Source organism: Puma concolor, chromosome A3 (assembly GCF_028749965.1).
Source record: "Puma concolor isolate L17-30 chromosome A3, mPumCon1.1.hap2, whole genome shotgun sequence".
NCBI classification, from domain to species: domain Eukaryota; kingdom Metazoa; phylum Chordata; class Mammalia; order Carnivora; family Felidae; genus Puma; species Puma concolor.
In genome coordinates this window covers 140,417,364-140,475,841 of record NC_141669.1, presented here as the reverse complement: position 1 = coordinate 140,475,841, position 58,478 = coordinate 140,417,364, and the positions used below count along the sequence as shown (strand labels likewise).

At 62.3% G+C, this 58,478-nt stretch overlaps 3 protein-coding genes across 4 annotated transcripts; 2 read left to right on the top strand and 1 right to left on the bottom strand.

The window, feature by feature from the left end:
• Positions 1 to 6,515: 6,515 nt before the first annotated feature.
• NKAIN4 (sodium/potassium transporting ATPase interacting 4) lies at positions 6,516 to 14,153 on the top strand. Its single transcript, XM_086702822.1, has 6 exons — positions 6,516 to 6,524; positions 6,616 to 6,713; positions 7,493 to 7,626; positions 7,748 to 7,866; positions 12,413 to 12,470; positions 14,065 to 14,153. The coding sequence occupies exons 1-6, from the start codon at positions 6,516 to 6,518 to the stop codon at positions 14,151 to 14,153; spliced, it is 507 nt and encodes a 168-aa protein (XP_086558948.1).
• Positions 14,154 to 16,030: 1,877 nt separating this feature from the next.
• On the bottom strand, positions 16,031 to 20,739 carry BIRC7 (baculoviral IAP repeat containing 7). 2 transcript variants are annotated; one of them, XM_086699877.1, is made up of 8 exons: positions 19,848 to 20,739; positions 18,994 to 19,093; positions 18,662 to 18,743; positions 18,509 to 18,554; positions 17,592 to 17,795; positions 17,319 to 17,390; positions 16,945 to 17,143; positions 16,031 to 16,243 (listed from the first exon to the last, which is right to left on the bottom strand). In XM_086699877.1, exons 1-7 carry the CDS (start codon positions 20,209 to 20,211, stop codon positions 16,950 to 16,952), a joined length of 1,062 nt encoding a protein of 353 aa, XP_086556003.1. In that variant the 5' UTR covers positions 20,212 to 20,739; the 3' UTR covers positions 16,031 to 16,243; positions 16,945 to 16,949. The 2 variants fall into 2 exon arrangements, with proteins under 2 accessions (XP_086556003.1, XP_086556002.1); XM_086699876.1 differs by having other exon boundaries at positions 17,319 to 17,795.
• Positions 20,740 to 32,564: 11,825 nt separating this feature from the next.
• On the top strand, positions 32,565 to 46,420 carry YTHDF1 (YTH N6-methyladenosine RNA binding protein F1). The gene is made up of 5 exons (XM_086702679.1): positions 32,565 to 32,843; positions 33,015 to 33,039; positions 34,035 to 34,114; positions 41,751 to 43,271; positions 45,099 to 46,420. The coding sequence occupies exons 1-5, from the start codon at positions 32,817 to 32,819 to the stop codon at positions 45,123 to 45,125; spliced, it is 1,680 nt and encodes a 559-aa protein (XP_086558805.1). The 5' UTR covers positions 32,565 to 32,816; the 3' UTR covers positions 45,126 to 46,420.
• The last annotated feature ends 12,058 nt before the right edge of the window (positions 46,421 to 58,478 follow it).

Here is a 58,478-nt window from a genome sequence, read left to right as displayed (position 1 = left end):
ACACCCCAGTTACTCCAGAAGGAAAAGAGAGAGCACACGTGGTCCTGGCCCGCAGAGCCCTGGTGTCCTGCAGCCTCCAGCTGCCGGCCTTCTGAGCGTGACTGCTCCTCCCCAGGAAGAAACAGTCCCACACGCACTGAGCATCTGGAAACCAGGGGTGTCGCCCGGCTGTCCTAGTTCCGCCTTCCTGTTCCCTCCTGCCTCCCCGTTCGCCTAAGCCCGTGGGCGGTGCTGATGATCCCCGCCCCACTTTGATGACTGAGTCCTTGCTCGGTGTCAGGCTCCTCTCTGTCCCCCCAGCCCCTTGCACCGCCGGGTGGGGGGGCCTGGACACCACCCATCTCTGTCCTTTAGTTATGACTGACCACGTTGCGGTTTCTGGCTGCCCTGAATCCGATGAGGCAGCTGGGGGTCTCCGTCTGTGGTCTTCTCATCTGGGGGTCTATAAGGGTGAGGCATTGCTCAGCTTGCTAGAACCGGAACCGTACTGCTCAGCCGGAAGGCACAGGAGATGAGGCGCTACCCGGAATCTCACCGCCCAGAGGTGGCGGGGTCCCCACGCGGTGCAGCGCTGCCCACCGTGTGACCCGGGCAGGTCCGAGCCTGGTCATCTGTAAAACGGTGACTCTGCACTCTGGGGGTCCCCCTGCCTTGCCCTAGCCGCGTGCGCCCCACCACGGCAAGTGGGGTGGGGGTGTAAGAACACCACGGACCCCGTGCAGACCCCACACATCAGAGGTCCGTGTTGGACCCCAGCCCCTCCAGCAGCACTGGAATTGCTGGAACAGTGATGGCTCAACTGATGCCCCCCCCCCCCCCCCCCGCAGGAGGAGGCCAGCGGGCTCCATCGTTGCCCGGCATTCGAGTTCAAGAGGGAGAGCAGACCGTCTCTGGGACTTACTTCACTAGATGCGCTCTTTTCAACATTCACCCACAGCATAGTCTGTATAGCACTTGACTTCTGTTTACACCGGAGGACTATTCTATTGTTCTGGAAAGACCTCATCTCAAGGAGTTTGTTCATCTGTTGAGGGACACTTCAGCTGTTTCCTCTTTGGGCTGTTACAAATAACGCTGCTACAAACATCCGCGCTTTTGTGTGGGTGTTTCATTTCTCCCTGGTGAATGCCTAGAAGGAGGATCGCTGGTTCCCATGGTAACCGTAAGGTTAACCTTGCGAGGCGGTGGCCGGTTTTCTACTTTCACATCCCCACCAGCAGGTGCAGGATTCTGGTCTGGGATTCCAGCCACCAGGGTGGGAAGTACCCTTTCCAGATACTTGTTGGGAGCAACGGGTAGTTAGTTAGCCTCTCGTGTGGGCCCTGGGCTGTCCCTTCTTCTGTCCGCAGATGACACGGTGACAGCCATCGTCCACGCGCCCTGGCACCGATGGGACGAGGTCCAGGGCCCAAGGGCTTACGCACTGTCAGCTGGTGACCAGACCTGCCGTCCCGTCCCCTGGACCCCTGGATCTGTGTCGTCCAGGAGCCTACATGGCACCTTCCTTTTGAGAACATTGGGACCACATTTTACAGCAGTGAGGGCTGTCCCAGGGGACATTTGGCTCTGCCTGGAGACATGTTTGATTGTTCTGGCTGGTGGGGATGCCACTGGCATCTAGTGGGAAGAGCGCAGGGATGCTGCTGGACCCCCATAGCGCCCAGGACCCCCGCAGCAGAGAGCCACTGCCCCGTGATGTCCGCGATGCTGACTTTGAGAGGCCCCATTGTGCATTCCCACCTGTTCTTTTCACTGAAAAGGTTTTGATGAACATCTTTCTAGGAGGCCCCTTTACTCGCTGTGTTTTAAAGTGTCAAGACTTGCAAAGAAGGTCAAAGACCTTGGGCGGTGAGTCCAAGCTTCCCAAGTGTGGTCTTGTCCCCCGTAGAGCCCCACACCCCACTCCCAGTCTGCTGAGTCATTGCGTCAGGAGCTGGACTTCACGGCGGGGGAGGGCTTCAGAGGCCCCTTCTGCTGCCCTAGCCCAGCCTTTTCCATCAGCAAATACCCCTCCACCAACCTGTCCCCCCAACCTTTCCTATTTACTGGGGTCTGAGCTCTGCACCCCTCAACAGAGCCTGGGTTCGGGATCTGCTGTGCCTTTGTCTCCCGTGTGCTGGAGACCTTAGGAGAACTTGACCTTGCCCTTTTGTTAAACTGACTGATAAACTCTGCCCCACATGCTTTCAGGGACCGTCAACCAAAATCATATAGTTGAAAACTCCCAGTGCTTTGTAAATCCCGTGGGAGGGGTCAACTGAATTGATTTCAGTTGTTCCCCTGTGAATGGGGCACTCAGAGCTCCTGGGAGTAGATGTTCAGGGAGCGATCTCGAAGGTTCCCCTTTGCCTGATGGCGCTGCCCAGCCTTGCAAGGCCTTTACTGTCCCTGCCGTCACCAGGGAGCTGGGACCCTCTGGCCCTGGCCCCCTGGAGCCAAGATCCACGGCCTGAAGCTGAAGTGTCGCTTGCTGTGCTGCCCTGCAGGTGGGCCCTCCTCCCCACTCCCCCCACGTGCTCCTCTGTTCAGGAGGCTCCTCTCTGGGACCCCGCCAGGACCACTCCCTGGCTCCCAGCCTAAGATTCACTTCCTGAGGCAGGCTGATCACACCGATCTAGAACTCCAGTGGCTCCCTATGGCTGAGCGACGAAGTCCAACCCGGTGTGTGCAAAGCCTCTGGATCCCACCTTGCCTGCATCCCTTCTCCCACCTGCCCAAACCTTGCTCCTTCCCACCTCCATGGCTTTGCACAGCAGGGTGATCCCCCAGCCCTCCCTCCAACACACAAGACGCATGCCTCAAGGCTGCCTGCGATGCTGAGGGCTCCCCAGCGTCCTCTCCCTCCAGCCTGACCCTGCCCTGGCCCAGACACAGTTGCAGCAGACCCCACTTCCAGGTCTCCCCATATTCTGTGGGCTGGTGAGCTCTTGGTGGACTATCCCACCCGCCTCCCGCTCCTCCACCCCAGGAGGGGGACCTCTAGCTCTTGACCTGGCCCAGGAGCCTGGGGGCTGGGGTGCACCTGCGGGTCCACGAGGGGGAGGTTGATGGGGAGGGCACCCTGCGGGGGGGGGGCAGAGGAGGGAAGTGCTGGGGTTTTCCTGGATTTGTCTGGGGCCTGGGTTCTGGCCCAAACTCCTGAGGAGCCGCGCCATCGCCCCTTTAAGAAGGGGGTCCCCGTCCCTCCTCAACTGGAGCGAGGCCCCCAGAGGGACCCAGGGACAAGGTACTTGGAGGGGCGGAGCTGAGCGGTGGGGTGGGGGTGTGGGGGGAACCGGGGCTTAGGGGCAGGGCTGGGCCCGGGACATCTTGGGAGGGTGGGGCTGGGGGGGGTGGGACCTGGCTGGCAGCGGGCAAGTATGTGGGGCGGGCCGGGACCCCAGGGCTGGACAAGAGAGGGGGGTGGCGGGGGGGGGGGGGGCTCTGGCCCGGGCGCCCCCCACCGGGCACACGGGTGGCTCAGGGCCCAGGCTCGGAGGCAGCACCACGGGTGGCGGCTCAAGCTCGTCTTCCTCCGCACTTTCCAGCTGGTGAGTGGACTCTAGCCTTCGGTCCGGGCTCCCAGCGCCCCGGGGGGATCCAGGCTCCTTGCGCCTCCCCTAGCCCTGCCTGCTGGTCTGAGCCTGCCTCGGGGTGGGGGTGGGGGGTACCGCGCACTTCTGGGGCCGCCGCCCGGGGGAGGCAAGGAGCCAGTGTCCTGTGCGCGACCCCGATGGCCCCTCTGCTGACCCCAGGTGCCCCGCTGGGCGTGTGCGCTCGTGGCGTGGGGGGGGGGGCATGGGGGCCCGAGGGGCGGGCACGCAGCGGGGACAGGTGCCGCCTGGAAGGGGCCTGTAAGGAACAAAAACCTCTGGGCAGGGTGCCTGGGGCGGGGGGGGGTGGGGGGGACTTCAGCGCGGGGGACCCCGGCCCGGCCCTGGTCCCTCCCCAGGACTGGAGAGATTCGGAGGTAGCAGAGGGTGGGAGCTGGTGCCCAGGGCTTGGGAGCCTTTCGTGTTGAGGGTGAGCTGGTCCCCGATTCAGAGCTTGGTCTCAGAACTTGGGCGGCCCTCGCCAAGGTCCCGTTCTGCCCTCAGAGCTGCTCCTGGGGCCCTGGGTGGGGTGGGGGACGCTAAACCAAGATCCCTGGCCACTGGCCTGGGGGGCAGATACTGATGGGGCCCTTCTTAGAAAGGAAATACTGCTCTGTTGAGGCCAGGCTGGGCAGGCTTCTGGCTCAGCTGGGCAGGGGACTTCCTCCCCTTGAAGCTCAAAGACCCAGGGAGGATGAAGTTTTAAGCAGAAAGTTGTCCCGCACCCGTGGGTCCCTGTCCTTCGCCTGGGGTGAGGGTCGCTGGCAGAAATGGCAGGGGGCTGAGGTACAAGGCTGGTGTGTCCCACGTGGGGGTTCCCTGTGGACACACACTTCGTACTTTGGAAGCCTGAGGGGTGGGGGTGACGGGCTGTGTGCAGGAGGTGGACTGTTTGTGCTGGACAGGCAAGGCTGGGAGACACCTCTGGGCTTCGCAAAAGGCTAGAGGCCCGAGGACTGTTCCACCAGCAATAGGGAGCTACAGCAGCTCAGAGCAGAAGTGTCCCCGTGTCTTTGGTGGGAGGCTCCCTCAGTGGCAGGAATTCCTTAGGAGGCTCCTGGGGGTGGGTGGGGGAAGCAGGAAAGGGGAAGAAAAGGCCTATGGGGTGAAGGACGGTGAGGAGCCCGGGCTGATCAGGTCTGCAGTCTGCATGTCAGAAAGTGGTGCTACTTTGTGGGTAGTGTGACTTTGGTTTCCACGTGCTGAGTTTGGCGTGTGGGATGCAGTCAGGGTTGATGTGTGGCCCAGGAGGAGGGCAGCAGAAATAGATATACCGGGCGAGGGATGTGGCCTGGGGGCTCGCATGGCTCAGGGAGGGTCATGTTGCCTGTCTCACTTCCGCAGTGGCCACTGCACAGGGGGGCACCTCAGCGGGCCCCAGAGAGGTCACCTGCATGTAAGGGAGAAAGGTTATCCTGGCCCCAGGGCAGCGGGTTCCCCTGGATGGGGCAGGTCAGTGCGGGGGGGGGGGGGGTCGCTTTCTGAAGACTCTGGGTCTCAGCCAGGAGGGTCTAGGGCTGGGACAGAGTGTGTCCCACATGGCCGGTCAGGCCCCAGCTAAAGAGCCTTTTGTCCTGGCCACCCCCGTGCTTCCTCTGCGCCCTGGAGGGGAAGCAGAGGGGGAGAGCTGGGCATCGCATGTGGGGTAGGGGCGCGTGGGGTAGGGGTGGGGGGGGGGTCCTGTGGCTTTTCTTTTCTCTTTGACAAGTGTGCGAGTTTTCTTGTTACCGAGCTAGTGGACGAAGTCCTGAGCATCTCTTCTGGGCGCCTCCCTCTCGAAGAGTAGCCTGAACTTTGGCCGCTCTGAGCTGGCCGGAGTGCGCTGTGAAGGTTCCCCACGCTGTGCCCACCACACGGACGGACGAGAGGGGAGCCTGGGCTCAGCAGGGGGCTGAGCTAAATCGCTCACATTCTCCCTGCCCCGAGGGAGGCCGTAGGGCCGTGCAGCGCCACGGCGCTGAGCCTTCTGGCACACGGCTCAGAAATGGAAAAGATGCCCCCCACAGCCCCACCGGGGTGCTGACACCCTGCCCGAGCTGCAGGAGCACATCCAGCCCAGGCTCAGAGAACAGTGCCAGCGGTGACCTGGTGCGCGGAGGCAGAGGGGGAGGGGTCTCGGGGGCCGTCCTCACTGGCCTCCCCCGGGCGCGTGGCACGGGCAGGGGCACGGAGGCAGGGCAGCGTCCCAGCCCGTTGCTTAGGGTCTTCTGGGCAGAAGAGGAGGCCTGGGGCTCAGAACGTAGTTTCGTTCTGTGTCTAGAGCAGATAGTGCCGGCCAGCTGTGCCCCTGAGCTTGTGTGCGCGTGAGCTTGTGTGTGCGTGCACACGTGTGCGCCTTTCTCTGTCTCCTTGCCCCGTGGGGTCACCCGTCACGGTGTCAGCCCTTCATGCTTGCCCCTCCCCCCGCCACCTCCAGAGCTTTGCCAGTCCCTCCACTCACCCCTCCCCGCCCACCACACCCCTCTGGGCCTGGCCAGGGCTTCCTCCGCCCTAATGGGTGGGACCGCCGGGTCCCTGACCCCTCAGTGGCCGAGGGTCTGTGTGTCCATCCTCCAGGGGGTTGACCGGGAGCTCCAGGCCTGAATCCCGTACCCTCGGCGGCCCGGTCAGGCTGGACGGGCTCTCGTGAGGCAGGGGGCACACGAGCTCTGCCCTCAGCTGCGTCCTTCCCGACACGTGTGTGACTAAGTCCGTGGGCCTCCTCTGGACACTGGGGTACAAGCTGCGATGAAGGCCGCTGTGCCGTGACCGGCGATTCCACTTATTAAGGGCTGGGCAGTGGGCCAGCCCAGGGCGACGTCGCAGACAGACAGAGGGAAGGTCTCCCTGCCGTGCCCTTCTGCCGACACCTGAAGGGCTGGCAGGGTGAGCCGCCGATCCCGGCACTCAGCGGCTCCACCCTGACACCTGTCCCGTGGTGGGCTGGGGGAGGTCATCCTGCGAATGGAGCCTGTGGGTGCCAGGCTGGGGGAGCAGAGCCCCCAGGTCTCCTCCACGGCCCCCCCTTCCCGCGAAGAGCTGAGCTCGTCTTGTCCACCCCCAGCCTCTCTCGACTTCCTGGCACGTCGTGTGGGCGGCCGTCTGGGTCACCTGGAATGTCTTCATTATCTGCTTCTACCTGGAAACGGGGGGCTGTCAAAGGTGAGTAAATCGGAGGGGTGTGGTCAGGCCTGCCTGTTCGTCACCGTCTCCCCCATGGTCTGTTCTCGGCTCTGGCCCGCAGGGGTGGCTCAGCGAGGGTTTGGGGATCTGGAGGGCAGGCAGGCGGCCTGGGAGCGGAAGCCGCGGGTGGGAACACCTCCGAGGGGGCCAGGCAGTCCGGCCGCTCCTTCAAATGCTGGTAAAACCCACTGGCCTCCCCCTGGAGGAGGGGGACACCACATCCAAGCCACGTTTCCATGTTTTGCTGGGAGCATTGGTGTGAACACCTCCCCAGCGGCTGTTTTGGGCACTTTGTCCGTGATGCTGTATTTCACACTTGCCTGGGGCTCAGAGTAGGTCCCGAGAGCTAGGAGTGGGGGAGGGTCTGCCTCCAGGTGGGCAGCAGGCAGACCGGCCACTGCTTTGTGGGGCCACACCTGGGGCAGTGGGGTCGGGAAGACAGACGTCAGTTCAGACCCCTAAACTGGCAGCGATGGCCAGAGATGTGAAAGAGGGGCCAGTGTGCTGCGAGAACACAGGGTCCGACCTGGACAGGGAGGCCTTCCTGGAGGAGGGGATGAGAGCGGGGGAAGAGGAGTCCGGGCAAGCAGAGGGAAGGCGTGGCTAAGAGCGCCTTGGGGGTCCCTGCCTCCCTGGCTGGAGCCCAAGCAGGTGGGGCCGGGACAGGCAGGAGGGCAGGACACCCCTCACCCTTCTGGGGACCCATGAGGGTGGGTGGGCGAGCGGTGTCTCTGGTCCCACCCGCACCCCCGGGACAGCAAGCTCCTGACCTTCCACCTGCCCCGGCACCGTTCCTGGTGGCCCCTGGACGGCCAGGCCTTGGTGCCGGGCATTGGCTGTGCCCTGTGCCCTGGAGCACGGCTACAGAGGGGCCCTGTGGATCCTGGTGGCGGTGAGCCCAGGGAAGGGGAGGGGTGGGGGGACTCTCCAGCTCTACCTCCCCAAGGGCCCCCGTCGTTGCCTCACAGGTGAGGAATCACACTCCCGCCCCCGCCTGTGTGCTTTGGCCACAGGATATGCAGGATGGAGTGTGGTTCACCAGCCTCGCGGGGCGCGGGGGCCTCTGCAGAACTGGGGTCTGCTGTCTGCTCACGGCACAGAGACGCCAAGTCTCCATGAGAGGCCTGTGAAGGTATAGCCGAAGTGCTTTTACCCGCGTTCACGGGCCCTGCTGTAAGGGGAGAGTCTGAGATCGATGGGGAAGGGCGCTCGACTGGGGTGGGGGACACCGTGCACCGCCACTCCGCGTGGTTGATGTCACTCGTTTTCCCGGTGTGTGCAGCGAGGGTGACCCGCTGGGAGCCACAGTGCTGGTGGACGGCTGGAGTAGCATCATGGCTCGAAACAGTGACTCTCTATGTGGGTCGGGGCATCCGGAAATGGCTTAAATGGCCGGTTCTGGCTCCAGGCCATTCACGAAGCTACAGTCAGGCTGTCGGCCGAGGCCCGGGTCACCCGCAGGTTGGATGGGGGCTGGACGGTCCCCAGGTTGGCCCGCTCACGTGGAGTCGGCAGGTGACCTCAGGTCCTCGCCCCCTGGACTCTCCCCAGGGCTCGTCCCCCCGGGGCGAGCCGTCCAAGGGGGAGATGAGACCATGAGCATGACCCCATCACCGAACTGGTGCGGGGGAAAGCCCCCATGTGGGCTCCAGCCCCTCCCGCTCACAGCCTCCGGGAACGTCCCCTGGGGTGTGTGTCCTCTCTCCAGATACCACCGTCCGTGGGCTGACCCTGGTGCACACCCAGTGGGTCTGGGGCTTTTCCTGTGCTCACTTCTCTGGGGGCAGAGCCCCGGGGCGCATCACAGTTGGAGGTCTCTCCGGGAGTGTGTCTTTTCAGGGGCGGGGGGGGGGGGTTGCCTTATCTGCGGATGCGTGTGTCAGATGAGACTGTGAACTCAGAGATGGTCCAGACAGCCTGGAGGTCCCTGGAGAAAGGTGGGGTCATCGAGCGTCTCCCAGGGCCCGCGGTGGGGCTGTGCACAGGCACTTTCCCTGTGCAGAGAAGGGAGAGGGCCCGGTGTCGGGAAGCCCATGCCGGGCTCCACCCTGAACAGGGTCCCTGCTGCCCCCTGTGTGGCCAGGCCACGTGGGCCAGTTCCGACTGATTTCTGGCTTTCCACCTGGGAGTCTCCCAGGGCCCCCGTAACAAGGCACTGAAAACAGGCAGCTGGAAACAATGGATATTTATTCTCTCCGACCCAGAGGCCAGCGTCCAACAGGGTTGGTTCCTGCAGGGGGCGTTGAGGGAGGGTCTGTCAGCTGCCGGCGTCACTGGTGTCTCTGTGGTTCCTCGCTGGTGGACACATCTCTGTCTTCACGCAGCCTTCTCCTTGTGTGCATTCTGCATCCAGTTTCTGTCCCCTTTTCCTTAAATCACGGCAGTCGATGACGTTAGGGTCTGCCCTAATCTGGCGTGGCCTCTTCTTAACTTCATCGGATCTAAAAAGACCGTTTCTAGACGGGGTCATATTCGCAGGTACTGGGGTTCGGACGTGAACACACGTCTCTGAGGATGTGATTCAGCCCACAACGACTAAGCAATTCCTCAGGGTTCCACGTATGTGCTCTGGCTCCTGGAGGACCCCCGCGGCAGAGGGCTGCCCCGCGGGGACCAGCCGACCCAGGCCCCTTTCTGAAGCTTCGTGCTGTGCAGGCTGTGGTGGCCTTGAGGAGGCCACTCTCCCTGGGCCCACGTGGGTCACAGAAGGCCGACAAAACCTGATGCAGTCACCAGAGGGGACTGGCCGGATCTGGAGGCTCCTGACTTTGCCTGGTGTGCACAGGGGTGTCCGGGTGGATGTTGGGTTTGTAGCACGGGTTCTGAACTAGCGGCTGGTACTGGAAGCGAGTTCCAAATCTAGGGCCACCCATGGCTTGTGGCATCCGTGCCCGTTCGTGGTGGTCTGTGGCATGAGCAAACACGGCAGTTCAGGTGGCCTGCGTACTTCCAGGGTTCCCTCCGCCCCAGTTTTTATAGGCCCCACGCACAATCCGACTGTGGGGCATTTGGGGTGCAGCCCCATAGCCAGGAAACAGACCCAGCCTTCCCTTTGGTGCTGGGGACCCCGTCCCCATGTGCCTCGCTCACTGCTGCCAAATGAGGGCCACGGTTACGTGAAAACACATGGGAACCCAGGTGCCTTCCTCGAAAGGGGAACTTGGCAGGGATATTCATCAGCACTTCTGAAGTCATTTACAGAGTTTGTAAAAGGGCAATGAAAAGGAAAGTGGGGAAGAACAAATGAAGATTCTCGGGGGAGTCTCCAACATGCCTCCGCTGGTTCTGGTGCTGGAGAATTCTGCTTGCGGATGGGAGAGACAGGGACACCTGGTAGTGATTACCCTTCACCCGCAGGGCTGGGCATCCCGTCAATGAAATGCAGGTTTCTGAATACCAGTCAGCTGGTGCGAGCTTTGCCCCCAGGAGCCAGCCCTCTGCTGTTTGCTTTGGAGAGTTCGGAGAGGCAGGCGCTGAGCTGGCCCTGTGGTCTGGCTGGCGGGGAGAGAGCCAGCCAGAGGAGGCTGCGTGCCCAGTGTGGATGGGGCAGGGTCTGAGAGTGCTGTGGGCCTCTGGGGGCTTCAGGGAGGACGGACGGGAGGTGGGAAGGCCGGGGTGTGGCCGTGGGGTTGCCTCCCCCGGGACCCTGTGCACAAAGAGCAGTGTTGGGGGGATGGTTTCAGCACCGCGGTCAGCGCCTGGCCCCGGACCCTTCCCAGGGAGGGACACCAGGCACGGGGCCACAGGGCGGCTGGCCAGCAGCACTGCGGCGTCGGAAGGCTTCTTGAGCTTGTCTTTCAATACGGAGGAGACAGGCTTGCCTGGGTCAGCATAGACGAGGCCCACGACCTGCCCCCTGGAAGGACGGGGGCTTCCAGAGCAGGGGCACAGCACCCTCACGACATCAAGGGGGCCTGTTGGACCTGTTCTGTGGATGAGGAGACCAAGATCCAGAGCTTAAGTGACCCCTCGGGTCTCACCCCTGCTGGTGGAGGGCCAAGCCACTCCCAGGAAGGCTGGGGAGGCTCGTTCCTTCCCGAGGCCCCTTGTTTCCAAGACTGTGCTGCTGGCCACGTTCCTGTCCCCCCACCATCCTCTCTCCGAAGATCTGCTGCGGCTTCTCCATAGCGGGCTCCCCTGTGAAACCCCAGAGCGGTCAGTGTCCCACAAGGCAGAGAGGGTGCACTTAATTAGGTTAATTCTGGGGGACGGGTGAAGGGGCCGTTCTAAGTGTGGGCGCCATGCCGGGCACCACATGGGGTATCCCACCCCCTCGGTGTGCATAGCCCTGGCCTGCAGGGGTGTGGGGAGGAGTCACGCCCAGGCAGAGTCCCCCCTGTTCCCGGGAGGCAGCCCTGCAGAGAAGGGACGGAGGGATCTGTGCCCTCCTGTCTCCCTCCCATCGCCTGCTGGGCTCCCCACTGGCCTCCCAAAGCTGGAGGGCGTTGGAACCCGGACGCCACCCGCACCACGGAGGGTGGAGAATGTGGAGGCGGGTCTGTGAGGGGAAGTGGGGCACCTCCGACGCACCGCCTCGGACTCCTGCTCAGAGCTGCATCCTTGGGGTGGAGACCATTGCTAGGGGAGGTGCTCCAAGAATCGGTGATGCCCCTGAGGGTGCAGGTCTGACCTGCAGGGTTCAGAGGCCATGGGGCATGGCCTCACCATCCTTAGCTGCCTCTCAGGGTTCCAGTGTCTGGGGAAGAGGTGACTGCTTCCCTCTGCAGAGCCCCCTGGATGAGCTGGGGCTGCCCTCCCAAGGGAGCACACGGGGCTGCGGGCCTTTCGTGGGACTCCCTGTGGCTGTCTTGTTGTGCACAGGCAGTCCTGCTCAGGGGCCACTCTGTGCTCTGGCTGTGTGTCCAGGCTGGTCCCTCATTCTCGTTCACAGAGGACGCGGCTCCCGGACACGCTCAGGAGTGATTCATCCGTGGTTAGCGCTGCTCGGGCCACGAGAGTGCGGAGAGGCGGGCCGTGGGCAGCGTGGGCCCTGCACTGTCTCCGCTGGAGCCCTTGCTCCCACAGAGGCTGGTCCCTGGGTGTCCATGGGACACTGAATGCCAGGCTGCCCTCTCCCTTGGGCACCTCCAGTGAGCCTGGCTGGGGAGCTTCTGCCTGACCAAGCCCCTGACGCCCTCGTGGCGGTGGCCAGCCCCGTCCACTCTGCCCAGGGTGGCCCGCTGGGCCGGGTCCTGGGAACTTCCAGCTTGGCCAGCTCCGACTTCTCCAGCCAGGGCTGCCTTTAGATGCCCCCTCACCCCCTCCGCAAGGAGGAGAAACCTGGCGGTTGGCTGCTTAAGACAAGAGGCCCCGGGATGGCCTGGCGGTGGCTGGAGGGTTCATCCTCGGGCCCCATCTGGGCTGTGGCCACGCCTCTGAGCGCTTCTGTCTGCCTGCGTCTCATCCTCTTGCTAAATAAAGCAGGGACTTGGTTATGCTGACTCATCTGTCCGTTGGCCGGCCCTGACCCCTCCCACCCCTCACCTGCAGGGGCCCGGTCAGCCCCACAGGGGAGGTCAGATGCCACCCAGTACATCAAAGCTAAAGAAGCCCCTTGGGTCCACTCTCCTGGTTCACTTTACAGACAAGGAAACCGAGGCCTAGGAGGGGCTGTGGCTTCTGTCCCATGCCCTTGCAGCTTGCCCGAGTCCTGGTCCGGACCTCTTGGTGTCTTTCAGCTTGTGGGCTTCGTCTATGGCTGCTATGTGGTCAGCGTTTTCGCCGAGGAGGACAGCTGTTGGTGTGCGGCTGCCAGGCTCCCACGAGAGCCCCTGAGCGACCCGGCCTGGACCCGCCAGGCAGTGGGGAAGGGACAGGGAAGCAGAAGGCACAGAGGGGGTGACTCTGCGTTCTCCTGGACTGCTGTTGGCCAAGCCTGAGACCTCGCCTCTTAGATGGACCCCTGTGCCTACAGGGTTCCTTGCCTGAGCGGAGGGGGCAGATGGCCCAGGCACCCGAGAAGAGAGGAGGAGGAGCCCTGGGCTGTGGGCACCAGGGGTCAGCTCACTCCCAAACCCCAGGTCCCGGGGATCCCGTGCTGCAGGGTTGGCCCCCCCCCACAGCCCCCACAGCTGCTGCAGGTGGAAGGCTGAACCCTCAGACCCACAGGGAGGGGCCCCTCTGCCTCCTTGCAGCTGACATCCCGGCCCTGCTGGCTGTGGCTGTCCCCACCACAGTCCCCCGGCTGGACCCATCTGGGCAGCATTTTGGCTTCCTGCTCACAAAGGTGAGCCCCCATGACCTTCCTCTGATTGGCAACCTGAACGCTCAGGCACACTTGCGAGCCCTGATCACCCCTGGATCTGACTGGTTTCCTGGGAAGACCCTGCAGGGGACACAGCCGGGGTGGGGGGGGGACTGGGTACACCCAGGGGCCACGGGTCCCGTGAGCAGAACCCTCCCTGGGGTCGGTTCCCTGGGGATTCAGAGCCTCTGTTCCCAGGAGTTAGGTGGCTGTGAAGTTGGGGGTCCGCGTGTCCAAATGATACCCTGTGTTCAGGGAGCCGAGTCTGGACCAACCCCGGATCCCTCAGCTCTCGTGCTGTGTGACCCCTGGACCATCACTCGCGGGCTGAGAGAGAACAGAAGGGGCTTCGTGTGTCGGTTACATTAAAACAAACGTTTTAGGAGGAGAACCAGCCCTGGGGGGTCAACCTGCACGGTCACCCCAGGCCACCTCCCCCTGCTGAGGTGGTCAGCGTCCACTGGAATGTTTTCCCTGGGGAGTCCCACTATTCATCCTCCAGAGGGACAGTGCCAGGCCTGCCCTCCCCCACAGCCCCCCAGTCTCACCCCTGCCCCCGCCCTCCCCTACCCACAGCCCCCCAGCCTCACCACTGCCCCCATCCTCCCCCACAGCCCCTCAGTCTCACCCCTGCCCGCATCCTCCCCCCCACAGCCCCCCAGCCTCACCCCTGCCCCCATCCTCCCCCACAGCCCCCCAGTCTCACCCCTGCCCCCGCCCTCCCCCGCACAGCCCCTCAGTCTCACCCCTGCCCCCGCCCTCCCCCCACAGCCCCCCGGTCTCACCCCTGCCCCCGCCCTCCCCCGCACAGCCCCTCAGTCTCACCCCTGCCCGCATCCTCACCCCCCACAGCCCCCCAGCCTCACCACTGCCCCCATCCTGCCCTACAGCCCCTCAGTCTCACCCCTGCCCCCACCCTCCCCCCACAGCCCCCCAGTCTCACCGCTGCCCCCACCCTCCCCCCTGCAGCCCCTCAGTCTCACCCCTGCCCTCCCCACATGAGTGCCTGTGGTTGGGCATGTTCTCCATTCTGTCATCTTTTCCATTGTTTGGGGCTTGTTTTATTTGGGTCTTGATTTCTTACAGTTGATTTCATTGGTGGATTTGACCCATTTCTTCTCTACCATGTCAGTGAAAAGCCTTCCAACCTCTTGTGCAAGCAGGCGTCCTTGTAAGTGTGGCCATCAGAGCCTGCCCCTGGCTGGGCCTAGCCGGCTGGGTTAGCACAGCCATGAGGCTTCTCTTCCTGAGGAAACTTCACCAGGCATCTGTCTGTCCATCCGTCCATCCGTCCATTCCCCCACCTATCCCTGACTTGTCAAGGTCAGCTCGGGGCTTGGCCCATACTCCCTGGAGCTCAGTGCCCAGCAGGGTCTAGGAGGTGGGTCTGGATGGTTCTGTGCCAGGGGGTCGAGGGGGCATGGAGAGGCCTCCTCCCAGGAGGGCGCTGTGACACTTCTGTCGGGGTCTCACTGTGGCAGGACATTTGGGGTGTTGGTTTCTTATCTATCCAGGGCTCTGAACACTGTGGGCTCAGGGTGGGGGCACCTGGGCCGCTGGCCCACCTCCTCTCAAGCAGCCTTTGCTGGGTCCCATGCATAACCCTGAAATCTGGGGTCAGAAGAGGTGGCTGGCGGTCCTTCTCCATAGAGATGCTCGTCCTCTGTCACGCCCAGGCCCTCAGAGACAGTTCTGCCCTTCACGCTATGCCTGTGGCCACCCCCTGGGGACCCAGCCCTCTGGGCAGCCACAGCCTTCCTACCCGATAGGTGAAGGCCCATCTCAGCCAAGGGCCACCAGGGGTAGTGAGCGTCCCATTCCCATGACAGGGGAGCCCTGGTTCAGGCCCCTGAGCCCGGGTGGAGGGCGGCCGACCACCCGGAGCACACGCAGCTCAGGCTGGACCGGGCTCTGGGGATCTTCCTCTGGCCACCAGACCCTGGGTACACCCTCACCCGACCCCAGCCGCATGGCCCAAACTCTGCTGGCTTGTGTGCGGCCAGAGCCCCTGCCCAAGGCCTGGGAGCCCTCGGGGGCTGGGAGGCGGCCCCTCTGACATCTGGAGCCTTCCACGCAAGAGCCTTCCTGCCCTGGTGCCAAGGGCGGCTCCTCAGGGGCCCCCTGACTTCTGCCCACCCCCACCCTGCCCCCACAGGCCTGTGTGAGTGAGGAAACACCAGTCCCTCCTGCACGTGACCTCCAGCCTCAGTGCCCACCGAAGACTGGAGGAGACACCAGCCTCTCTGCCCCCGGGGCCAGGTGATCGGACACCAGCCAGGACAGCAGGGCCAGTGCCCAGCTGAGGATGGCCGCGGCCTCAAGACAGCTTATTGTCTTCTTTTTCTAAAAAAATCGAGGAAAAGACACAAAAGACTGCAGCATCGCTGGGACCTCCATCCCCCGCAGCCAGCCTGGGACGGCCCTCCCTCGTGTGCCTGGGACGGCAGCGCTGGACCCCCGGAGGCTGCCCGCACCGCTGCTGGGGGGGCCACCACAAGGACTTTGAGACAGGAAGGTGTGACCCCACCTCGAGGTCCATGTAAACCCACAGTGACACCCCCACCGCCCCGAGCGGGGGTTCCTGATTAAACACCACACACGATGCTGTGAGCGGTCGCCCAGGCAAAACCCCGCCCCAGGTGCCCTGCTGACGGACCCTGGGGGTGGGCGGCCTGGCTTGACCAGGACCACAGGCCCCTTCCGCCACAGAGCGAGGCGCTTCCTTGTCATTAGCCAGTGACCCTATTCACAGAAGGGATTAAACCCTGGTCCTACAGCATCCCTAAGGTGCCCCCAAGTAGGGAGCAGAAAAGAGCACCGCCTGTAGACCCCCTTCCCTGAGAGGCAGGGGTCTGGAGCCGAATTTTAAGTTCAGGCTCAGAAGTGGCCTCAGGCTAGATGCCCTTGGAAGTCCCATTACAACGCTGAGACACAAGATCAAGGAAGAGGAGAGAGAAGGGGGTTGGAGGCGAGGCAGCATTTGGGGAGAGGGCGGCCGCGCTGCCCTGCTGGTGAGGAGGGGGCCGGCTGGAACAGAGTCTGCGGAGTGCCGTCCAGGGAAAACCCGCCACTTTACTGTAAATCTGCAAAAGCGCCTAAGCATCGGTCAAACCACCTTCACGCCCCCTCCCCTTGCCAAGTCGTCTGCAGCCCCCTTCCTCCCTGGGCTGCGAGTGGGGACTCTGGCTGGCCAGTCCTGGACGCCGGCTCAGTCATCCTCAGCAGCCCCCCACGGGACGCGAGAGGCAGCCAGCATCTGAAGCACCTGGGAGAGAAGGAGAGATGGATGGGCTACTCTCAGGTGTCTGGTCCAGTGGCCAGGGACCTCAGCTGCAGGGAGTTCCCTCCCCTGCCTCTTGAACCCCCAGAAGATGCTTGGAGACATGGCGGGGCACATGGTGGGGACAGCCAGGAGGAGGCCTCCCATGATAATCAAAGGATGAGGCTTCCCTCCCTCCCCCATCTCGCACTCCCTCCTGGCCTCGGCTCCCAGGTTAAGGTCTCTGCCCAGTCCCTTTCTCGCGACAACACACCTCAGCAGCCATCCTCCCCTTGGCCTGGCTCAGCCCACACACGCAGCTGGACAGGACGCATTATCCCCTGATCACTAGGAAAATCAAGGCAGAGATGGCCCAGCCAGCCAGTATGGTCTAATGCGCCCAAGTAGAGCGGCAGGGGCTGCCCAGGGTGCGTGTTGAGAAGGACCTAGAGCCAGCATCTGAGCGTCAAGGGAAGGCAACAGGTTGGTGAGCAACACCTGGCCAGGCCAGGGAGGCAGGAGAAGTCAGGAGGCTGCTTCCCACCCCCTGCAGTGCTGGCCACCCCGGAGGTAAGAGGCGCCCCGGGGGAAGATGGCAGCAGACAGGGTGTGCTGGGGTCACTGCCCTGGCACGTGCTGACACCCCGGAGGCCCACGCGGGGAGGCGCCTGCTGGGGCCAGGCGAGACCCGCTCTGGGGCCACTCACCTGGCCTAGGGTAGGAAGGTGCGCACACAGCTGCGGATGGGGGCCCTGCAGAGGGGGCAGAGCCGCAGCACAGGAGCGCAGTCCGCGCAGACCAGGTGGCCGCAGGGCACGAGGACGGTGCACACGGGGTGGTCCAGGCAGACCTTGCAGGTCCGTTCCTCCTGCAGACGCCGCAGCTGCTCCTGGGCGTCCTGGGCTCCTGGGGGGACCAGCCGCACCCTCCGGGCCTGGGCTCCGCCTGGCTCCTCCACATCCACCCCCCCCTCCCCGAGACCTCCACCTTCTGTATGGTGGCCAGGCCAGGAGTGCCCTCCCCCGGCAGGGTGCAGGGGAGCCGGTCCTGCCCCCGGCGGTGAGGGGGGTCCCACCCTCACCTGGCTCTGTGGCACCTTCTGACTGGGCCTCCCTTCTGGGCGTTGGCAGCTCAGGACCCACGTGGACAGGAGCTGTGGGTGGTGTGGGACAGACTAGAAGCCCCCAGGGGAAGTGAGACCCCACCCAGGGGGCCCCACAGGCGAGGTCTGGCTCTGGCGGAGCCCATGCTGCCCGAACCCCCCAGAGCCCGCGCCACCAGGACGGGCCCTCCGGCCCCTGGGCAGTGGGAACTGTATGCCAGGGGAGAGCATGGGGCAGGGGCGGGCACGCACCTCTGGCCTCCGCAGCCCGGCCCCCGTCATCTTCCTGGAGCAGGTCGGCCACCAGCTGGGACGCGGATACGCTGGCCGGCACCGCCCAGAGGTACTTACGCTGCACCAGCCGCCGTACCTGGTTCTGCCCGAAGCCCATGCAGAGGGCAGCCTGCACTGCCGGGCACCGGCTCCATGCAGGCCACTCCTGCCTGCCCCTGGCATCTGCAAGGCAGGGGGAGGGGCACTGGACCCAGAGAGCGGGGCGGGGTGGGGGGGAGCAGCCCGCTTGCCACTGTGGCCAGTCCCTGTGGCCGCCTTAACACAGGGGCCTCTGTGGCCGTCACGGGAGGGCTGTTCCCAGCACGTTTGTCCAGAGGCGCCACCACACAGAAAACATAGGAAACGTCATCGCCAAAGCCACTGCAGACAGAGTCCCAGCGGGTGTCAGGGGCTGCTCCCAGAGCGTCACAGAGACCAGGCTCAGTTCCAAATTCAGAGCTCGGGGCAACGAGGCCCAGAGAGCAGAAGTCCCTTGCTACAGGGCTAGAGAGGAGAGCCAGGATCTGAGCCCCGGAGCCTCTCTGACCCCTGCCCTGCCAGGTCCTGGGCGTGGGTATGGACAGGACAGCCCCGCTCCTCCGCACGCTCGTGAGTGCTGCTAAGGTGGGGCCGTCCGGTGCACAGCCTCTCCTCCTCCCACCCCTGCCGCCAGCGCTGGGATCGGCCTCGCCCACGGCGGCCTGCTGTGGCCTCCCCTGGGCGCCAGACACACGGAACGCCTGCACACAGCCCCCTACCCCCAACGTGGGCCCAGCACTGCTCCCTCACACCTGGCTGAGCACACCTGGCCTGCTCTCCAGCACGGGGACACCCAATGGCCCGAGCGGGCTGCAGGTGCCCGGGGAGCAGAGCACGGGTCACGCTTCACGGCTCACCTGAAGGGGCGGTGGGGGCTGAGTCTGCGGGTTCTTCCGATTGGTCCTGAAAGGAGCCAGAGGACATCTGTGCCCTGAGTAGGTGCAGGGGCAGGGGTGGGGAGGGACCCTCACCGTCCGTCCCGCCACGGCCCTAAGGGGAGCAGGACTCACCCAGGAACCCAGCGGGTGGTAACAAGACTCCTGGACGCTGCAGACAAAGTCCCTTCCTTTTGTCTGGAGCAGGAACCCACACCTGGAGGAAGCAGCTTGAGAGGCCTCAGGGCTGCAGGCCCGGCTGTCAGAGAACCAACCTCTCCAGCCCCGCCTGCCACCGCGCACCCCACACAGGCCCGCGCAGGGCAGTCGGGGCTCACTGAGTGTCAGGCACTTGCTGGGAAGGCCGCCCCCAGAAGGCCCCCCATTCCCGGATTTCACGCCCCCCAGGACTGGGGAGGCAAAGCCGGCCCATACCCCGCCCCAGGAGCGGCCTGCAGGGTCCTTACCTGGGGAACCACTTGGCATGCTCTGTCCAGGGGTCATCCCCTTGCTCCCAGCTCTGCAGACCCCCGCGGCAGAAGAAGCACCTCACTTGGTCTTGCCGCCCTGGGTGAAGCATGGATGCTGGCCCTGCCCACATCCGGCCCCTCGGTGCCGCCAGGAGCCCCCTCACCCACCCGCTAGGCCAGGTGTGTCCTCCAGGGCTGGGGTCGTGGGGGCTCCCAGGTGGTCTTTCCTCACATGGCAGGGGCTCTCTGGGGTCACCCTTGAGCCCCCGCGGGGCCCCCCCTGCTCTCTGCCACCCCACTTGCCTTGCAGTCCCCCTGGATTTCACATGCACCCCACTTTCTCAGGGGCGAAATGGGGGACGGGGCAGGCGTTTGTTCACAGCAAGGCAGGTGGACAGTTAGACCTGGAGCCCTGAGTATTCTGTGACCTTGCAGCTTCAGGTGACAGCAGTTCCTCTGTCACCTCTGCCCCAGGTGCCACCTCCCCAGGACAGATTCCCAGTGACGGGGAAAAGGGGTTAGGGCAGCCTCAGGCATCCACGTGGGGATGCCGCCTCCGCCTCACCCCCTACAATCAGCAGAGACTGCAGACCAGGGGCTGCTACGGGCACAGCAGACCTGACAGCCCGTCCCTGGGTCTCAGGGGCCCCACGGAGGCCCCACACACCTCCTGTCCCCCTCCCCCCCCAACCCCTGCACTCGTCAGAGTCTGAGCAGCCAGGAGAGACTCGGAGGCTGGGGACAGGTGCCCCCCTCGGCTTTATCAGGCACAGACCCCCCTGCTGTGGGGGAGGAGCTCCCCGGAGACCCTAGAAGTCTCCTAGAAGTCCAGAAGGGCCCCCAGGGCTCACCAGTGTGGAAGAAGCCTGCGGCAGCCAGCGGCTCTGGCCGCACCACAGCACTCAGCGGCCAGTCGTAGAAGGAGGCCAGCCTCAGCTCCTCAGAGCCCATCCCGGGGAAGGCCGGCCCTGTGGCTGGGGCTGCCGTGGCCCCCTCCTCCTCCTCCTCCTCTGCAAGGGGGCGCAGCTGGCCCAGGATCTGCCCATCTGTGTGGTCCCGGCCTCCCCAGGACAGGGCACAGCTGGTGTCCTGGTCCACAATGGAGCCGCACAGAGAGAGGGGTCCACAGTGGGCCCGTGTGGGACTGCGGCCGGCCACCCAGCAGCTTCGCTCAGGGCCACAGCACCGGCACTTGGCTCTGTCCTCGGGCCCCATAGAGCAAACACCAGCCCTGACCAGTTCTGCAGCAGGCACGCGGGCCTGAGGAAGCCGGTCCTGGAATGTGCCCAGCTAACCTGCCTCCAGGCTCCTGACCCCAGGGCCCTGCCTAGGGACAGCAAGTGGCTTTTGCCTCAAACAGCCGGGCAGTGAGGGCAGGCACAGTCCTGACCCCAGGATGCCCCAGGTGGGGGAGTGGCCAGGGGGCCCACTGCTTTCTGGAAGGGGCCAGTGTGGCATCCAGCATCACGCGCTCTCTGCAGCAGGGGTGTGTCATGGGGCTCAGCAGTAGAGGCCTTGCCCCACTCCACAGGGGTGGGGTGAGGTGGGGAGAAGGGGGAGGCAATGCTGTGGGTCAGCTCTGAGCTCCTGGGCCAGATGCCAGTGACGGCCTCTGAAGGCAGAAGGTTCCGGGTGCTTTGAGCTATGCACTTAGTGCCCCCTAGAGGGGAGGATGGCCCCCTGTCACAGGGATGACGCCGGGCTCCCTGGGACAGGGATGCCTAGTGAAGGGCTGGGCCCTGGAAGTTGTGCTCTGAGCCCTGGAGCTGAAGGGGGCGCCAGACATCCCCGCGTTCAGCCCATCGCCCAGCCCCGCTCCCAGCCCCGTGCCCCGTGCCCCGTGCCCCGCCCCGAGCCCAGCCCTTCGTCCGCCCTGTGGCCCAGCCCCGAGCCCCACCCCGAGCCCTGCCCGTCGTCCGGCCTGTCGCCCAACCCCGAGCCCGGCCCGGAGCGCAGCCCTGCACCCAGCCCCATCGCCCTGCCCCACCCCCAGCCCCGCCCCGCGCCCAGCCCCCCAGAGCCCGAGGGCCTCAGTAGGTCAGCGTGCATCTCTAGTCCTTAAGCCGTGAAGTTCGGGGACAGTTGGGCTTGTGTCCTTCCCGAGGTTCTGGGGAAGGGGCTGGCCTGAGTCGCTTCTATCGCCTCCCTCAGCGTCAGTGTCCAGGTGGCACTAGGCTGAAGGGTGAAGTCACACAGCGTGGGCTCGGTTTTCCCATTGGAATTAGCGCTTCCCAGGCCACTGTGACCCAGACATTTGGGGAGGGGTCACAGTTCCAGCTACCTGCACCTGCTGCGTCAGAGGAGTCTTGCTGCTTGGGAGACCACACCCACCATCCCATCGCCTTCCCTGGTGCCCCCCACTCTGCGTCAGAACCAGCCCGCGTCCCCGGGCCTGGCTGCAGCTCATCCTCCTGCCGGGTACGTGCCGGGAGCCCCCAGTGTCTGCTGGGGGCCCAGGTTTCCAAACTGCACTCCCACCACGTTCCAGGTCAAAGCCGCTGGCCCCTCAGGACCTTCCCCGGATGGGCTTCCCTCAGACCTGTCGTGGCCACACAGGCTCCACCAACCAGCTCAAGCCCAGGGGCCCCACCCAGCACCCCCAACCCCAACAGTTAGGGAACACGGGACGAGGGCTGAACCCAGGGACCCCGGGCGGGCAGAGCAGGATCAAAGGGCACACAGGGTCCAATGCGGAGAGAACAGACAGGAAGGCTGGATGGGGTGTGGGGGCCGCGGCCCCGGGGGCCCAACCTAGCTCCCTGCTTCCTGGAGCAAAGAATAAAGTGAGGAAGCAGGCTAGTCAGGGTCATTGCTGACAGTGGGGCAGGGCGCGGTCAGGAGAGGCTAACCTGTCCCAGGCCTGGCCGCAAAAACACCCCCAGGGCCGCCGGCAGGGTGGGCCACGCCACAGCGAGGGGCACAAAGAAGCACCGGGAGGAGGCGCGGAGGTGGAGGGGTGTGGGGTCTGACCCAAGGGAGACGAGATGGGGCCGGGCACCTGCCCCGGCACGCTCGCTCACCTTCCACGCGGAGCTGCCTGAGCCCGGCCACAGCCGGGAGCCCCTGCTGCCGTAGGTCAGCCTGCACCCGTGCCTCGCGTCCAGGGGGCCGGCAGCTGCCACCTCGTCCTGGAGGAGACCCGTCGCTGTCCTGGCTACACCAGCTCTCAGCTGCCGGGGTCCCAGCGCGTCCCAGAAACCTCCTCCTGTCAGAGGCCCAAAGCCACCCAGTGTCCCGCGGGAAATCCCCGCACGGCGAGTGGCCGAAACCAGGCAGCAATCAGCACGGCACTGCACCCCCTTCTCTGCCCCGTCCGGCTCCCAAGGCCAGAGTGGCCTGTGGAGGGGGGTGCAGCAGGGGCGCAGGCGGGGGAGGGGTGTAGCTCAGGGGCTGTAGGGGGTGGCCTCCTGCAGGAGGAGGCCGTGGGGGCTGGACCCCAGATGGGACTTCCCAACGGGTTGGTCTCCGGATATCTGGGCCCCCGACCCCTCCGTGATCCCGTGCCTGGGATGCAGAAACACTGTTAGCTTTGGCCATTTCGGCAAACCCCAAAGGGGCTTCTGGGGGGTTCCCTCGGGGGCGGACCCTCTGTCCCTGCTCCACCCCCACCGTCAGATGGACAGGGAGGGGGGTACCAAGTCTCCAGCCCGCTTTTCCCTCCAGAGAGAAACCTGCAGCGCCCAGGGTTGCGGTGGACGCTCTGGACCTGGGGCCCGGACAGGCTCGGACGACCCTCCCAGGTGGCCCTGGGGGCACCTGTGTCGTCTGTTCCCTCTGGCCCTACTGCTGTGGGGCTGGCTCTGGAGAAGCAGTGTCCCACAGAGTTTCGCGGATCAGGAGGTGGGGGGAAGGAGGCGTCTCCCTGGGCGGCTGGGGTTCGCTGCCTGAGCCGAGGGGCGTCTGCGGGAGGCCCCGCGCCCACTGCCCTGCTCATCTACAGCCACGCCTGGAACTGTCGACACAAAGGATCATCCGTGTTGTTTGTATAAGTGAATAAAGGGAACTAGGGAGGTAAAAATGGCTAGCACATGCTCCTTCTGGAAATACCGAGAACACTGGAAATGTAAAGAAAATAAGTCACCGTCTGAACCAGCTCTGTGGCCAGACCAGGGCCAGCTTCCGGATCTGACCTCGCCCTGCAGCCACGCAAGATGTGACCACGGTGGGGGGCTGCACTGCACCCCTGCACGTGTCGCTGAAACTCTCTGTGAATCTAGAATTATTTCAAAAGAAGGAAAAAAAACACCCATGGGGGTCTGGCACTGAGACGAAAGCACTGCTCTTACCACCCGGCTGTTGACTCCCAGCCAAGCTCCACTTACCTGCTCTCTGCCCGCTCTCCCCTCCTCTGCCCCCTCTCCCCTCTGATCCCTCTCCCCTCCTCTGCCCTCTCTCCCCTCTGCCCTCTCTCCCCTCCTCTGCCCCCTCTCCCCTCTGATCCCTCTCCCCTCCTCTGCCTTCTCTCCCCTCTGCCTGCTCTCCTCTCTGCCAGTTTTTAATCGGGAACAAATATCTGTCAATGCCTTGGAGGGCTCACCTTGACCACGGGGGCGCTGTGTCTTTACAGTGAAGTCTTCCCAGGTAAGATGATGCCAGATGCGGGGGTGGGGGGTGGGGGTGGGGAGTGCCCCTCATCAGCCCAATCATTTACAGATGGGGGTCTGAAGATGGTCTACGCAATTTTCTCCTGGAGCCAGACAGGACCCTGCTCTGCCTGGATGATTCGGAGCCAGCTGGATTTGAGGGGAAGGTCCCTGAACCAAGGCCTCCTCCCCACCTGTGAAGGGCTGGCCGGTCAAGGTAGGAAAAGAGAACATGAGAGAGAGGGGCCAGCTCAGCATCACCCCCCACCCCCCAGTGCCCACCTCCTCCAAGCCAAAAAGCCACCTGAGAAGGTTCTCGGGTGGAAGGCCTGCGACGTGCTGTTCATGCCAGCGCTGGCTTCCCTTTGAGAAGATGGGGGCCAGGCCCCCTGGGCGGACGTGTCGACTGACTGGACACATCCCCCTGGAGTGAGGCTTCCGAGGCCGGCCCGAGTCGGCACAAAGGAGGTAGGGGAGGAAGCTGAGCCCCCGGCTCTCAGCCCAGCGAGGCCTGGAGGCGACCCACCAACCCTGTGAGACGAGGCAGAGGGCCCTCTCTCGCCTCCCGTCTCCTCGCTGAGAAAAGGGCTCCGTGAGCCCCCCACGCAGGGGCCAGAGGCCTGGCTGGCCCGGGAGCTCCCCCACCTGCGACCACAGAGCGAGGACTCCAGGCGAGAGCACAGTGCCCCTGACAAGCACACTGGAGGCCCAGGGAGGCTGTGGCCTCTGAGGGGGCAAGAACAGGCGTGCAAGGTGGCAGCAGAGCCCCGTGCCCGGACCCCCGCACACACTCGCCCCTGCGGCGTCCACACCGCGGTCCGCCTGAGACCCCGCCCTGACCCGGTGCTACAGCCGGGCCCTTGCCGACGGTGACGGGGGACCCCGTCCCGGCAGCTGACGCCAGCGGAAGGGACCCACGGCCTCGTGGCCGGCAGCACAGCCTGAGCATGACCGACGCTCACGGAGCCGAGGCAGCCAGCGTGGGAGGGCGTGAGCCACACCCGCTGTGGTTCTCTGTGGGGTCCGCAGAGCCCAGAACCGTCCCACAGAGGCCTGGGGAGGCAGAAGAGGGGGGAGGGGGGAGGGGCTCCTTTTGGGTCATCCTCACAGAGGATGCTCCTGTGTCACCCCACCCTCTTCACCCCTGCATCTTACCTTGAGGTCTCTGGAGCGGACCCTGGGGTGTCAGTGCTTTGGGGGGGGGGGCTGTGGGGAGCACAGGGAGGGAGTGGGCAAGCCACCGATCCTGGGTGTGCTCCTGAGGAGTCATCGCCTGGGCAGCCCGCTGGGGGCCTTGGATCCCGCGGGCAGGGGTGGCAGGGCACGTGGGTGCAGGGCTGAGGGCACATGGGTGTGGGGCTGGAGGCGGCAGGGCACGTGGGGGCAGAGGCAGCAGGGCAGTGGGAGCGGGGCTGAGGGTAGCTGCGGGCAGAGCCGCCAGAGGCCAGCAGGGGGCGCGTGGGAAAGGCGAGCACCAGACAGTGGGCCTCACCCTCCTCTCCCCACCTGCTGAGGCTGAACTGGCAGGACCTCAACCTCAGCCCACGGAACTCACAGCCTCAGGGCTGCCCGTGGTGGCCCGGCCCGAATCACCTCGGACTCATTTAATGAGATTATTTCCTGGCACGCGTGGGCCCAGGCCTGGGCGGGACAACCGGCTTCTCTGTGAAGAGAGTTCAGTAAAGCTGAGCCCGGCTCCCTCCTGCCCCTTCCCCAAGCCTGGGTGCCCCTGGAAGCTGAGCCAGGAGGGTGGGGGATGGCCTGAAGGGCCAAAGGCAGGGGCAAGGCCTGAAGAGGAAGGAGAGAGGTGAGCAGCAGCCTGTCACCCTACTGCCCCGCAAGCCCGGGGATGTCCACTGGCCAGACGTCCACGGGCCTGCTCTGCTGCGCACCACTGTCTGGGCATTGTCTGGAACCTTGAGAGGGTCCCACATCTGGGGCCAGATCCCAGCCGAGGGACCCAGGGAATTGTCGGCTCAGCTTCAGGAAGGGCTGGATCAGGGAGCTCACCCACCTTTGGTAGACAGCTCTAGAGAGAGCAGAGCTGACAGGCCGCACCGGTAAACAGGTCTCAAATTTCCCAACAGCGTGCAGGCAGAGGGCCGAATGGATTATAGGGGCTCAAAACCGCACGCTCTCTCTCTCTCCCTCACTTTGGATTTTCAAACTCCATTGTTTGGAGCAGAGGTCTCACATATGGGGTCTCAAGCAGGGGCCCTGCAGACAAGTGATGCCTTGGCTGGGCCCCACGTTCCCCCAGAGTGAGCATGAGGTTCAGGGGAGCCGCAGAAGGGAGGGACAGACCACTCGGGAGCCCAGGGGAGGCTTGGCAGGGGAGGGAAGGAGGGGCTGAGCGTGCCTGTCGGAGACGGGGAAGGGAATCACAGGCAGAGGCAACAGCATGGCGCGGGGTGGGGGGGGGGTCGTGCCTGTGGTTGGTTGTGGTGGGGACTGGAGGAAGCACAGGAAGGTGCCAGGCTTGTGTGGGGTGGGTCATGGGGACCCTAGAGCCAGCCAACAGGTGCCAGCTGAGCAGCGTCAGGGGTATGATGGGCGCCCAGGCTCCGCAGACACCCTCCTCTGTGCGTCTGAGGTCTGGGCCTGGGTTTGCACACCAAGCATCATCGCTGTGGCCGGGACTCACAGCCACAGGTGACAGAAACACAAAGCTTTAGCGAAAATGAAGTGTACTGGTTCCTGTGACCAAAGCACAGAGATGGACCGTTTCCGGCTTATCCTCTGCTGCCCTCTGGGTCGCGTGACTTCCAGGCCAACGTGGCCGACAGCTCCCGCGTGTTTGGCTTCTCACTGGTGGGAGAAGGTGGGGCGTCTCATCTCCAGGCACAGGCCCCGTCCTGGGCTGGGGCTCGCAGGCTCCAGAGGGGTCATGTGAGGTGCCCACTTGTAAACCACAGGGACCGGAGGGAATCTTCTGGAAGGGCGTGATGCCGTGCACCCTGCTCCAGGCCCCCACGCTCACCTTGCTTGCAAGGGCTGAGGGTCCAGCATGATTCTCCTCCATGGTCCCAGGACCCGCCCAGGGGCCAGACGCCTGCCTCCCTGTGCCCTGCGGGAGGCTGGCCAGACCCCAGGCCCCTGCCCAGGGTGGGCCCTGCTGTTTCATTTCTGCCCCACCTGCCCACCCTCCCCGGGCACCTGGCTCAGCCCCTGCCCCCCATTCTCTGGCCACTGGCTTTTGTGGTCCTCCCTCTTTGTGAACCCCTGGTGTACAGTCTTCATGGCACCCTGACGCCCTGTGACCCAGGGCCGCCCTCGGGGCATTGCATCCAGCTCAGACAGGCCGGAGCTTGGGGTTTTTCAAGCTCTGTGGTCAATATCTTGATATTCTCAGTACTTTGGTCTTTCGCCTTGTGTTTTGTGAAGTGACATCCCACGGGACGATGTGGGGGGGGGGTCTCCCTGTTCCTCTCTCTCCCCAGGACCGATTCTCAGCTGTCCACTCCACCGTCCTCTGTCCGGTCCCTGCTGCCACTTGTCACCCCAGCAGGGGTCTGGGTGTGAACAGAGGGGCGCCGAGTCATGAAGATGGGCTTGGGGAGCCTGCAAGGGTCTGTGTTCTCCCTCTGAGCAGCCCCTGCCCCAGGGAGTGTGACACAAGCAGCAAGTCACAAATGCTACAAGAGGTGCAGAGAAAAGGAGGGCCCCTCCTGCTTTCTGAGCGTGCCGAGAGCCACCCCCCGGCTGCAGCCCAGGTGCGCCCTGTCGGACCCAGCAGTGCAGTGCTTTGCCACAGCCTGCATCATCCCATCGCCAAGGTCAATGCCACCTGAGTCGGGACAGCATTGCAGAGCAGCCACCAGCAGGGGGCATCCCCACCCTGCCCCCCACACCCGCGAGACATCCGGGCCACCACCTGGCACCGTCTTTGGGGACAGAGGAGGCAGAAGACGCCTTCTGCAAAGCGGAGTCAAGATTCTAAAAACGCAGCTCCCGGGAAAGCAGGGAGGGAGCTGACGGGCACAGACTGGCACGGGGAGGGGTGCTGCCGGGCTCTGCGGGGAGGTCACGCAGAAGGGCGGAGCCAAAGGTGCCCGCTGACGACAGGACAGGCTGCAGGGTGCCGGCAGCTGGTTCAAGTCGTCCGGCTGGCCGTGGGGGAGCTCTCTAACTGCTGGGCGTCCAGCTGCTCCAGGAACCCAGAACCGGCTGGCTCTCCGCCTGTTACCATGCGCCTCCCCCTGCCAGGCTGTCCACCAGTACCGCACAGGGCAGTGGACACAGGCCTGGCCACCGAGGGCTGCCCTCGCAGGGGGCGTATGCAGTCGCCTTTGCACCTTGACTCCAAGTCCTGGCTGGTGAGTTGCTGTCCCCTGAGCCTCAGTTCTGGACGGGCCCCAGAGGCCTTCCTGAGGCCAGGCCAGCACCCCTTCTGCCTGTCTCAGCTCCAATCCAAGGTGACCTGTCTGTCCCCACCTGTCCCCGCTCTGGGTCACCGGGCAGCATCTGGCTCATTCTCTGTCCCTGTGCCTGGCTGCCGGTACACAGCAGGTGCTCAGGGAATAAGCTGGGCTACTTTCCAGGCTGTGTGGGTGCTCCCCAGTCCCTTCGCCAGCTCCTCAGGGCAGAGACTGCCTGGTGCCCTCAGAACGCCACGTGAGCAGGCCGTGTAGTAGGTGCTCAATTAATGTTTATGGAATGAACGACCCAGTGAAATATGTAAAAAGGGGAGGTTTGAAAACTAAACTGCTGTGAATCACAGGAGGCACATCGAGGTTACTACTGGGGGGGGGGGGACCTGCACATCTGGAGAACATGGGCGGGTTTTGTCGGGGGTGAAGCAACTCCACAGAAAGCAGAAGAGGGGTTTCTGGAAGGAGGCCACTGACTGGGGATAAACTCAGAGCTGAGCTGAGAAGGTGACCAGAGAGTGACTGGACACCGGCATGGGTGTCCTCGTTGCCTGTCGGGTGGACAGGCGTGTTGGTTTTGCAGGCCCCAAAGGCTGGTTGTTGGGTGAGGAGAGTTTGCTCCCGCCGGGTGGTCACCTGAACTCAGGGCCACCGGCCATCGGGCCCGCCCGGATGAAGGGATGGGGCTGGGATGAAGGCCTGCCTCCCTGCTGATGAATCAGCACGGCCCCTTTTGGGGGCCATCTGCCAGATCTCACATCACGTCGCGGCCAGCGCGAGTGCCCTTTGATACAGTGGGTCCGCCTACGGGTACCTCCCTCCGGGTGTTGTGTCCCCGCACCAGGAAGCCCCGTGCAGCGACGCCAGAGCCTGAACAGCCCAGGAACGACCTGGGGAGGGATGAGGGGAGAGCTCGGTGGGCACTGACGCGTCCCGTGAGAGGCAGAGCTGTGTGCAGGCTGAATGGTGGGGCAAGGGACAGACAGATGGACCCGTGCTTACATGTGCAGTCAGGGTGGAGGCCTAGGGAATACCCCAGCCCCATTCCCGGAGGGTTCCACCTTGTCCATTCGAGTACAAAGGCGAGGTGTTTAACCACAGGCCTACACGCCTTTGAAATAAACGGGAAATCAAAACAGCCCTCTTCAACACCGGCAATGTTTAGAAAACCCCGTACCAGCAGGGTACGGCCGGGGGCAGGCACCCGTCTAAGGGTGGAGGGCCCAGGACGGGCTGGGCTTTCTCTGCCACTGGGCACATGTGGCAGTGAGACGCGGCAGGAGGACTCAGCTCCTCCCTAAGGCAGAAGGATGAGCAGGGACCACGTGGGGGACAGGAGCAGAGTGTTCCAGGCAGTGGAGAGAGCCTGTGCTGGTCTCAGCACAGACCCTGCGGCTGGGCCGCCCCTGCTCCACGGGTCCCTGCACCGTCCCAGAGCCTAAATCAGCCGGCCCCAGACCTCTTCCCTGTCAGGAGCTGCTCCGTCCGTAGCCTGCAGCCCCCGAGCCTCTCTGTCCTGAGGAGCTGGGCTGGGAGGGTCTCCACACCCCTCCCCGTGGCTGGCCCGTGGCGGCGGCCCTCTGCACTGGCAGAAAGCCCAGCTCCAAACTACGTAATGCCATCCTTCCTGGGTCCTCAGGCCTGGCAGAGGGAAAGGCTGGGGCTGGTCTAGAGGGCCTCAGCCTTCTGAGCTGGGCCTGCAAGGTCCCCAAATTCCAGCTACCCCGGGGCCCCTATTCTCTCCGCTGGCTGCCACGCACCATGCCGGGCTCTGGGCGGCGCCCGCTCCCCGTCTCACTGAGACTTGGCGCTGATCGCTGCTGGACCTCTGAGCCGCTGGGGTGGCAGCCGGTGGGCCTGCACGATGGCTATCAGATCCCGTGTGCCCCTTTCCTGGCCAGCAAGCTGGCATGATCATACCTCCTTCATTTCAGAGGCCTCTCTTTCCACATCTGTGGGTGGAACTCAGCCCAGCCCCTGGAAGCTCTTCTCCAAATTTTCCAGCTGATATCACCTGTGGATCCCTGCACTGAGCTGAACAGTGCTCCCCCAAATTCACACCCACCCAGTACCTGTGACTGTGACCCTATTTGAAAGTAGAGTCTTTGAAGATAGAATGAACTTAGGATGAGGTCACTCGCATTGGGTTAGGGTGGGCCCTAAATCCAATGATAAGTGTCCTTTTAAGAAGAAGGAGATTCAGAGGCACGTGGGTGGCTCAGTCGGTTTGCCAGTCAAGCGTCTGACTCTTGATCTCAGCTCAGGTCTTGATCTCAGGGTCGTGAGTTTAAGCCCCTCGTCGGGCTCCACGCTGGGAGTGAAGCCTACTTCAAAAATCAATAAAATACAAAATAAAAAAGAAGGAGGAGATTCAGAGACACGCACGCAGAGGAGAAGGCCGTGTGACGGTGCAGGCAGGGGGCTGAGGAAGGCCTGGGGCTGCGAGAAGCTGAAAGAAGCAGGCAGGATCCTCCCCTGGTGGGACTGCATCTCTGATGACGCCTTGGTTTCAACCCAGTGACACTGATTTCGGACTTCGAGTCTCCGGAGGGAACACGCCCCTGGTGCCGCCGGCGGCCCGGTTTGTGGTGCATCATCATCACAGCAGGCCACGGACGCTCACACAGTCCTGAGGGCTCCATCCAAAAAATCGCCGACGCTCTGAGCCGCTGCTCCCCCCAGTGCGCTGCGGCTCCTCGGGCAGGTGCAGGCGAGGCCGGCGGGGAACAGCCAGCACTCACGGGCCTGCCCTGATGTGACGGCTGTACGTACGCCATCTACTCCTCGTTGTAATCCTGGAACGGGAGACTTATTCTGCCCAAAACAAGGACAGAACGGAGCACAGGAGGGTGAAGGAGCCGTAACCAGCCGTGTGGCCCTAAGCCGCCATTGCGACCACCACCCTCTCCTGCCTGAGGGAGGTCAACTGGAGAAAGGAGGCACCGGGGCTCTGAGAGGGCCGAGTGTCCGGGCTCTGACCACTGTGTTCTCCTGGCTCTGGGTCACAGGCATCATGCTGCTCCAGGCCCCGGGGACGACGATGCCCATGCGGTATGTCCAGCCTCGCCTATGCACACAGCAGGAATAGGACAGCACTAGGTGCCCCCCTCCCCCAGCAAACGATCTTACAGGCGACCACAATCTCCATGTGTCTTCTCCATGCCTGCCACCTGTTGGACGTGGCCCGCCCCAAATGCCTGACTTCACCTTAGTGTGAGCTGCCCACGGCCCAAGCGTATCAAAGTCCTGCTGGACCCGGATTCATCTGCAGGGCATCAGATCTTCCTCTGGGCCTTGTGCCCAACCTGCCTTTCCCATCCTTGGGTCAGGCAGGGCCCCCGGGAGATCCAGGGACGAGCAACTTGGAGCAGCACACTCCCCCGTGGCCCGCCCACGCACCAGGGCCACCTCTACCTCCTCCTGCAGCCGCTGGAGATGTTGTCTGGTGCCCGGCTGATCCTGTCTCTCCAGGGCCAGTGCAAGCTCTGAGGCTGTCTTGGGTCCCACTGTGATCTATGATCCCAGCAGTCCCCATCCACCCTGCTTAGTGCCTAACCTGCCTGCTGGCATCTGCCTTGGCCCTGCTTTGGGGAGCGATCCTGTGATTCCCCAGCCTGAGCCGGCATTCCAGGCCTCCTTCATCACAACCAGCGCCCAGATCTGGGGCTTGTGAAGATCTTACCCACCGGTGCACTGGAAAGAGAGCTGGAAAGGGAGCTCAGAGACCCACCTGGAAGCCACAGTGGGAATTGGCCACAGGGGCTCTCCAGCAAGGGATCGGGGTCCAGGCTGGGGACCCTATATTGGGAGGGGTGGGAGTGAGTGTGAAATGAGAACTGGACCCCTTTCAGGAAGGTGGAGCCAAGAAGGGGCTGTGCGGCGGTAAACAGACACCAGAGAGCCCCCTTGCACGTTCTGGACCAGGGCAGGGTGTGGGGCTGAACTCGCTTTTCCTCCCTGTGGTGAAATCTGGGGTCAAGACTAACATGCAAACTGGCGATAAACTGGGGAGCCCCCTGGAGGCCCAAGGGAGCGCTGGAAAGGCAGCTCCCTCAAGGAGGCCCAAGCACAGGGCTGGGGGGGGGGGGGGAGACAGCTGTTGCCACCGCAAAACTTAGGAAGCCCAGGGGTGCAGCCCCACGGCCCGCAGAGCTCACACCCAGGCTGCCCCTCTGAGGGACGCTGGTGGGGCGCCAGGGGCGAGCGAGCTGCAGGGTAGACGGGGGTCCAGCCCGCTGTATGCGGCTTTCGGTAGGCGGTCGCACTCGCCGGCTCAGCTTCTTCAGACCTCGGGGAGAAGCACGAGCGGGGGGCGTTGGGGCCCACGACCTGCGCCAGCAGCTCAGGGTGCAGGCGCCGGGTCCGGCAGGTGCAGCCCCCGGGAGGCGACCCGCCGCCGCTTCCCGCCCGGCCCCCCGCGGCGCCGCCGGGTGCGCCCACGTGACTTCCCGGGCGCGCCCCGCCCCCCCGCCGCGCGATACCGGGACCCGGGCGCGACATCCGTCCCGCCGGGCGAGGGCGCGCAGGCGCGGCGCGTGGCGGCCCGTCGGCGCTCCCGGCCTGCCCCGCGCGCGCTGACGTCGCGCAGCCTCGTCCCCGCCGCCGCCGCCGCCGCCGCCGCCGCCGCCGCCATTGGAGTCGGCGCCTCGTCAGTGCGTCCCGTCCGGGCTCCGTCTCACCGCGCCGCGCCCCGCGAGCGGCCCGCGCGCCCAGCAGTCGCCGCCGCCGCCGCCGCCGCCCGGCCGGCGCCCGGGGAGGAGGCGGCGGGCCCGGGGCCGCGAGAGCGCGGGTGACAGGCCCGGCCTCGCGGGGAGGCCCGAGCCGGCGGGCGCCCCGGCCCCGCGCCGCGCCGCGCCGTTCATGAAGCATGTCGGCCACCAGCGTGGACCCCCAGGTAGCGGGGCCCGGGGGCGCGGGGGAGGGCGGCCGGGGGCGCCCGGGGGCGGCGGGGCCCGTTCGGGGCCGGAGCGCGCCCCACGCCCGGGAGGGGTCCTCGTGAATAACTTTGTGTTTCCCTCTCCCCGGGGTCCCGTCTGCGCGCACGACCCGGCCTGCGGCGACACAGAGAACAAAAGGACAGGATACTAAAGGTGAGCGAAGTTGGCGCGGTCGCTGCGGGTCCTGGATGGAGGAGGCGGCGGGCCATGTGGGGGAGAAAAGGTCTCGGAAGGGCGTCTGGAGCCGGACGCTTCTCCTCCGTGTGCTTCCGGGAGATAGATGTTAGGTGGCGATACCGGGAGGTTTAGCAGCTGGAGATCGGGGACTTTTCAAGGAGAAGTAAGTGAAAGGGTGGCGGGAGGCATCGCATCCTCCCTCCCCGCTGCAAGATGGTGGACTTGAATGGGGGAAGGGAGGGAGGCAGGTGTGCGGGGCTGGCCCCGGGGGCCCTGGGGAGCTAGCTGCGCACCCCAGTAGTTAGAGCCCTAGTGAACCGGGCCTCGGGAGTCCCTCGTGATGTTCTGGCTTAGGGTAAACCCCCAAGACTCCCTGTCGTGGGAGCCCGTAAGTGACACTTCGTGTTTACTTGGAAGACTTTTCAACCAGTGTGTGTTACTCGGGTGTAACCAAATATGGTTCATCATGTTTTAAGACTGGAAAGGGCCCAGCACTTTATTTACCTTTCCTTTCCTTTTTCGGCTGAGCGTTGAAACAGCGGAAAGTAAGCGGAGAGCCGGATAAAAATGAGCTCGGAAGCGTCATTCGGTTACAGCCTGGCCCCGCTGCCCGGGCCGGAAGCTCCCGGTTCTTCTCCGTCCCCCCACTCGCAGTGAGGCCTTTGCAAGCGCCGTGGTTGCCTCCGTAGTCTGCTCGGGCCACACCATCATCCCCGAAGCCCAGTTACAAGCTCTTGGTTATTTTGTCAAGTTCTACCAAATTATGATCAAGTTTTTACCAAAAACATGAAATTGTTGAAAGTTGCGTCTTGCCGTCCTAATTGTGTAAACGTCAGCTGGGTACTGTGTTCTTTCTTAAGTAAAAGCAATTTCTAGAAATCGAGGGACGTAGGCTTTACTGTCTTTGATTTCCATGCTTAAAAGTAATTTTTTAAAATTCAAAGATAACATTTTGCAACTTCTTGTTCTAGTACAAAATGGTTCTTTGCATCAGAAGGATACAGTCCATGACAATGACTTTGAGCCCTACCTTTCTGGACAGTCAAATCAGGTGAGCTTTTTTGTTCTTTATTTTTTTTAAACCTGTATTTTTATGTTAGTTTTGAGTCTCGTAATGCAACTTTCCTGCTACGTTTCTGATTTTATCATCCTAAACAACGAAGAAGCACCATATAAAGTGTTAGAAACAGAGAGCATGCTGAGGATCTGCTCAGAAGACTAGCCTTGAGTTAAACATGGGGCGTGAGTGTGGGGAAGGCGGCGCGCCCCCGGAAGGAAGGTCCCGCTGGGGCCGTCTGCAGGGGGCCTTCTGTCGTCCTCAGCGCCTACGGCTCAGTGATGCACCACCGTGGATGGAGTGCAGGCGTGTGTCGTTGTCTGAGATTTCCCGGGGAGTTATTTTAGCTCTGGGCAAGGAGAATTGTGGTCCAGGAGAGCATCTAAGAATCCAGCTCCGGAGCCAGACTTTGGCCTTGGGTTCGGATCTTCACTCCGCTGCCGTGTGACACTTCCTCAGGTGGCTCGCCTCTTGTGTGCCTCACTGTCCTTTTGCAGAAGACTGGCTGTGGAGACGGCTGGGGAGTCGTTGGGAGGATGGCAGGCAGTGCTCGTCCAGCTGTGACATGGCACCCGTACAGGGCCCAGCAGGTCGTAGCGGCCCGTTTTTCTTCGGTTTTTCAGAGTTTCTCCACCGTGGCCCTGTGGGCATTTTGGACGGAAACAGTCTTTGTTTGGGGGGCTGTGAGTCGTGGGGTGCTGAGCAGCCTTCCTGGTCTCCTCCCCCTACACGCATACCGGTATGACGAGCAGAACTGTCTTGATGGCGTCTCCTGGGGGCCGACTTACACTGGGTAAAACCACCAGGCTAGTTGGAGTTCAGGGTTAAGCATAGCGTGCACCACTTTTAAAACATACTACGCGTGTTCGCTTTGGAATAAAACCAGGCTTTGCCTCTTCCCTGGGGTGGAATGAAATTAGTTTGTCTCTTTTCTTGCCAGTCTGCCCCTTTCTAAAGTGTCTTAGAACTTAAAACTTTTCTCTGTGTTTGTCCTTCTTTTTTTCAAATGTGTATTTTTGAGAGAGAGAGGGAGAGAATCCCAAGCAGGCTGCACGCTGTCAGCTCAGCCCGAACGCTGTCAGCTCAGCCCGACCGGGGCTCGATTCCGCAAATTCGGAGAACATGACCTGAGCCGAAATCAAGAGTCGGAGGCTCAACCTACTGAGCTCCCAGGTGCCCCTGTCCTTACTGCACTGAGCCAGTCTGCAGTCAAGGTGCCCAGGACACCCTTTCCAGAGCCCCTCCCCTTGCACCCCTCCTCTGGGCAGGGCCAGGTGGGGCAGAGAACTGCCCTGGCCTCGGGGACGCGTTGTCGGGGTAATGGCAAGAAGTTGAATGAGTACTTTATTTTTCCCTTACGTGGTCTGAATGCTATGGCGGTATCGTGTTTTAGGCTTTGACCAAAGAAAGGTGAGAGGAATTGTTTCACTCGAAATATGTTTTTATGAGGCAGGCGCTTTCATGTTATTTGGGCAGATTTCCTTAGAAGCAGAGCAGGTGATTTTCTGTCAGGAGGGTAATTACGGCTGTTTCACCCTGGGGAAGCCAGCTGGGAGGACAGGGGTCGGGTGACGCTGCAAGGGACAGCCTTAAAACAGCCCTTTGTCCTGGGTATCGGTGTGCTTTTCAGCAAGATGGTTAATCACATTACTTAAGAGTAGATTCGTGATCTTTTTCGTTTTTTTGTTTGTTTATTTTGAGAGAGCGCACATGCGTGAGAGCTGGGGAGGGGCGGAGAGAGAGGGGGAGAGAGAGTCCCAAACAGGCTCTGCACCGTTAGCCCAGAGCCTGACACGCGGCTTCAGCTCACGAAACTGACGTCATGACCTGAGCTGGAGTCAGGAGTTGGACGCTCAACCGACAGCCACCCAGGGGCCCCAAGAGTAAATCCAGGTTCTTGATTGAGAACAGATTTTCCAGAAACGCCCAACTGTTAGAGTGTAGAATGCAGGTAACACGGGAGAGCTCTTAGAGCCTAATTTGCCTGGTCCTCTTGTTTTGTGGATGAAGAAAAGGGCCCGAGAGGCCTGGTTTGCCCGGGTGGTGGAGCCAGTTTGTGGCAGAGCTCGGTTCTGGACTAACTGGGAGGGGGAAGAGATGGTCTCTTCGATGCACACAGCAGGGGCTCGTTTGGTCCTTGTGTTTGTTGCTACTTTCTTTGTTCTGGCCACCACGCACGTGGCCTCCTTGCAGACAGAAGCCACTGGGGATTGATGACACCTCTGGGTTTGGGCTCTGCTGGCAAAGGCTTCTCCTGAGGACAGCTCTGTGTTTCGGTGTTCCAGCTCCCAGACGGGAGGCGCGCCATGGGGCCCGCCCGACCGCACGTGAGTGAGGGACAGCGGTGGCTCGTGTGGCCGGGAGCAGCGCGCTTCAGTTGCCAGCACTGTGCTTCTCTTTATTGAGGTGTTTTGGACATGTGACAGGTGGCACGTATTTGAAGGGTGCCATTTCACAAGGGACTTTGCCTGTGTACCTCTGGGGCCGTCACCGCAGGGAGGATGGTGACGAGGCCGTCAGCCCCGTGACGCTTTTTTTTTAATACGGGTGTGTGTAGTGGCAAGTTCGAGGCTATTTCTGTTTTTGTGTTTTATGAAGTTTTAATACCGGGACGGTTTGGAAAGTGTTTACAAGCATGCTGTTCAGGCTAGTTCAACTTGTAACGCCCCACAACGGAGCCGGGGTCCTGGGTGCGGGAGGGCCTTTGGGCCCTCGGGCGTGCATTTGTCCCTTCCTGGTCGCCCCCGGGAGCATCCTGATGTAGCAGCCCTGCATCCCGTCAGTGACACGAAATACAGGTTAGCTTTAGGAGATGGGTGGGGGGGGGAGTGCGGGGGAGCAGACGGGCTCTGGGTGGGGGCCACGCGGTGTGGATACTACGGACTGAACCGGATCACTTGGTCGTCAGCAGACGCGCTTGTTTGCCCAGGCACGTCTGACAGAGACGCAAAGGAGTGGAAGCAAACTTTTCTAGTTTATTTCTCAATTGTGTTCAGTTCAGTTGTGTTCTAAGTGCGATAGGATGTTTTCACTTTATGAGAAAGTTTTGCGAGTTTTCCTGTTCCCGTTTTCAGTGCTGAGCACCGTCATCGGTTTATGCTTATTCTTCTAGAAAGCTGTGATGCCTCTGACGCGAGGATCGACTTCCACTTTGAGCAGAGCCACTTGACGTGCTGGGGTGTGTTTTCGCAGTTGAGGGTGTGGTGGGCTCTCACCTCCGTTTCCAGGACCTGGTGTGCCCCATCCCAGAGGTTCCTTAGGTGGTCAGGTTGAAATTTGTACCTTCTCGCTCTTTGCAGAAAGCGTCTGGCCTCGGGAGGTGCTTCTGTGTATAAAAAGACCAGCTCATCTTGAAAATCGTGCTCGGCTGTCATCCAGGGTTTCTGTCAGGTTTGGGGGTGGTTTTCACCCCGCAGCACAAGGCCAGGCTAAACTGATGCCCTGTTGGGTGGGCCACTTCATGTGGAGAGCCTGGGGGCCAGCTGGCTCATGGCTTGCTCTGTGCTGGGCAGTTCTGGCGGGCTCGAGCGACTGGGCGAGTTAGCAAGGAGCGCGTGGTCTTGTAGGCCGTGGCCTGGCGCGGGTTTCTTGCGGTCGTGTCCAAAGGCTGTGGGCTTCGGTGATGGCACCCACTCAGTGGAGACCAGCCATCGTGGAGTGCGGCTGGTGGGGCCCAGTGGGGTCTTCACATACTTCTTAATGTCAAGTTGCTCAAAACGACACGCCTCATGGGGCGCCTGGGTGGCTCAGTCGGTTGGGCGTCCAACTCTTGATCTCGGGGTGGTGGGTTCCGGCCCTGTGTTGGGCTCCGTGCTGGGTGTGGAGCCTACTTAAAAGAAGAAACTACGTGCCTCGAGCTGGACACAAAGGCAGAAATTCTCTGGCGTCAGAAACTGTGCTCCTTGCACGCGACCCAGCCAGCTGAGGGACTGCAGTCCTCTTGCACAGAGACACATGCAGCCAAGCCTGTGTCCCCAGGGCTTCCCCCGGGTGCACCTGCTGGGCCCCTTGCAGCTCTGGTCCCTTTGTCAGTCTTCGTAATTGCCGTTGATACTTTCCACTTCTACATAATTTACTTAAGCGTAATTTCTAGCCGTTCAGGATGAGTTTGTTTTTTAACGTGACTGTACTTTACCAAGTGTGAAAAAGTTTGAATTTTAGAATAGGTTCATTATTGTGTTTTACTGTGGTTTTTCAACGAGAGTGACACAGGGATCACAGACAGAGACTTGGTGGAAGTCTGTTTTGTCTGGAGAGCCCATTTTGTCTGTGATCTTGGACTTGGCCACAAGGAGGCGCCCGGGAGTCCGGTGTTTGTCAGTCTTTCCTCGTGGAGCCTCGGCTTGCCTTGAAGATGAGTCCGCCTCGCCTCCCCGTTTTGGGGCCCTGCGTTCTAGCAAAGGCTACAATTAGACGGAGTCTCGTATGTGGGAGCGTCAGTCAGGGGGATGGTTTTACCCGCACTGGCCTCAAAAAGGTTTTCGTAGGTCCTGCCTTTTCCTGGACGTGCAGCACCCCAGCCTCGAGCGGAGGGAGAGTCGGGCGGTCGTTTCTGCCGCTGCGGCGCCTGCACCCGCACCCCCGAGACACCGGCCTCCAGTTGGCAGCCTCGGGGCGCGGTGGGTCGAGCCGAGGAGCGTCCAGGCGGCAGCACATGTGTCTGGAGCCCGCGCTGCGGGGCACAGCCTGGCCAGTCGGGGCCGCGGCCCGGTTCACCTATGCGGGGAGGAGAATTTCAGTTTTGCTGGAAGTTAAGGCCGGAGCATTTGGGCCCTATGTGCTGCGGCGGACGGACGGACTGACGGGGACCGCTTCCTGTGCAGCACAGCCCGGGAGGGAGGGGGTGTGGTCCGAATAGCATGCGAGAGTAAACACATCCGGGTCTTCTCACGGGACGAATGGCTGACTGCACGTAGGTTCGTACGCCGACTTGCTTGGCTTTAACGCTTTGAAGGCAAGACGGCCGGCGGTGCAGCGAAGAGCTGCCGGGAGGACAGGGGTGGAGACCGGGTCAGGCTCACGGCGCTGAGGTTGCCGCACGCGGCCCTCCAGGTGGCCTGGAGCCAGTTGTGTCCCCGGGGAGGACAGAGGTGAGGACAGACGGACGGACGGAGGCCGTGGGCAGGGCTGGCGTGGGAGTGCCGGGCCTGGTGCGCGTGGGGACGGCTGCTGGTGGGCCTGCGGCCGCTTGTCAGGACGCCCCTTCATCTGGGGCCTTGAAGCGAGGAGTCTCCGTTCCTTTTGCTGTAAGAGGCGTAGCGTTGGAGGAAGATCTGTAGTCCAGGTGCTTTTGTGACTCTCCCGTCCGTGCTCACCGTGACCCGCCTGCACTGACGGGTCCCAGGAGGAGAGGGTTAGGTCCACTCAGGGCCACCACTTCTCTCCCAGACGCCCTCCTGCCGGGAGGCACTCCCATGAGCCAGGAGAGTTCAGGGGTGCCGGCTGGCTGGCTTCCTGTTCCTGGGACGGTCCCGGCTGGAAGCCGCCGAGAAGCGCCTGTGCACAGCGTGGTCAGGACCCGGAACGCCAGTTCTGTCCAGTCCACAGCAGGACTTTAGATGAACTTGGAGGGACGTTGAATGGAGAACACAACGCATGATGGTTTGTGTCCTCAGTTACGTCCTGCTACGGGTGAGGCTTACCTGTGAGTCACGAGTGAGGTGTTAGCCCCGTGTGAGCCCCGTCTGTGGGTGCTGAGGTCAGGCGGCAGGCTTAGCTCTTGGGGCTGCCCCTCGCCTCGCAGAGCACGCCCTCTGCCCGAACCTGGTGATTTGCTCTCCCTCCTGACCGGCCCCCTGGAGAGCATCTTTGAGGGCCCAGGTTGGATGCAGGCAGACAGAGGAGGTTACAAGAAAGGGGCCGGAGTCACTGACGTCCTTTCTGGGGAAGGTAGCTCCAGCTGTGCCGCGGCTTATGGGACATTGATGATGAGGCCGGTTCGTTGTCTGTTTTTCACCCCCTGGGCATCTCCATGATTTTTATTGCTGGGAAAGTCCTTGCCTTTTAAAAAGTGATTTCTGCAGTTGTCTGCCATCAAATGGAGCAGCCAACAGGCAGGAGCAGCGATGCCTGAGGTCCTGCGAATCCTCGATGGGATGGGGCAGCAGGAGGTGGCAGTGGAGACCGACAGCCAGGAGGCTGGGTGACCGACGTCACGTGTTGAGCTGGGACTGCTGAGGGACCGGCCTGTTCTCCAGAGGGTCCTCTGGGGGAGCGGGGTCTGGAGAGTCCCACGCCTTCTCACGGTGGCAGAGCGCAAATGCTTGTTTGGCATTCTGGCTCTCCCTCCCTGGCGGCCTCAGCCCGGCTCCCCCCCCTCTGTGGGTCCCTGGGACTGTGCTGGCCAGGACAGCGGTGTTCTCACGTGATAGTCGGTGCAGGGCTGGAGGAGGAGGTCTCTGGCCAATGCTCTCCTTGTAGAACTTTCTGGTTGTTTGTAGAGGAGGGTAGGGGAGAGGAGGGGGCCCACTAAGCAGTCAGAAAATGGTAGCATGGGCTGGAAAGCTTGCTGCTGCCTCCACTCTTGTTTTCCTTTATGGCCTTGCCACTCCTTAAACCAGCTGCCCTGGGCGGGAAGCCTGCACCCCTACCCTGCACCCCTCCACTCCTCCTACCACCCATACCTGCCAGGAAACCATCTACATCACCTGCCAGTGGCATGGCCAGGGGGCCCCAGCTGTGGCCAGAAGCCCGCTGAGTCTCTCCCCAAGGAGATGCCTTGCCAGAATGGCTGACCTCAGGTCTAAATCCACACCCTGGGCAGATTTCCTGAGATTCTGGAGGTGAGTCTCTGCTGCCTTGAGGGCAGTCCAGCCGCTCGAAAAGCCCTCTCTGAGGCTCCAGCCGATGCACGGGTGTCCTCTCAGTAAGGAATCCCAGGTGAAGTTGGAGCCCGACGTGAAGGCTTCTCCAGCTCAGAGAGCAGGCAGGACACGGAGTCTTGGCCAAGGAGCCGGCCGAGGCCTCTGTGCTGCCTGACGCGGTGAGAGCCAAGGTCACGCCTGGGCCGTGGTGGGGATGTGAGATGGCGAGGCCCCTTTGGACTCGGAAGTGGGGGTGGGCTGGCAGGAAAGGCGTGTGGGAGGGGCCTCTGAAGCGGCCTTTGATAGAGGGGGTGGGAGGAGCCCGTGGGTCCAGCGGAAAAGGGTGTTGCCCGTGAGCCGGGACCCACGGGGACCCGCGGGAGCATTGAGCAGTCAGGGGGCTTGAAACCAGGCTGCCGGGCAAGCCGCCCTGTCGCCCCGAGCTCTCCGAAAGCCGTCTTGGCCTTCCCACAGCTGTCCTCCTCTCCCGCCGTGCCGGCGGTGCTGTCCCGTGTGCGGGGTCGGCGGCGTCGCCGCTCCTCACTCTGGTTCCCTCCCGCGTGAACAGTGTGCTGCTTGAGGGTGCAGGAGTGGCTGCAGGTGGACTGCTGGCGGCCAGTGACGGGGCGGCTGGGCCTGGTCGCGTCACGCGGACCCAGCACGCCGCAGGTGACCACCTGGCTGCTCTCAGCCCTTGCTGTGTTCTCACTGGGCGGCCTCAGTTCCTGTGGGGGGTGACGGTGCCGTGCAGCCCGCCTGGACCGAGGCAGGAAGTCTCCGAGTCGCGTCCTGAGAGCAGTCTAACCCGTCCCCGCTTGTTTTCCCAGAGTAACAGTTACCCCTCCATGGCGGATCCTTACCTGTCCAGCTACTACCCACCGTCCATCGGATTTCCTTACTCCCTCAATGAGGCGCCCTGGTCCACTGGAGGGGACCCTCCGATCCCGTACCTCACCACCTACGGACAGCTCAGTAACGGAGACCACCACTTCATGCACGATGCTGTCTTCGGCCAGCCCGGGGGCCTGGGGAACAGCATCTACCAGCACAGGTTCAATTTCTTCCCCGAAAACCCTGCCTTCTCCGCCTGGGGGACGAGCGGGTCTCAGGGGCAGCAGGCTCAGAGCTCAGCCTACGGGAGCAGCTACACGTACCCGCCGAGCTCCCTGGGTGGCACGATCGTGGACGGGCAGACGGGCTTCCACAGCGATACCCTCAACAAGGCCCCCGGCATGAACAGCCTGGAGCAGGGCATGGTGGGCCTGAAGATTGGGGACGTCACCACCTCTGCTGTCAAGACCGTGGGGTCGGTGGTTAGCAGTGTGGCGATGGCCGGTGTCCTTTCCGGGAATGGTGGGACAAGCGTGAATATGCCGGTTTCAAAGCCGACCTCGTGGGCTGCCATTGCCAGCAAGCCGGCAAAGCCACAGCCGAAAATGAAAGCAAAAAGCGGACCTGTCATTGGGGCAGCCCTGCCCCCGCCACCTATAAAGCATAACATGGACATCGGCACGTGGGACAACAAAGGGCCTGTGCCCAAGCCTCCGGCCCCCCAGCAGGCACCGGCCCCCCAGCCTGCCCCGCAGCCCCAACCGGTCGTGCAGCCTCTTCCCGCTCAGCCCCCCCCTTTGGCCCAACCGCAGTATCCGAGCCCTCAGCAGCCACCCCAGACCCGCTGGGTCGCCCCTCGCAACAGAAATGCGGCGTTCGGGCAGAGCGGAGGGGCCGGCGGCGACGGGAACTCTCCTGGAAGCGCTCAGCCTAATTCTGCCCCCAGTGTGGAGTCCCACCCCGTTCTGGAAAAACTGAAAGCGGCCCACAGCTATAACCCTAAGGAGTTTGATTGGAATCTTAAGAGCGGCCGCGTGTTCATCATAAAGAGCTACTCGGAGGACGACATCCACCGCTCCATCAAGTACTCCATCTGGTGCAGCACGGAGCACGGCAACAAGCGCCTGGACGGTGCCTTCCGCGCCGCCGGCAGCAAGGGGCCCGTGTACCTGCTCTTCAGCGTCAACGGGAGCGGGCACTTCTGCGGGGTGGCCGAGATGAAGTCGCCCGTGGACTACGGCACCAGCGCGGGGGTCTGGTCTCAGGACAAGTGGAAAGGCAAGTTTGACGTGAAATGGATTTTCGTCAAGGACGTGCCCAACAACCAGCTGCGGCACATCAGGCTGGAGAATAACGACAACAAGCCGGTCACCAACTCCCGTGACACCCAGGAGGTGCCCTTAGAGAAAGCAAAGCAAGTGCTGAGAATCATCGCTTCCTACAAGCACACGACCTCCATCTTTGACGACTTTTCTCACTACGAGAAGCGTCAGGAGGAGGAGGAGGAGGTGCGCAAGGTGAGTCTGACCTTCTCGCGCTCGAGCTCTGGGCGGGCCGGGGCCGGAGCCGGAGCCGAGGCCTCGTGCTCGGTGGCTGGGGCCCGGCGACCGCCAGGTCCCCGTGGCCTCAGGCAGGGCCAGCAGCGTCTGGGCTTGTCCAGGCACGGTCACCGGTGGGGGGGCGCGTAAGTGGACATGACCACATAGCTTTGTGGTTCTTAGGGAACGGGAGCCCTGGGGCCACGGTGCAGAAGTCTCCCTGGACACTTAGAAATAACGCCTGTGGACTGGGGTAGGCCGGCGAGGCTGCTGGTGCCGTGGGGGGCTACGGGCCCTGCCTGACCCCCCAGGGAACCGCCCTCCTTGCCCGGGAAGCTCTGGTCTGGAGGCCGTGGCTTCTTTTTCTCCTGAAAACCCAGTGCCTTACAGGTTTTGGGACCTTGAACTCTCCCTCCGGGTGGCAAAGAGGAGGTGGGGGCAGAGTGGGTGTGGAACGCAGGCCTCCCCTAACCGGAAGTGAGCATCTAGAACCCGGGGTGCGAGCCGCGAGTTGGGCCTCCGACGTAGTGCGTTCCCCTTCGGCCACCGAGAACCTCCCGGAGCCTGAGCAGTTCCGGCCCGCTGAAGCGAGTCTGCCTGTGCTGCAGCGGAACGGGGCCCGTGGCCGTGAACTGGCCCAGGGTGGGAACAAGGACGGCGAAGCACACTCTGTGAAGCTGGCTTGTCTAAGAGAGTTCATGCTGAGGTTTTTTCCTGCTGTTTTGATATCGAAACATCCTTTTTTAAATTAAACGTCAGTTGACGATGGTTGGGTGTGCGGTCCTGTACCGACAGACGCCTCACCCGTCTGTGAATGGCAAACGTCCCGGAGCATTTTTAGCCGAAAGGCCTGTAGCCGATGGTGACGTTAGCAGTGTTAGGCGCTGCACATAGCGTAACCATCACGGTTTGTAAAACTTGAAAACGCATTGGTCCTTCTTTCGTTTGTAGGGAAAGGAGAGGGGCGTGTGATTTATTTCCAGTTACTGAGATCCCGTATTCTCACTCTTTTAGGTGTAGAGTAAAATACCCAATTGCTGAATTTGCAGGGATAGAGCAGAGATCACTGGTCATGAAGCTTAAGCTCCTTGGTGGATTTCAGCCTGGCAGCAGGCTTTGTGTGGCTGTGGTTTATCTCAGATACGCTTCCTGACTCGCTAGGTTCTGGGAGTTGTGACGAGGCTAGGGGTAAATTTCTGCCTGTAACCGGTTGCCGTTTTTAAGGGTCTGGGGTCCCAAACCTGAGTTGGCCAGTGGGGTTGGGAAGAGAGAGTGTCGAGTTGGTCCGTGGGAGGCGTGCCTGCAGGCAGACTCGGGGCACTCACGGCATTACTCTGTTCCTCCAGGGAGCTTGAGAGACGTGTGGAACCTACCAGAACTTTCAGCAGTGTGCTTCTTCCTTAGACCACTGTTTGCGTGTCTCCAGTGGAGTTTAGTTGCAGCACTGTGAGGAAGGACCAGTGTGGTTTCTGCCCCTATTGATGAGAAGCCACCCGGGCGGACGTGGGGAGAGACTGAGATGTGTCACGGGCTCGTCAGACATGCTCTGGGAAAGATGGTTCTGGGTGTGGTAGGAAAGAGACCCGGCCAGAGAGGACTTGCGTGGAGCAGGTGGACGCCGAGGGCTGGGTATAGTTATCAGAGGCCCGGGGTGCCTGCTGGCGTGGCCTGGCTGGTCCCCGCGGGGGGTGCAGGCCCAGATGGGGGCCACAGCCCACAGCGCGGCCCGGGGGACCTCACTTCGGAGGGAGTGTGCGTGGCGTGTTCACTCCGTGTGTTCACCTCTTCTCCTTTTTCTATTTACAGGAACGGCAGAATCGAAACAAACAATAAGGATGAACCAGTTTCTTCTGTGTTCTAACGTCGGACTGAAAAAGTTGAAGAGAACGTGTGCTTGGTGCTGTTGTCTCGTGCGGGGCCCGACTCGTCGCACCTCTCGCTCATTGTCTTTCATTTTTGCCCAGATGGATCTGCGTTCGTTTGTACTTTTTCTATGGATTATCGTATTCTAGAACTCACTAATAAAGGAGTATGTTTTCTGTCAGCCTATCAATCAGACCTAATGTGAGATATAAGTATCCTTCAAAAGCAAACCAAACAGAAAGCCCTAATACATCTGAAAGGTGGTTTTTTGGTTTTTTTCAGGTTTTATGCAGAAATTATGTTCTTACTTTTCTGGTCAGTGTTCTTTAACATGTTTACGTGGAACTCATTTCTCAGCCCTTTGTTGCTTTATAGCAGACACGAGAAACCATGACTGGTTTTGGCGTTTACTGTCTTCTGTTAAAATACTTCTTTTCAAAATGTTGAAATCAACAAGTTAATAATCACCTCATTTGGGCAGTTTGCTATTTTTATTACCTGTTATCTGTCTAAAACGCTAATCCGTTTGATTTTTCTACTAGACGAAAAGATACGTTTTAGTTTTCCAGATGTGGTGAACGTGCCCCGTCGCACGGAGCGCCATCCACCCTCGAACGGTCTCAGGCGCCGCGGCCGCCGGGTCCCTCGTGCTGCTCTCCGCCCGGCGGGGTGGAAGCGGCGGCACGCGGAGGGCCGGGCTCAGCGGGCGGCCGTTCGAGCTGTGTGCGTCACCCCACCTGCCCCCCTCCTCACCCGACAACCCGACGCCCTTCTGAGTTTCCTGCCCACGATGCTGAGCTTTACACGTCCGATCCGCTGGTGCAGACGGAGCGGCGGGCGATGCCGCGGGCGTCGGTTTCACCGTGCGCGTCTGGTTTCTCTTTCCCGTTGAATGGGTAAAAAAAAAAAAAAAAAACCTTTTAGAAACTGAATTTGCTGTCCTGTTCTGTGGACCGAGGGACCTTGAACTGGCTGCCACCTGGAGTCCGAGTCAAGCATGACCATGGTGCTCACACCCGTCGCTCCGGCACGCAGTCTGCACGCGCCCACTGTAGGGGATCTTCCTGTTTAGAGAGCAGATACCTTCTGAAAACTATTTACTCCAAAAGACCCTCTGAGTTAAAGTTTAAGCTGTATTATTTAGACTTGTATTTAGAACGTGTCACTTTCTCTGAACTGTTCCTGCCTGTGTGGAGTCACGGACAACATCAGATAACTTTTCCTCTGGAGAATACAAGCCTTAATAAACAATACCTATTTAGCAAGTCTGGTGTCCTCATTCTTCACTCCCCTTTCACGGGTTGGTGGTGGTGGTAACTGCACAGCCAGCTGCGGGGGGAGGGGGTCGCTGCCCCAGAGCCCGAGCACGATTCTCCGTGTCCGAGACTCGTTCTCGTCTGCCGCAGGGGAGCCGGCGACCGGGACCGTCGATGTTGTAACTTCGCTCACCCCGCGCTGTGGTTTGTGGGAAAGACGGAGGGACTGTTTAAAGATCCGGTTACAACTCCGAGTTCGTAGTCCCCCCGGCGTTGTGCTGCAGGCCTTTTCAGATCTCAGCACCGGCCTCCCCGGACTGGCCGTCCCGCCCGCCTCCTCCCTCCGTTCGTTCGTTCTTCAGCCGCGGGCACCGGCACGCTTCCTCCGAGCCCGCGTGTGTAGCAGGAAGTCCAGTGCCTGCTCGGTTTGTTCTACCGTTGAAGTAAAATTCACAGGCACGAACTGTAAGAGGTTTGAAGTTTGAGGTAGAGCTGACACAAAGGTACAGGATGTTAGCATCATCCCAGAAAACGGGCTTTCCTGGCTGCTCGCCCTGCCAGGGCCCAGCCATTGGAGTAAGGTCATGGCTGGTGAACACAGGGAGTCAGGCCGGGCCTTGTGCCCTGACAGGCCAGGGGGTGGGGGGGATTTTGCACTCCCCACCTGGTGAGTATTCTGCTAGTACAAATGTAGTTCCGTGTTTGCTCGGAATTCCTTCTGGGATTTTATTTTGGTAAAGTGCGTATTAGGCCTTGAGTGTGGGTTCCTTGGGCACCATTTCCTTTCGTGTGGTCACCGGTCTCCTTTCAAAGGTTAAGATTGGTTCCTGGCTTGCAAGGTCACTGGCTGAGGGATGACCACACCTTCGGTTGGGTTTGAAGCAACAGAGAGGGTCCGGGGCTTTCACGGGCATGAAGGAAGGGGCCAGGCGTTTGTTACCGAGAAGCTGCGACTCGGTTTGTCTAATGAGATCAGTTCCTGATTGGCCTGTGTGCCTGGTCCTGAGATGTCACCTAGTCTGAAGGCTCCCTCCAAACCCTGCCAGCCGAACTGGCTCCCGGGAGCAGAGGTCAGGGGCTGCCTTGCCCTGTGTCACTTGAGGCTAAACATCCGAGGAAGGAAAGATCATTGTGTGGCGGTGGGAAAGGATTACAGGGATGCATGCAATTGTGAGTGGGCCACGTTTTGCTCCTAAAGGGCTATGTGGTGTCATATCTGCCCCCCAAACCCAGGAATCAGCTTTTGTTTTCCCCTCTGTCCCAGCCCAAAGCATGCCATTCACAGGCGGCATTTTCGTGTGGGCGCTTAACTGACAGAGCGGAGTCCCAGAGAGAGAGTGCTGGCTGGGCCTGCCTGCTGGTGGCTTCTCCCCAGCCTGGGCTCCCGTGCCGCCTTGGGCTCCCTGTGGCCCGGGGTCCTCCCGCTCAGTAGGGTGAAGGCAGGTCACTAGCTGTGTTTCCTCGCTGAGGTCAGGGAGCGGGGTCCTTGTTGGGCCTGGCTCAGCGAGTGCCGTGGGCAGGCGGCCGGGCCCCTGGCCTTGTGCAGGTAACTCTGCTTCTACCCGCTCTCCCTGGGGTGCCCCACGAGATCCATCACCTCGTGCCCAGCTTGCAGTTCCTTTTTTTTTCTTTTTAAGTTTTTTAAAATGTTTATATTTGAGAGAGAGGCAGAGCATGAGCAGGGGAAGGGGCAGAGAGAGAGGGAGACCCAGAATCGGAAGCAGGCTCCAGACTGAGCTGTCAGCACAGAGCCTGATGCGGGGCTCGAACTCATGAACTGTGAGACCAGGACCCCAGCCGAAGTCGGACACTCAACTGACTGAGCCACCCAGTAGTTGCTTTTGAGATGTGCATGTGCAGTTTTCCCCTCCCCCAAAACCTATGTGTTAGGGAAGGGGTTTGAACGGTTGTCCTGAATGACATTTTTACTATAATTTTTTGTGGGGAGGAGGGTCATGGCGAATTTTTTTTGAGCTGAGGACACCCAGTGGACTGTCTCTTTTCAGAGAACATCTGTGTTTACTGGAGGGTCTGGGTCACCGAGGTGACCACACGCTGGGAAGTAACTGCTGACATCCGTCCTGCCGCCTGGATGCAGGGTGGAGGGTCAGCCCTCCCACAGATGAGGTCGCCCCTGCCTGTGTCACCTGCCCTGGCGTGAGGAGAGCGAGGAGCAGGCCCGGGCTTTGCTCCTGCAGTGACCTTCCGTGGGGCAGCTCCGGGAGTGGCTTGGGTGGTACCCCGACCTCCGGCACCCGTGGAGGCACAGGGGACGAGGGTCATCTCAACAGGTTCCCGGGGCCTTGCGCAGCCACACTCTGGACTGTCTGTGGGGTGTGTGTGCCCCCCCCCCCCCGCCCCTGCAAGAGTTCAGTCCCCTCTGAGTCAGAGTGACCAACCTCGCCCACAGTGGATGGAGCGCAAGGCTCGTGGGTGAGGTCAAGTACCCTCTGGACACATGCTGAGTGGCACTGGGGTGCATCTGCAGCGGTGACCCCGGCTCCTTGTCCCCTTCCTGCCCGCTTCAGGACAGATCTGGGCTGAGATTGGCGCATCGGCGGTAAGCACACAGACGAGGGTGCCCTGAGGCTGTGGCATCCCACACAGAGGGGGACCCACACGCCCAGGCACCACGTCCCACGGGACAGGACCTTCCTCCCAAGTACGGGGCCCCTGTGCTGACGGACGTGGGAGGCTGGGTCCCTGAGGCCTGGCCACTTACTTGGGTGCTTGTGCGAAAGCACCTCCTCCAGGCAGGGAAAGGCTCCATCGCTTCCCGCTGCCCGTTCTGGGCTGTGGCCGGTTGGCAGCCTGGGAGGCGATTTCTGCTGTGACCGTGGCAGCACCCAGGCCTGGTCTCCCCCTGCCCCTTGCCCTCTGGGAGCCTGGGAGGGGAAGGGAGATGAGGGGACAGGGCAGCCCCTCTCTCCTCGGCCCTGCCTAACTGGCTCAGAAATTGGGGGCTTTCTGTAGGTTGCGGGGAGAGGGAGAGGACAGCGCTCTCCTCGGGGCGGGGGGTGCTGGTCAGGGTGAGAAGTGCCCCTGCTGTTCTCCAGGTGCCCCTCCTGTCCCCTCCCATCCCTCCCATCCCCCTGTCCCCCTCTGCCCCTTTCCATCCCCTCCCGTCCCCCTCTATCCCCTCCCATCCCCCTCCATCCCCTCCCATCTCCCTCTGTTCCCTCCCATCCCCTCCCTTCCTCCCTGGCCCCTCCCAGCCCCCTCCCCCCCCACCCCCAACAAGCATTGGGCTCTGCTGTGATCTCCATGCTGGCGTGAGACCCCGAGTCGTCCCTGGTGTCACGGACAGTTTGTGTTGGGTTACTGTTGGCCACAACATCTCTAGTGGCTGATGCGAGGTGCGGGCAGGTGTGGCTGTTTTCACCTGCACTGTGGTAGGTCATCAGACGAGAGGGAGCACCCATCCAGGTGGGGTCAGGGGGGACCTTGGCAAGCCGCTAGAGCATCTGGATTCGGGGGGACACTGCTCCACAGGCAGGGGGGAGGGCCCCTTCCCCTTAGGATTTTGGGAGGCCTGCCACACCCTAGGGACTGGGCATGGGGCCCCGGAGATGGGGACAGAAGTCTCTTGGCTAGGATGTGGGACATCACAGCCCTGGAAAGTTCCTGGATACCATGGGGCCCGGGAAAGGAGGCGTTAGGACAGGGTGGGGCTGATGGGGAGGGTGCATCTCGTTTTCATTTTTTTATTTGGAAGAATGTCAAGTTTACAGAACAGCTCAAGAACAAGTACATAGAATACCTTTTACCTGGATTTGCTTATTCTTAACGTTTTGCCCCGTTTCCTCGATCATGTGCTTGCCGTGTTTGTGCATGCGTGCATGTGTACGTGTGTAAGTTTGTGCAGGTGTGTGTGTTGTATATGTATGCGTGTAGGTGTTGTATGTGCATGGAGGGGTGTGTGTGCGTGTGTGTGTGGTTGTGAATGAGTGTGTGCAGGTGTGTGTAGGGTGGTGTGTGTAGGTGGGGGGTTGTGTGTGTGTAAATATGTATGTATACGTGTGCGTGTGTGCAGGTGTGCATGTGCATGTGCACCATTTGAGGTCTGCTGTGGATCTTTCACCACATTTCCAGTGGGTTGTTGACCACAGTGTGTCAGGCTCTCCAGTGAGTGTGAGAGGGCTGTGATCCTCTCACCTAAGGCACCGTCTCATTCCAGTTTGGTTTTTAACACAACGGGGTCCTTTGCAGCATTTCGGGGAGGGAGGACGCTTTTTGGTCCGCTCTTTCCCCGTGGCTGGAGGAAGACTCAAGGTCGACGCTCTACTGATCTCCCTCCGCCTGCCCTGGAAGATGACCCCACCCCCCCGCATGCACATTCTTGCAGGCCTAATGGGCCCATGAGGGTGCATTCCGCCCCCTGCAGTGTCCTTTGGGTGTCTGGTCCCGCGGTGGCCTCCTCTACAGACATAGGAGGTCGAGCATAGCTGGCGACTGCTGTCCCTGGGCCAGCGCACCGTGAGTGTGTGTTTGTGGCCAGGGAAGCCCTGCACAGTGGGCGTCCGCAAGTGGGTTCAGCCTGGAGGTTGGCACCGAGAGGGAGGGGTGCCAGGGCTGGGCCGGCTGGTGGTGATGCCAGGAGCGGGCTCCTTCCTCCTGTCCTAGGCACTCAAAAAGTCGCTGCTTCCCTGGGCAGCCAGAGGCACCGTAGGGCCCCCTAGCTCACTGCGACACCCACCACCAGCTGGTGGGAGCGATCGTGTGGGTGGTGTCCCGAGTGACAGGTGTCGTCTGCACCACTGTTGGGGATGCAGTGTGGACGGGACGGCTGCTCCCTGCCCTGAGCCCAGGTGTGTCGCCTGTGGGGGTTCTGATGTGGCCCCAGGTGGGATGAGGTCCCTGTGCTTCATGCCAGAGCCCTGAGACGATGCCCCGAGGCCAGAGTGACTGGTGCCTGTGTCTCGTCCCTTTCTGCCAGCTGAATGGCACCCTTTGCCCTCCTTCCCTGTCCCCTGGGCAGGTGTCTGGGTTTCCTTCCTGCCCAGGTGTACTGCCGGTACAGGCACCTGAATCCTGTCACCGTGTGGAGTAGAAAGTAGTCCTTTCCTTGTCCGCCCGCCACCCCAAAGTCCCTGGAAACTGGAACTCAGCCCCTGGGGTTCTGGTCACTGGCTGCCATTAAGGGCACAGAGCTTGGTGATATAATCCTTTGCCACTGAGGGCCACCGGGCCAGCTGGGGGATGCCCCCCCCCCCCAGGGATCGCAGATATGTCCAGAGGGTGAGCAGACCGTGGCCTGCTGCAGGAACGCTAAAGAGGGAGGAGAGACAGTGTGGATATATGCTTGGCCAGGAAGTCTTCCTGGAGAAGGACCAGGATGCGGGGGGAGCCGGGGTTGTGGGCTGCTGAGGGCCCTGGGACAGGTCACCGGAAGTCTGTGGTCCCCCCAGAAAGCACAGGTAAGGGAGCCTGTGGGGCAGGGGCAGCCAGGAGGGGGCCCTGGGCACCCAGAGAAAGCGTACGGCCGGCGAGCCCCTATCTGGGGTTTGGTGACGAGAGGGTGTCTGAGTGCAGGTAGGGGAGCAGCAGACACCTGGGCATTTGCATCTAGAGGTCAGGGCAAGGGCAAGGGCATGGGGTGGTGGTCTGAGAGAGACACGGTCAGGGCTGTGGGTGAGGAGGCCAAGGCCGGGGGCTGTACTCGAGCTGCTGGCGGGGGGTTGGTCTTTCCCTCAGCCGTGGCTCTGCCCTGAGCAGGCCCCATGTCTGTCCCTACCTCTGAGAGCCAGGGGTGGGGGCCCAGCCTTCTGGGGGGACTTCCTGGTGCTCAGAGTCCCAGCTGCACAGGGGTGAGGTGCTGTGGGGTGGGGGTAGGTGGTAAGTGGGGGTGCTGCCCGGAAGACGGAGCCCACCCAGCCTTTTGGGGATGGCCCATGACCTGGACTCTGGGGCCGTGGGGACAGTGAAGCTTGGGGCTCGTCAGCTCTAATCTGCACCTGGTGGCCTGGGGTCCCACGTGGGGATGTCGCGGGGCTGGCTCTGTCTTGCCTGTGTCCATAGGCCACAGGGGGTACCACCTGGTGGACGCCAGGATGGGGTGGGGGAATAGGAAGGCCCTGACTGGTCTGGAGGACGAGTAGGTCTCTCCTCCTTGGACCTTGTTCAGCCTGGGATGATGGCTCGGGTCCTGGTCTGCCTCTCCCGGCCAGTCCCCGGCCCTGATGGCCAGTGAAGGACCCCGGGGTGCGGAGGAATAAAGAAATGACCAAAGGAGAGCCTGTGCCTTAGGGACCCTGGGGTTTTGATGCCTGTCCTTGGATAGTCACGGAAGCCTCTGGAAGACAAACATGAGGTTGAGGCCTGAAGGGTGACGTGGGGAGGAGGTAAGGTGGGCAGAAGAGCCTTTCCATTAGAACACAGGGAAAGGCTCCGGCAGGAGAGCCCAGGGCCGCTGGGAGCCCAGAGGCCTAGAAGGGTTGCTGGCTCTTCCCTGGCCTCGAGCTGCCCCGTGTTCCAGGTATGCGTGCACATGGACACACACACACACCCAAACGTGTGTATAAATGCACAAATGCATACGTGAGCACACACACAGGCACGTATAAATACCTAATTATGCACACACGTGTAACCACACATACACCAACAGACACAAACACGTGCACATTCCCACGCCCATGCATACACACCCAGCACACACACGCACAGGTGTGTGGGCCCTGGTAACACTGACAGTCAGTTGTAAAGATGATAATGGTCCGAGACAAAACAGGGGTCCCTGGGGGAATCCTGCCTTCCCCTCCGTCTGGGTGCTGGGGCAGAGCATCTCCTTAGGTTCTCTGCACGTGAGGAAAGTGGGATCGGGCTGGAAACAGGCCTTTCTGTGGGCTCTTGGGTCACCATCTCTGGTCTTTGGGCAGGTGGGCTCTGAGAAACCGGGAGGCAAAGCCTGCTTGCCCCCAGGGGTCCTGCACTCCCTGGGTGTGAAGTGGTTGGGGAGATGCAGTTTGGGTGCCAAGACGGGCTTTCCCGACATTTTGGAGGACCGTGGGGAAAGGGCACAGGAGATGGCTCAAGGGTTGGCCGGGCCTGGGGCTGCTTGAGCACTGATGACTAGGGGTCTCTGTGGCTTGAGGAGAGCCGTCCTGCGGGGTCGGGGACCTAATCATCACACACCCAGCTGTCACTGAGAGCCCTACACTTGACCATTCCACTCCCGTCTCCACCCGGTCACTGCCTTTCCTGTGTTCTCAGCATGCGGCCACCCTTTTAGGAGCACGTGGGCTTTTTGAATGACCTTTCGGTGGCACAGTTGCGTGGTTCTGCATCTTCTTCGTTGTGCTCACCCACCCACACTGCTTCAGAGAACTAAAAACAAGACCAGCCAGAGGGGGCTCTGTCGGCCTCACCCCGTGAGGTGGATGATGACGATGACGGTGATGGCACTGATGGTGTGATAGTGACATCGACGGTGATGATGGTGATTATGATGGTGACGATGATAATACCTGCTTACGTTCACCGAGTGACCATGTCTGAGCTCGCTGTCCAGCACAGATGGGGAGGGAAAGACTACTCGTGTGTGGTGGCTCTGGGGGGACCTACCTTCCTGCCTCCCACCATCAAGAACCTCCTGCTCTGTTCCAGACTCAGTTCCAGCTGGGTTCCTGGGAGGAGTGCAGGAACCCGTGTCATTCTTGGCCCGTAAGGGTCCCATGTTCTGCAGCCTTGCTCAGACCTTGGAGGCGCCTGCGGCCTGGTCCCTGTGAGGGGCTCAGAAATATTTGTCGAGTGAATGAATGCAGAGCATCCGGGTGTGCAGGGGCCTCCCCTCACGTGAGCCTGGGTATCCCTCCTCCCCCGGTTGGAGGTGCTGTGGCAGAGGGCAGTCTCCTGGCAGGGAGAGGGCTTCCTCTGCTGTCACGCTCATGCAGATGGCCTTTGGGGCTGACTTCTGCTGTCTGTGCAGTGCCCGGGGTCCCTCTGGGCCCCGTCCAGCACAGAATCCTGCAAGATGCCCTCACGTCGTGAGCATCGGCGCTTGCGGCTCTCCACGGGTGCCTGCGCGGAGGGTTCTGCGCTGTCTGGCTGTGCCTTGAGATTCCACCTGAGCCCGGTGCGTGGGCAGCCCTGCCCGCTGTGGAGACGACTGTGCACTTTTTGAGCCATGACGGGGCGCGGCTTAGGGCTGAGGGCACCCCAGGCCTGTTCTTGTCGGTCGTCTGTTCCTGCGGGGTGCAGATTTTACCCACGGGGCCGGACTTCCCCGGGGCTGGTCACGGGTGTCGGTCCCGGCTTGGTGGGGAGGGGGGCGGGGCTCGGGGCAAGGGTCCAGAGTGGTCACGCTCCGGTGCCCCCCTGAATGTCTAGAGCTCCTGGCATACGCTCACATGGCGGTCAGGCTGGAGTGCGGAGTTCCCCGCCGGCGGTGACTCTGAGGCCAAGCCCTGCCTGGGGGCTGCAAGGACTCGGGGGTGGGGAGTGGGCAAGGGAGCGGTCTTGCAGAGGCCCACGGGGACCTCAGGTCCGCCAGAAAGGACTTGCTGACTGTGGCTGAGCACCTGAGATGGGCTCGGCACGCCCGTGAGCAGAGAGAGCCTTGTTACTGCAGGGGCCTTTCCATCTCGTCCAGTTTCCACCCCTGGCCCGGGGAAGGGGGCTGACTGCGCTCAGCTGTCAGCAGGCCCCACTCCCATCAGAGCATCTTCAGGAATGGCTTGGAGAGAGGCCTCTTCTTGCACCGTTTCTGGTGCCTGTTCCCACCCCTGCCTTCCTGCTGCGAGCTCCCTGGGTGGCGAGGGCTGGGGGATCAGCCCAGCGGGCGGAGGTAGGGTGCAGGCCCGGGAAGGGCCCGGGTGTGTCCGTCTCTGTGGCCATTCTCGTCTTGGCTGCTGCCAACTGCTCACAAGGCAGCCAGGGCAGTCCGTGCAAGTGCCCTGTGAGGACAAGCAGTGCCTCACTGTCTGACTTCCAGGCTCTCCGTTCTCCCCAGACATCGTTTCCCTGCACTCCATCCCACCTGCCCCCGGGAGCCCAACAGGGAAGGTGGGGCTGCGGAGGGTCTGCTGCTCTATGGGCTCATCCACTACCAGTGCCCAGGCTTACGGCCTGGACCGGGAGGTGGCCCAGAGAGCCCAGCTCTCAATCTCTGCACCAGCCGGAGGCCTGCCTGGGGCCTGGCCTTGAGGGGGCCCTCCCTCAGAGGTGAAACCAGAGCAGCACCAAGAGGACCCAAGTGTGGGGAAAGAGGCCACTCTGGCCCTGCGGCACCTCCCTCTTCGGCTGCATCAGAGTGGGGTGGTGCTGGAAGTCGGGGGACACCTGGGTGAGTTAGGGAGGAGGCTTTGCGTGGGCACGACCAGTCTTGGCAGTTTATTAGGTTTTATCCAGAGCAGAGAGGTCCTCTCTGCAGGGCCAAATGGGGGTCTCTTGCCTTCTGCCCATGTCCTCCTCACTGGCCCCACGCTGGGGGTGGCTCCCTGTTGCAGAGGCCTGGGCTGATCTTGAGGTGCTCTGAGAGCTCATCCAAGCTTGCTGCGCCCTAGGTGTCCCCTTGGGTGACTCCCTAGCTCCTCCTTAGGGGGTATCCTGCGGGCCAGGCCCTGACCAGGACCTTGGGGATGTTTAGCACTGGTCAGGGGGGTCCAGCTCCCCCCCTGGAGTGGGGCCAGTGGTCTGTATGTAGGTATATGTGAGCACAGACGTGTGTCAGAGTGTGCAAGCCCCTGTGTGAGGAGGAGGGAGGCTGTGCACGGATGTTCAGTGCCAGCTGGCTGCAGAGCGCACGTCTGAGGCTCAGCCCTGCATGTCTGGGCTCTGGCCACAACGCAGCAGCTACCCAGCCCCGGCAGAGCCCGTTCACTGGAGGCCCCGAGACCCCCGCAGGACTCGGACCCACCCAGGAGACTGGTGCGGGTGCTCTGTGACTTTCAGGCCTCCTGTGCGGGAAGGTTCCAGAAGGTCAGGGCTCCCAGAGACTGACCCCCAGCAGAGACTGGCCAGCCTGGGGGAAAGGGTGTCCTCCCCCAACCCATCTTGTAACTGCTCAAAGGTCCATTCTGGTCAGGAGCCAAAGCCCCAGGAAGACAGTGGGGAAGCACAGGGCGCAGCCCCCTCTTTGGTCCGGAGAGCCAGGGAAGCAGAGGCCACTTTCCCCGGGAAGGAAGGTCCACTTGGCCTGTTCAGGAGCAGCCCCAGGAGAAAGTTCAGACTGGACAAGGGCCACACTCCTTCCACGCCCAGCAGGGACACCCGGGCCCTTCAGTGCTGTCCTGGAGTGACCCTGGGTCCCCCTCGAGACTGAAAGTGCCCTTGGGGGTGATATCTGCACCCCCTTCACAGGAAGGAAGCAGAAGGGGCCACCCCACAGCTGTGGGGTCAGCTGTGCCGCACCATGGTCAGGCCGAGGCTTACTGGGGCCACCTTGGCACTTCCCTGTCCTTCAGGGTGACAGGAGGTTAGACTCTGTCCTTGGAGTGACCTGCAGTGACCCTGACTTGGGTGGGGGTGGGAAGACGGGGTCCCCCTGGCTGCTGCTTGTGCCTGAAGGCGTGCATGTCAGGGACAGCGCCGAGAAAGAGCTGGGGAGGCAGGCTTCCTGCCCTGCAGTTGCAGAGGGGGTGGGGGTTGGGGGGCCACACCCTGAAACCTAAGTGGGTTCCTTTTGTGCAGGTTTTCAGCTCCCTGCCTAGGGAAAATCCAGGGAGACCAAGGCCCCTTGCCCCGGTTTTGAGACGGAAGCCGGCGCGGCTGCAAAGCCAAGCCAGGGCTGGGGACTTGCGGAGAGGAAGGGGCGCAGGTCCTGTGTTCCCCACGGACCGTGGCTGGGGGCCTGTCTGTCCCGGGGCAGAGGCAGCTGAGTGACCCAAGGTGCCAGCGGGGCTGGGGGAGCCTGGCGGGTGAAGGGAGCAGAAGCCCACACAGATCCCTTGCCAGGGCACCAGCAGGTGGCGCTGGCTCCTGAGGACAGAAAAAAAAAAAAAAATGCCTGCAGCAAACCTGAGTGGGTGTCACTGCGGCTGCAGATGGTGGGGGAGGGATTTGCCATCCTCCCCCTGGGCTGCGGAGCCTCACGTGCCTGAGTCCCGCATAGTCCAGAGCGAGGTTTGGGGAGGGATGCGGTCGGGTGCACACACCTGCCCTGGTTCGGACCCTGGACGCAGGTGTAGACTTGTCCCCGCCCTTCCCCTACCCTTGTTGAGTGTCTCTTTCTCCAGGCTGGGAGACAGCTCCCGGAGCTCAGTGAGGGCCACCCCCACCCCGTCGCTGAGCGGACCGAGGAAGGACAGACTTTGCAGTGACCTCAGACCCTACCCCACCCCCTCCCTCGTTGTCATGGCAACTGCCCAGAGGGCCCGCGGTTGGGGCGAGTGGCTTTCGGGACACAGTTGGCCCTGCGCCCGTGGCGCTCCTGTCCCGCGGGGCCAGCCCACCGCCAGCACCGCGGACAGCACCCCGACCCGCCCGCGTGGTGGCCGGACCTCCCCAAACCGAGCCCCCCTAGCCCCCGACAGTCGATTCTTGGCACACGGTGCGCCGGCCCCCACCCCCCACTCCGCCGCTCCCTGCGGACCCTCTCTCTTTGTCTCCCGGCCCCAGCTCTTCCTCGGACACCCTGCCGTACCCTGCCGCCCGCTGCGGACGCACGTGGCCGAGGGCCGAGGCCGGGTGGCCGCAGTTTCGCCCCGACCGCAGGCTCCCCCGCGGTCACCCCCACCCGCCCTGAGCCGCCCGAGGCAAGCGGGCCCCTTTGTGTCCCGCGGCCTGGTCCCCGGCCCGGCAGCTGGGCCGCCCTCTGGGCGGGCGCATTGTTTGCCGGATTTGTCCGCGGCGCGAGGGGCCGCCGGGGGCCGGGCTCGCCTTCCTCCCGCGGGAGGGGCGCCGCCGGCCGGGCTAGCGGGCCATTTCCATGAGAAAGGAGCGGCGGAGGCGCCTCTCTTGGCATTCACCGCGTGCCTTAATTGTATAGACATTAAATCAAGGTCCGCTGTGAACACGCAGAGGGGCCCTCAGGCTGCGGCGGGCGGCCAGGCCGGGGTCGGGGCCGCGGCTCCGGCTCGCGTGGGGTCCTCGCCCCAAGGCCGCGAACGCTCCGGCGGCTTCGCAGCGG

Coding starts and splice junctions, on each gene's coding strand:
- NKAIN4 (XM_086702822.1), top strand. Junction 7,627..7,747: donor CCCTGTGGATCCTGGTGGCG/GTGAGCCCAGGG, acceptor CTTTGGCCACAG/GATATGCAGGATGGAGTGTG. Junction 12,471..14,064: donor TTTCGCCGAGGAGGACAGCT/GTTGGTGTGCGG, acceptor GATTTCTTACAG/TTGATTTCATTGGTGGATTT.
- BIRC7 (XM_086699876.1), bottom strand. CDS start 20,211: ATGGGGCCCGAGGACAGAGCCAAGTGCCGGTGCTGTGGCCCTGAGCGA. Junction 17,796..18,508: donor AGCCCCCACCGCCCCTTCAG/GTGAGCCGTGAA, acceptor CCTGCCTTGCAG/ATGCCAGGGGCAGGCAGGAG. Junction 17,144..17,318: donor AGAAGGTGCCACAGAGCCAG/GTGAGGGTGGGA, acceptor TGGTCCCCCCAG/GAGCCCAGGACGCCCAGGAG.
- YTHDF1 (XM_086702679.1), top strand. CDS start 32,817: ATGTCGGCCACCAGCGTGGACCCCCAG. Junction 32,844..33,014: donor CCACCAGCGTGGACCCCCAG/GTAGCGGGGCCC, acceptor GCGGCGACACAG/AGAACAAAAGGACAGGATAC. Junction 34,115..41,750: donor TTTCTGGACAGTCAAATCAG/GTGAGCTTTTTT, acceptor TTGTTTTCCCAG/AGTAACAGTTACCCCTCCAT.